The sequence below is a fragment of the Ursus arctos genome, unplaced genomic scaffold (genome assembly GCF_023065955.2).
Source record: "Ursus arctos isolate Adak ecotype North America unplaced genomic scaffold, UrsArc2.0 scaffold_21, whole genome shotgun sequence".
NCBI classification, from domain to species: Eukaryota; Metazoa; Chordata; class Mammalia; order Carnivora; family Ursidae; genus Ursus; species Ursus arctos.
Genome location: NW_026622886.1, coordinates 40312668 through 40384756, shown reverse-complemented (window position 1 = coordinate 40384756; position 72089 = coordinate 40312668). Strand labels below are relative to the sequence as shown.

The 72089-nt window shown below is 39.9% G+C and overlaps 1 protein-coding gene across 3 annotated transcripts; it reads right to left on the bottom strand.

Annotated features, from left to right (window-relative positions):
• Positions 1–16295: 16295 nt before the first annotated feature.
• MDM1 (Mdm1 nuclear protein) lies at positions 16296–47241 on the bottom strand. 3 transcript variants are annotated; one of them, XM_026500083.4, is made up of 15 exons: positions 47067–47241; positions 45961–46075; positions 42336–42709; positions 41121–41255; positions 36179–36343; positions 34528–34631; positions 34347–34446; positions 29443–29472; positions 28930–29105; positions 27554–27868; positions 26664–26776; positions 26465–26574; positions 20272–20524; positions 18405–18464; positions 16296–17131 (listed from the first exon to the last, which is right to left on the bottom strand). In XM_026500083.4, exons 1-15 carry the CDS (start codon positions 47082–47084, stop codon positions 17019–17021), a joined length of 2181 nt encoding a protein of 726 aa, XP_026355868.1. In that variant the 5' UTR covers positions 47085–47241; the 3' UTR covers positions 16296–17018. The 3 variants fall into 3 exon arrangements, with proteins under 3 accessions (XP_026355868.1, XP_026355869.1, XP_044240563.1); XM_026500084.3 differs by lacking the exon at positions 29443–29472; XM_044384628.3 differs by lacking the exons at positions 41121–41255; positions 42336–42709; positions 45961–46075; positions 47067–47241 and adding an exon at positions 40853–40906 and having other exon boundaries at positions 36179–36303.
• Positions 47242–72089: the final 24848 nt, after the last annotated feature.

Here is a 72089-nt window from a genome sequence, read left to right as displayed (position 1 = left end):
ATACAGCTGCATGGAAAAAAAAAAAAAAGTCATTTATACAGGTTTATTCACTGCATGTTCTTTGTAATTACAAGATTGCAAATATTTTAATATTCATTATGATTATCTTAATGTCCTAAATGCTCATTAACGGGGACTAATTAGATAAAGTAGAGCATAGCCACGCAATGGAATACTAAGCAAATGTAATGAGTAAAAAGTGAAACTTGCAGTGAGTAGTAAATAAGCCCTAGCGATCTAATGCACAGTATAGTGAATATTATATTTCACTGTATTATAATTACCAGCTTGCTAAGAGACTAGATCTTAACTATTTCAACCACTAAAAAGAAATGATTATGTGATAAGATAGAGATGTTAATTATTGCTATAATGGCAACCATATTACAATATGGAGATGTATCAAATCAACATATTGTACCTCTTAAATTTACACAATGTTATATGTCAAATATAGTTCAGTGAAAAATAAAAACACATGTACTAAAAAAAAAGAATAGAAAGCAGATCTTTTCCACATGTTAACATAGAAACATTACCAGGTGTAATATTGTGATATAATAAGATATATTTGGTCCCTCATCCCTGGCACAGATTTCATAACATCCTCGTGATTGATTTCCTGAGTGATAATGATGATAGGATCATCTTCTTTTATTTGGTTTTTGTCCCCGATTCCTGACACAAGAGCTTCTAAGTACCTTCGAATCTCCAGTGATGAGTGCCTTTTTGAATGCTAAGGAGTAGACTCTTGGTCGGTCCCCTGATAGCTTCAGGATGGGTGTGAGTTATACAAAAACCAGATAGCTTCAGGATGGGTGTGAGTTATACAAAAACCAGACCAAGGGAGGATTAGAGGATTAAAACTTTCAACCCCATCCCTCAGACCTTCAGGGAGGGGAGAGGGGCTAGAGATGTGAAAATCACCAATGGCCAAAGACTTAATCAATCATGCTTATGTCATAGAGCCTCCATAAAAACTCTAAATGAAGGGGTTTGGAGAACTTCCAGGTTGATGGATTTTCCGTGTGCTGGGAGGGTGACGTACCCCAGACTCCATGGGGACAGAAGCTTCTGTGCTCTGGACTCTTCCGGATTGTGCCCTGTGTGCCCTTTATTGGAATATTCATTTCTATTCTTTATAATAAACCATAGTAATAAGCAAAGAGTTTCCCTGGGTTCTGGGAACCATTCTAGCGAATTATGGAACCCAAGGAGGATGAAACAGCCACAAAAGTCCTCACGCAAAAGAGGGACTCGAGGCTATCTTGTGCAGGCAGGGAAGCTGAAGAAAGCAGGACTGTGTAGCCAAAGGATGCAGCTTGTAGATTCAGTCCAGCAGCTTACCGGTTACATTTTCTGAAAATCAATGTACCATGGTGCTAAAGACAGATCTCCAAAATCGGTTGGTTTGGATTGAGCCCCAAGTACACCATTTAGAAAGGGTGTGAACTCAGCCAAGTTACTTCATTCCCATAAACCTGTTTTCTCACCTACAAAATGCAGGTGATAAGGGGGAAGATTATCCACATATGGGCACGTAGCACAATGCCTGGCACATAGGAAGGGCTTCATAAATGGTAACCATTAATATTATTTGGCCTGTGTTAAAGGGGGCCTGTTATTCTGTATCTCATTAGGCAACATATCATGCAGAGTCATTGCAGTATTGAACACCAAATATTTTCACTACCTCTCTGTCGTTTAATTTTCATTTCTTTTTTTTTTAAAGATTTTATTTATTTATTTGACAGAGAGAGACACAGCCAGCGAGAGAGGGAACACAAGCAGGGGGAGTGGGAGAGAAAGAAGCAGGCTCATAGCGGAGGAGCCTGATGTGGGGCTCGATCCCAGGACTCTGGGATCACACCCTGAGCCTAAGGCAGACACTTAATGACTGAGCCACCCAGGCACCCCTATTTTTCATTTCAACTCATTTAAATTAAAGAGAATAAGGCCCTCATTTGTCCAGCTCCTACTGGAGCCCTGTGTGTAAAGGCATGAGTGTGAGTGTGGCAAGTCTTCCAAATAAACGCACTCTTTATGTTCCGGGTGTAGAGGGCTACCCCCTTACAGCAGGAAACAAGCCACTTCTAGCCAGTTAACCGCGTGGGGGAGAAAATCTCAACTCTGGTTGGGCATCTTTGATTGAAGTCAGCAATCCTTTAAAAGCAGTTAAATCATTTGGCTTCAGAAAACCTTTTCCATACAGGGTGCAAATAGCAGTTTGGCTTTTCCCCCCAGCTTTATGGAGATGTTATTGACATATAACATATGTAAGTTTAAGGTGTACAATGGGATGACTTGGTACATGTATATATTGTGAAATAGTCTGACAATAGTTTAGTCAACACTTCCATCCCTGTACATAATTACCATTTTTTTTTGGTAGTGATAACAGGGAAGATCTACTCTCTTAGCAACTTTCCAGTATATAATGCAGCATTGACAACTATAGTCACCACACTTTACGTTAAATTCCCAGAACTTATTCATCTTACAGCTGGAAGTTTGTACCTTTTGACTGACATCTCCCCACCCCCCCCCCCAGCCCCTGGCCACTGTTCTTCTTCCTATGAGTTTGGCCTTTTTAGATTCCATACAAAACTGAGATCATACAGTATTTGTCTTTCTCCATCTGACTTACTTCACTTAGCATAAAGCCCTCGCGGTCCATCCATGTCGTTGCCAATAACTGGATTTCATTGCTTTTATGGCTAAATAGTATTCCACTCTATACATATACTATATTCTCTTTATCCATTCATCTGTTGATGGACTCTCAGGTTGTTTCCATGTCTTGGTTTTTGTCAATAAAGCTGCAATACACATGGGGTAACAGAACCTCTTTGAGAGAGTATTTTCAGCCTGGACTATATGCCCAGAAGTGGGATAGCTGGGCTATATGTAATTCTATTTTAATGTTTTTGAGGAAACCCCTACTGCTTTTCATAGCGGTTGCACCAATTTACATTCCCAGAAATACATCCTCACCCACACATGTTATCTCTTATCTTTTAATAATAGCCATTCTGACAGATATGAGCAATTTCGCTTTAGCTGTTGTTTACCATTTGCATGGTAACAGAAGTATGCATGCCCTCCTAGGAGATTCAGTAATACTGTCCTTGGTGACTAAGACCTGAGCCACTACCCAGAGAAATCATTTCACTGCCACATCAGTGCAGAGGCATTTATCTGTTACCTTTTGAGATGTTGCAGCTCTGCGAGGCTGCTGCTTATCTGGGAATATCATTTAGGGGATGAGATTATTCATGCAGAGTGTTTAATACAATGCTTACAGCTGCCATATGCAACTTGATAAATCTTTCAAATGCAAGTAATAATAATTTTTATTCCACATCATTATTGTGGTACTGAATGAATTAATGTATACAAAACACTTAGACTAGAACAGGGGCATCGTAAGAGCTCAATGAGTTAGACACGGAAGACAACAAAGCCTCCTCCTATTACTTTGATTATTACCCAATCCTGCTTGGGGGAAGAAGAAAAGTTCATCAGGAATTAATGATTTAATTAATTTATATATTTTTTAAGATTTTATTTATTTATTTATTTATTTGTTTATTTATTTATTCATTTGAGAGAGAGAGTGCACACAAATGGGGTGGGGGGCAGAGGGAGAGGGCAAGAGAATCTCAAGCAGACTCCACACTGAGCATGAAGCATGACACGGGGCTCGATCTCACAACCCTAAGATGATGACCTGAGCTGACATCAAGAGCTGGATGCTTAATTGACTGAGCCACCCAAGTGCCCCATGGAATCAAAGATTTAATTTAATCAATAGTTTGAATCATGGGAATTGTTAATACTTGATGACTTGGGACCTGCAGACATGATAATTTCTTAGGGTTCAACCTAGTCATTTAATTAAAGTCTTTTTTAGTTTAAACCTTGCTGACTCAGAGAGGCAAGTGGCACTTTCCCCACTGCAACCCCAATCTCCCATGTGATGTTATGGATTGCACGTTGAAGGACAAGTTCCTGAGCCTGGGTGGGTCTCCCTTTAGGTCACCATTTTGGCATTTATGTGGCCCCCACTGGATGAACGGATGAACAGCGGTGCCTCAGCCTCGGGTTCCTCGGGACAACCAGCTGGGCTTTCTCACCATGGCTAAAATAGGACTATCTTAAATACCTAGTGTAATTATTTTTATCACGCTCTAATTAATTAGTAAAAAAGTAGTATGTAATGTAGAGTAAGATGTTAAGATATTTGTTTTAAATAAAAATAAATACATGGCTCCACTGTTAATACCTTTCTTAGACTAAAGTGGCTGTACTGCTATCTTTGCTTACTTTGAATAAGCCTTTTTTTTTCTTCTCTAAGGAAAACCTTTTAGTTTTTGATGGATATTTCAAAAGTCAAAAACGTTTTGTCTAGCTTCTCATGATTTAAAATTTTCTTTATTTGAGAGAGAGAGAGAGAATGAGAGAGAAAGCACAAGCAGGGAGAGGGAGAAGCAGGGAGCCCGATGAGGGGCTCAATCCCAGGACCCTGGGATCATGACCTGAGCCAAAGGCAGATGCTTAACTGAGCCACCCAGGCACACCAACTTCTCATGATTTTAGAGTCAGAATCTCCTGCAGTGCATTTAACCCTGCCATTTGACTATCAAATGTTCACTGATTTGTCACTGAGAGAAGGCTGTGGCTGCCCTGGTCCTTGCTTGACAGTAGTGGACAGGATTGTACATAGTTTGGGAGGTGGAAGATCTGTGTTTAGACTTCAACTTCTCTGAGCCTCAGTTGTCATACTGGCAGAATGGAGACAATACTCATAAGATGGTTTAGAAACATGAATTAAATAATGTAGCCAAAGGACTAGTCCCATAAAATGCATTGATCACTGTCATTTCCCTTCTAACAACAGCTAGAGCTCACTGAGCATTCCCTGTGTGCAGGGCACTAGGTAAGAATCCTGAGTGGACCCACTCATTTCATCCTTGTAGGAGGAAACGAACACAGGTTTAAAGAAATTCAGCAACTTGCCTAAGAGAGGACATCAACATGTCAAAGCAAAGATCTGAACCCAGAAAGTCTAAGTACACAGCTTATATGCTTAACCACTGCACCACGCAAAGAGATGTTTTTTTCTAAAACATATCACAAGTTGGTTAATACCATTTTGCTTTTACTTATCAAATGTTTACAACTTTTAGGGGCGCCTGGGTGGCTCAGTGAGTTAAGCGTCTGCCTTCAGCTCAGGATTGAGCCCCGCATCGGGCTCCCTGCTCAGCGGGTAGTCTGCTTCTCCTTCTCCCTTTGCCCCTCCCCCCCCCGCTCATGTTTTCTCTCTCGCTTTCTCTCTCTCAAATAAATAAATAAATCTAAAAAAAAATGTTTACAACTTTTATAATGAAAAAGCTTGAAGAAGTGGTTCTCAACTAGTTCATGCAGACATATCCCAGATGGTATTACAACTTTCTTAAGAGTTCGAGTGGTGAGTATACAGTTCAGGCTCCAAGATCAGATGTGCAAAAAACAGTTGAATTTACTTTTCTCCATAATGAGACTTAACTTTCTATCAAGTCCTGGTCAGGTGGGTGGTAGAATGGCATCCGGACAATTGCAATCAAGAATCCCTCTCGCTTCTTTATCATATCTGGGGGCATCTCCACATTCTTGTCCACCAATGGGGGCAGGAAGGAAAGTAGTTGTCTCCTGTCACCTGTCTACCTCTTTTTTTTTTTTGTAAGATTTTATTTATTTATTTGACAGAGACAGCCAGCGAGAGAGGGAACACAAGCAGGGGGAGTGGGAGAGGAAGAAGCAGGCTTCCAGCGGAGGAGCCTGATGTGGGGCTCGATCCCATAATGCCGGGATCAAGCCCTGAGCCGAAGGCAGACGCTTAACGACTGCGCTACCCAGGTGCCCCACCTGTCTACCTCTTATATGCTGAGATGTACATCTTCCTGCCTGATTATTGATCACCAAACCCACAGATACAGCTCCACTTCAATGACTTCTGAGCGCCTCTCAAAAGTACAGGACAGGAGTGCCAGGGTGGCTCAGTCAGTTAAGTGTCCAACTTTTGATTTCAGCTCAGATCACCATCTCAGGCTGTGAGATCAAGCCCCAAGTTGGGCTCCATGCTGGGTGTGGAGTCTGCTTAAGATTCTCTATCTTGGGGTGCTTGGGTGGCTCAGATGGTTGAACGTCTGATTTCGATTCAGGTCATGTTGTCAGAGTCCTAGGATCGAGCCCCACATCAGGCTTCCTGCTCAGCAGGGAGTCTGCTTCTTCCTCTCCCTCTGCCCCTCCCCTCCTTGCTCATACGTACTTACGCACGCTCTCTCTCTCTCCAAAACAAAACAAAACAAAACAAAACAAAACAAAACAAAACAAGGGTACAGGACAAATTTGTGTGCTCCTCCATGCCTATCTGAGGCCATAAAATTGTGCGATACTGTCTTACAAACTTTCTGCTAAGATAAGCCGCAGGCCACACAGCAAAAGTCACCTGTACCTTTTGCCAGATGTAGGTTAGATATGTGATGGCTTCCCAAGGGTTTGCCACCTCTCTAGACTTTACCCAGGAAGTGAGGCAGAGGTCACCTTTATCCTCAATAGTTCCCAAACCAGTGATGTGCTGGAAATGTCTACCAACCAGTTCTCCAAGGGGAAAAGTTACAGTTTGTCTCAGTTGCCGGTTTCTGTGGCGTCACGATTCTCACCATGGCCAGTGTCAAGCTCCCTGTGTGAGGACAGTGGAGGTAGAATTGGGAAGAGATGCCAGGACTGGCTCCCACAAGCAGGTGCAGCAGCCTCAGCACATCATGGCCTCCTCACCTGAGCCGAAATGGCTGCAATCCTCACTCATTCCATTGGCCCAGGGCTCCATCCCGGAGAGCCTCAGGGAAGGACCGCTCCTCCACAGCCCGCCAACATCGAGTCCGTCTCCTTCCCATTCCCAGCCCTCGTCTGGCTACTTTGGGTCTCCTAGAGGCTAGAAACAATGGCTCTGCCTGACTACACAGTCATCCAATTTTTGTCTTTCGGAAACAAAATCCTAAAGCTTGACTTTGTCTTTCACTATTCAGTGACAACCTTTTATAGGTAATAACAACTTGTGTTCTAGTCCCGAATTTGGAGAGAGAGACAGTTTAACAGAAAATGCCAGATTGGGGACTGGGGGTAAGAAGGGTCTATATTTACTGTATAGAAATCATAGCTCACTACATTATAAAGAATTCACTCCCTCTTGCCTCCCAAACCCCCACCAGTACTACCTGCCAAGGATGATTCTCTGGGTGACGAAGACGTGGCATGTGTTTCCGTGGTTGCCCAGGCTACAGGCTCAGGTGTGCGAGAAGCACAATTTCATTTATTTTCCTCTACAATGAAAATTAACATTTTTAGGATGACAATTTAGCCAATTTATTAAAATTTAAAATATATATACTCTGTAACCCAGCAATTTCCTATTTTTGATACATACCTATTATAGGCTGAATTGTGTCTGTCTCCTGCCCCCAAATTCGTATGTTGAAGTTTTAACCTCTCAGTACCTCAGAATGTGACTATTTTTGGTGATAGTGTCTTTAAAGAGGTAATTCAGGTAGGATGAGATCATCTGGGTGGGCCCTACCTCAATAGGACTGGTGTCCTTATAAGAAGAGATTAGGACACAGGGAAGATCACGTGAAGACACGGGGAGGAAAGTCGCCTACAGGCCAACGAGGGAGGCCTCGGAAGGAACCAGCTATGCCAATGGCTTAAACTCAGACTTCTAGCCTCCAGGTGCGTGAGGAAATAAATTTCTGTTCTTTAAGCCACCCAGTGTGTGGTGCTGTGTTACGGGGGCCCCAGCAAACTAACATAATACCCTAGAAACATACTTGCACGTTTTTACAAGGCAGGAATTTGAGGAGTAGTACTTAGAGTGAGAACTTGACTGCAAGGAATCAGAATGACAGAGGACGAGAGCGCAGCCAGCCAAGCCTTCCGCACACCTCTGCAGCTGTCCAGCCGCGGCACCTGCTCTCCTGAGCCTGAGGGCTTCCCTGTCGCTTCCATGACAAACCAGGGCCTCGATGCCCCTGACGGTGGCTCACTTCCCTCCGCATCCCAGCATCCTTCACACGGTGACTGATGGGAGCTCCCTCCCCCTCCGTGCTGAGCTACCAGCTCCCAGAGCGTCCCCAGCTGTGCTAAGCCAAGGTACTCGGCATGGTGGCTGGTTTAATAGTCCAGCCCCTTTACTGGATGCTTCTGTGATTAATCTCCAGAGTGGAGGCATCACAGTAGCTGCAGTTTTCAATATGAAAATCATCCTCTCTCGTTTCTCTTTTTTCTAACTTCTCTTTCCAGTCCTGTTCAGGTGGGTGGAGAGCTGGCGTGAGGTCCAGACAGAAAGTCACCAGGGCAGGGTGGCACACTTGTTAGAGGGTCCCCCGCCCAGCCCTCCGGCCGCTGCCCCAAGTTCTTGTGTCACTAGCTAACTACAGTTTCTTCAAATATGAAGTTAAAATTTTTATCCCTCCCAGTGTCACTCATCTCCTTTAAAATAGAGCAATTTTAGGCAATAAGATAGAAAATTACAACCATAGTTATAATTATTGAACTCGTAACCAGTACCACCATGAAGTTCCTCCCCGTGCACGAAATTATTTAATTTTCACAAGAACAATTTGAGACAACGTACTATTATCCCTACTAATATTACCCCTGTTTATGATCCGTATTTCGTATACTATCAACTAGAACTCAGAGAAATTAGGTAACTGACCCAGGATCACAGAACTAGCAAGAGGTAGAACCAAGATTCAAGCATTTTTGGTCAGATCCAAGAGTGAAAGAGTTCTGTTTAAAATGAACATTGATAGGTGTTTCTTTTTTCCAGCTTCTTTGTTATCTTTTTTTTTTTTTAAGATTCTATTTATTTGAGAGAGAAGAGAGAGAACACGAGCAGTGGGGAGAGGGCGAAGCAGGCTCCCTGCTGAGCAGGGGATCATGGGATCATGACCTGAGCCAAAGGCAGACGTTTAACCGACTGAGCCACCCAGGCGTCCCTAGCTTCTTTGTTGTCAAGATTGTTAAGAGAAATCTATTGCAGGAAGACTTGTGGAGATCGATTCATTCACCCAGTGCAAAAGATGTTAACATACTCTAACACATCGGACCATGTACCATTGCCATGTCTGGGTAGGAGATGCCTTGCAGAGGCCAAGGAAAAGATGCGTTCTCTAGAATCAATGCCTTGGACACATGGGAAATCAGAAGACAAAGATGGGTCAAATGTTCTTTAAAGCAGATTGGTTTGGCCGAGGGAAAACCATACAAGATTTGTTATTTTTATTTTACTCTTTGTGAACGAAAAGGAACAGCAGTAAATGACACACGGCAGTGTGTTGCTGTTATCATTAACACACACGCAAACGTACTCTTGCCCACACACAAACCACACGTACCATATTTTACTGTAACATAGATGGATTGGTTTGCTGTTAGCAACTAGGAAAAAGAGTTTAACAAAGGGAATCTGTCACAGGAAAAAGGAAGAATCACTGGCTGGCTATGCTGCCCTTACGAGAGAAGAAAGTGGAAGTTAGTTGTCCATAAATTTGAAAATTTGAAAATCCATAAAGCACGAGTGGACAATTATCTTTCTCCTTATATGGAATTAACAAAAACCCAAATAGCCAAATGTCTAGTAGATGATTTTGTAAATTGCAACTCTGGCATGTTTAAGTGGATTATTACCTTAAGAGACACTAAGATTAATGTGTGTGATTTGATGTGTGTAATTTTTGCATGCATTTGAATGAATGAATGAATGAATGAATGAACATATTCACTAAATTTGTAAAATAGGGAGGGTTATCAGATATTTTTCTAGAAGCTTCTCCAATCAAAAGTATTCAGCTTCTACATTTTTTTATTATGTTATCATTTAAGTAGTGAATAAAGAACTATACATGTTGAATATTAGTCTCTAGTAATTATTTTTGTATTTCTTCAAATTATAAAAACAAATCTGAATGAAATGTCTTTTCTTGGGGCACTTGGGTGGTTCAGTTGGTTAAGTGTCTGTATTCAACTCCAGTCACGATCCCAGGGTCCTGGGATCGAGCCCCGCATCGTGCTCCTTGCTTGGCGGGGAGCCTGCTTCTCCCTCTCCCTCTGCCTGTGCTCTCTCTCTGTCAGATAAATAAATAAAATCTTAATAAAAAGTCTTTTCTTGGTCCCCACATTTTGATTCTGAATGATGAAAGAAAGTGACAAGTTCTTAGATCATTAATCCGTGATGTTTTTAAAGACTTGGCAGCTACACTTCATGTAGTAATTAATTTAAATGATCAGGCTAGAGTGTTGGTAATGCCAGGTTATGCTAATTTGCAAAGCACTTTGAATATTGCTTTTTAATTTTTTATTTAAATTCAATTAGCCAAGGTATAGTACATTATTAGTTTTTGATATAATGTTTAATGATTCATGAGTTGAATATAACACCCAGTGCTCATCGTATCACGTGCCCTCTTTAATGCCCATCACCCAGTTACCCCCCCCCCCACCTCCCCTCCAGCAACCTTCAGTTTGTTTCCTGGAGTCAAGAGTCTCATATGGTTTGTCTCCCTCTCTGATTTCTTCCCATTCCGTTTTCCCTCCCTTCCCCTATTGTCCTCTGCACTATTCCTTATGTTCCACATATGAGTGAAACCGTATGATAATTGTGTTTCTCTGATTGACTTATTTCACTTAGCATAATACCCTCCAGTTCCATCCACATGGATGTAAATGGTGGGTATTCATCCTTTCTGATGGCTGAGGAATATTCCGTTGTATATATGAACCAAGCATCTTTTTTAGCTGTTTCATCTTCACAAAATTACAAGTCATACCTTATAATGTTATTGGTTCTTTATGGAACCAAAGAGTTAGTGTTGTCATACAGAATGATTTTCAATTTTCTTTGGTTTGTCCAAAACTTTAACTGTTTTGACCTGACTAATTTTTTAACAGGAACATCAAATGCTGAGGCACTCATTATGGGCAAGATCTTCCTGAGTGACATGCCCAAACTCTGACTGTAATTGAATTTATAAGTGTAAAGCTCCTACCTTTTCCCAGAATGTGTGGCATTTAGGTTAGTTTATATTTTCTTCCTGAATTACAAAACTTTGAGTTTTCTATCATCAGTCTTTAAATAAAAAATAACTTGTAGCAAACATAGGAAATCTTTGATATTGGTTGGGTATATTCATTCAGAGACCAACCTTGCGTATCTTTCCTTTCATCAGTAATTATGGCGGGTCCTTTACCTCCGCATTGCCTGACTCCTGATAACATCTCCAATTCATGGTTGCGCTGGTACGGTTTGCATCTCTCAGGTAATTGATTCCACCTTCTGGAGTTGCTGAGTCACAAGACTATAGTCAGTCTTTTTTGCTTTACCACATAACGGAAACAGACAAATCATTTCACCACCCCTGCCCCAAACTGCCTTTGTCTGTGTGAGCTGAATGTAGGTCATTACAGATAGGGCTTTGATGCCAGATGCCACAATCTTTTTTTAAGATTTTATTTATTCATTTGACGGTGGGGGGGGGGATGCGAGCACAAGCAGGGGGAGCAGCAGAGGGACAGGGAGACGCAGGCTTTCCGCTGAGCGGGAGCCTGATACGGGGCTTGATCCCAGAACCCTGAGATCACGGCTGAGCCACAGGCAGGCACTTAACCGACTGAGCTGCCCACAGGCCCCCAGATGCCACAATTTTAGGATACATTGCCTCCTGCTTTCTAGATTTAAACTATCCTCTCTAAAACATGCTCTCTACCCCCCCAACCCCATTATTTTAATGAAAGTTTGTCTTCCACACAATAGAACGTTTTGAGCATCTGAATAGGGGATATGAAACACCTTTAGAGACCTTAAGCCATGGAATCTTAAATCTTAACAGATGAAGAACACAGAATCAAAGAAATTTAACCAGCTTGCTCAAGGTAGAGTTGGAATTTGACTGTAGGTTACTATAACCCCAAAGCCAGTGCCTCCAAAACGACCTGAATATCAGAATCACTTGGAAGATTGTGCACACAGACTCCCGGCCCGTTTCTGGGTAGTCCCGTGGATGGGTCGTGGACAGTCTCCCTCTACTATCTATTATCTGCTATTTGTAGCTTTTTTTTTATTTTCTAGGTGGACTTCAGCCAAGAAAGGAAACTAAACCAAAGTATTTTTATTTTATTCAAGTATAATTAACATACAGTGTCATATTAGTTTCAGGTGTACAATACAATGATTTAACAATTCTATATGTTTCTCCGTGCTCATCCCGATAAGCGTGCTTAATTCCCTTTCTCTCTTTCACCGGACCCCCCGCCACCTCCCCTCAGGCAACCAGGGGTTTGTTCTCTGTATTCAAGAGTCTGGGGTTTTTTAGTTTATCTCTTTTTTTTTCTCTTTGTTCGTTTGTTTTGTTTCTTGAGTTCCACATATGGCTGAAATCATGTGCTATTTGTCTTTATAAACTAAGGAAGATGTGAATGGTTTTTAGCAGCTTCTCTTGGGCTGCCTCTTCTTCCTGAAGTGGACCGTTTTCTGTCAGGCAAATGATGTAAAAAGAAAATCGGGGGCACCTGGGTGGCACAGTCCTTAGGCGTCTGCCTTCGGCTCAGGGCGTGATCCCGGCGTTCTGGGATCGAGCCCCACATCAGGCTCCTCCGCTGGGAGCCTGCTTCTTCCTCTCCCACTCCCCCTGCTGTGTTCCCTCTCTCGCTGGCTGTCTATCTCTGTCAAATATATAAATTAAAAAAAAAAAATCTTAAAAAAAAAAAAGAAAATCGGAGACTGGTGTAGTGGTTACATTGCTGGGCTTGAAACCACCTCTGGTGGGTAAGTGGGGAGGAAGCCCTGATTTATAGCATTGGCTGATTTCTATGGTGTAAATTCTCCCACCATGGCCAATTTCAAACTACTACTGAAGATTTAACCACCTGCTCACAACATTTCTGAGTATTTAACAATTGGCCCAGAAGCCAGCTCCCACACACTAGTGGGTGTAGAATAATGGGGGAAAACTGAACAATTTCCCAACATTATCTAGATCGTCCATCATGTGATTCAAATTCGTTATAAACCCCCCAAACATCACTCTCTCCTTGGCCTCATGCTCTGACTTCCAAAGGCACCTCACTGCCACCAGTTCTCATCTCTCGCTCAATTTCCAAGGACGTGCTCTGCTATGGGTCTGGAGCATAACGAAGCCATGGATGGGACTAGCGGATGGAAGAGAAGTGAAGGCCATCTTTGGATGATGACTCTTTCCCTCTCACCTGCCATTGAGCAGGGGTAGTACTATGGGAGAGCTGCCCTCTGCTTGAGAGAGGCTGCTGTCCTTCGTGGGCCTCACAGGGCCGGGGAGGAATTGAAATATGAAATAGGGTTATAGGAAGCTTGGGTCTCAACCTGAGAGGAAGAAGAGTGGCTGACCCGTCATGCCTCTACTCACCCTACAAGAGAGACCCACACAGTCAGATCAGAGTGCAAGTTCGACATTAGCGGATACCCTCGGTTTGCTTTCAATCCTCGAGTTAAGCTAGAGGGGCAGGCTGTCTTCTCATGTGACCAGGCCTGGCGGAACACAACCCCAACGAGTCCAAAGACAGACACTGTTCCTTTGCCTGGAGCAGCCTTTGCACAGCTGACTCATCTTGGGAAAGTGAGTGATGATGGCAGTTTGACAAAAACTGGGCCCTGAGCACGCTAACATGACTAATATCATTTCACGTAAAAGTACCAAAAACATATTCCAAAACCAAATGTAAATGATTCTAGGATCAGTTTCCATTTTAGATTATTCGTTCCTTTGGTAAACTTCCAGAAGTCAGGATAACTATCTCTTGGATGTCAACAACTACGACAAAGGTAAATAATCCATCCTTGAGCATCCTGGGTAGCCAACCACACCCATGCTCTATGTAAGTGCAAACTTGTTCTGAATATTGACTCACTTTCATTCTGGTTGAATCCATTTGTACAGTAACTCAGCACCCATATACCCTTTACCCGACTAGAAAGGTAGACACTTCAAAAGTTAAAAAAGTAACTAATAAGTAAATCAACTAGAGAGAGAAGTGATCACAGTAGGACTCAAAATTTTAGCATAAGCTCTCTAGAATAGACAGCACAGGTAGATTTTGAGTAAGAAGGCCTAGATTTAATTCACCAGCTATGAGATCTTGGTCCGGTCATTTAATCTAACAGCATTTTCCCATCTGTGAAATGAAGATCTTTATACATAAATCTCATAGTAACATTTCCTACCATGTACTAAGCATATTTATCATGTTCTTTATCCTTAACTCTTAAAATCAGCATTTAAGAGTTCTTAATACGAGGTTCAAAATCCCAAGAGATCCAGAGGTGATACCAGAAAGCACACCCAAAGCCTACCATATATGCATATGTGTACATTTTTATCTGGGTTCTCAACCAGGACACATGAGAATCTCAGCATCTGGAGTGAAGATGGGTGAAAGAACAGAGGCATAGGTATGTGTATTTTGGAAAAACTTTCCATTGTGATTCTGTTTGCTCCCCAGTCTAGCTTGTGAGATACCAATTTTGACAAAAAGACCAAACCACCAGTTTAAAATATTGATTTGCATGTATACTCAAAGTAGAAATTACATTAAAGATGAATAAATATTGAATTACCTATTTTCCAGAGAAATGAAAGTGTATATCCACACAAAAACTGCAAATATTAATAGCAACTTTATTCATTGCAGTCCCACACTGCAAACAATCCAAAAGTCCACTGCTGGGTAAATGGACCAAAAGGGAACATAAACACCAGAACATAATAAAGAGGACTTCCAAAAACATGCTGAGTGAAAGCGATATAAAAGATGGTTCCATTTATATAAAATTGTTACAAACAATACTGACCGCAGATTAGCAATGGCTTTGGGATTAGGGGTGGAAGGAAGGATTGAACTGCAGAGGGAAATGAAATTTAGGATGATGGATCTGTAATAACAAATCTTGTAGGGCGGTTTCACAGATGTATATGTTCTTTCCAAACTCATTGAGCTGTAATTTTTTTTTATTGCAGTTTGTTGTACATGAAATTATGCTTTAACAAAATTGATTTAAAAATTAACAATGCCAGCGCCTAAACTCCAGCAAGTATCATGGCATATTTCTCGTGTAACTGAAACTATTTACCCACAAACTCAAATGCATGTCCTTTGAGCTGCTTTCAGTACAGAATACTGATCTCTCAACACTCTTCTCTCCCCAGGGCCACTGAGTAGTGCTTTTAAGAGGCTGTCAGCAGGATACTACAAAGCTAAATTGTCACCCAGAGACTGGGGATAACCTCAACCTCATAAGAACCATTCCCTAATCTACCGAACATCCAATAGAGCAAGTTCATGTGGTGTGACTTACTCCAACAGGTGCACCCATATTTTACAGTCTGTAGCTTAGGGTAACATAGACTGTTATACACAATTCCCTGCAAGCTAGCTATAATTCCTTTCTTTACTGTAGATCAGTGGTCATTGAAAACTCTATGGTAACCAATTAAACTAACCAGCTTTTGAGGAAGAAGATAATGATACCTCTAAGCTTCTAGGGACACAGTAAGCTCCAAATTTATCTTACAGATAATATGCCTCAGTACATGTGTATGAAAGCCAAATGATTTTGTGTTCTAAACAGCAATTATACACTAATTTCTAACTTTGATTCCCACCTTTAGTGCCTTAATAACTTTTATAAACAATTTTAATGCCAGTGAGATGTAAGCAAATATTTGTATGCCCAGTTATTTATAACCCCGTAATATAAGATCTTTAACAACCTTACTGTGAATCAATGATTTGCAAAAGCACTTTTAACCAAATTAAGCACTTTAAAACAGACTTTTCATTTGTTTTCTAACCAACAGGTATGACTATTTTGTGTATTTGTCTTCAGTGTATTCTTATAAACATCACGTTTATGAAATTCATATTTTCAGAAAATTCGATTTATGATTTGCAAGATGAAGTAAAGAGTAAGAAAACAGAATATGTCCTATGAGTAAAGAATAGTCAAAAATTATGTGTTAAATTTTTGAAAATAAATCTGCCTTGTAAATGCTGCATTTTCCCTATATTCATACAAAATTATTGTGGACTCCAGTTTTGTTGAATTTGGACAGCTGCAAAAGAAGTAGAACATTTAGTTAACCTGTTTCTAAAAGATAATTATTTATTCCATGTAGCAACTCTCTGGAGAAGCCAAAAACATGAAACACTTCAAACAAACAGAATTGAAATACTTGATCAATTTTTATTTCAAAATATCTACAAAGTTTTAACTCTCCATTATACAAATAATTTTTCAAAATTTAGACATTATTCAAATGTAAGCCAAAGTCCTTATACAAATAGAATACACACAAAGATCAAAAATACATATTCTCTCAGGAAACTTTGTTACATAAATAAGAAAAATATATACAGCTCATATTTTCAATTTAAAGTACAATTTTCTTAACACTGCAACCACGTATAGAAGGTACTAAAATAAAAAGAAATACTACAGCAAAAGTTACAGGAACAACAAATTCATCTTATGACATCTACAAATCATAAAGATAAACAACACCAATCTTCAAGGAATATATACTTCACGCTTGGATCTTAATTTTTACTTCACTTTGTTCCTTTTTTAGAATATTCTGTGGATAGGTAAAATTCACAATTCTACCAGCTATCCTTGATATAAAACTTACAACATGTGAAGAAATCTACATCTTTGTACTTTGGGATAGGTGTCAAAAGAATTCTTTAAGTTGAATTTTTATGAACCTGTGTTAAAATTTTCCAAGTAAACTGAATTGGCTATTGAAAAGTCAACCAATTCTTTTTAAGTAGGAAATGTTGGGGAAAAAAATCCAAGCACTTGAAAAGTCTCAACATAGTAAAGCAATAAAGAAAAATTATGCCAATTGTTCCTAGATTGTTAAGCAGCTCACTAGATACACATTTAATTATGTTTTGCCCCAGAAATTCTCCTTCCTTTTCTGAGCTCGTGCCAGAGTTTGAAAAGCCCGGAGACTAGAAGCTGCAGAGCGAGCAGAAATCTCAGATAATCTGTCCTCATCTGCAATGAAAAAATTATAATCAATGTAGAAAACATCTCTAATAAAAATACTGTTTTATAACATTAACAGAAAATTAAAAGCATCAAGCTTGGTAATGTCAATATTGACTGTCAGAAAAAAATTATTAAAATATAAGATATTAACATTTTCAGGATAGTTCACCATAATTTCCCAAGTTTACCATACTTAGAAATCAAACATTTTAATGCTAAATGAGCATTCTGTTTCCTGCCTGAAATCCCACAATGTCATTTTACCTAAACACATGGCCTGTGATTTCAGTATTACTTGGAAATAATTCATCATCATACTGTCTTGTCCTACTTTAAAAAGCACAGCTGTTCTAAAAAGCAAAAAGCTTTTGTGAGCATTTTTAAAACAAATGCTATACCTTAACATAGTGCTTACATCACATTTCCAGAATAATTTCACTTAATGTAGAAATAATGTTTGACTTCAACATGCTACCCTTCTTATTACAGAAATTCCTCATTCTCAGTAAGCAAATCTATTATAAGGTTGTTTGTAAACACTGTTCTTCCATTAAGAAGAAAACACAACTGGATTCAAAGTGTCCAGATGTTTGCATTTCAAAACATAATAACTTGATTTCTAGCTCAATGAATTCTGAAAGAAGTCCCAAGTTTGCTAAGAGGAGAGAAAATCTTCAATGTATATGAACTTATAATATATAAAGTATTAATTCAAATTTACTTTCAAATCCAAAATTTATAAATTCAGTAATTTCATACATTTTAGGATGAATTAAAATAATAATTTTGATTGTTCACATCAGGAATTCAAAATTCCTCCTGCCACTATTAGAAGCAAATGAATTTGTCAGAATGACTGCTACACAAGAAAAAAGTCCATTTTCCCTAATCATATTTTTTTTTTGAGAACTGAAAATTGGCAATATATAGACATTTGAAAAAAGTGATAGATATGCTAGACCAAACTCCTGAACCCCCAGCTAGCCAGGATGGAAAAACAGGAGTATTGACCTCAGGTGTGAGGCTAGGCATAATCTCTCTTATCATCTGTTTGCCCTAAAAAAAATTCTTCAAAATGTTAGGTCCCAGTTTACTCATTTGTAAATGGGGATAATTTTACCCCCCTCACAGGGTTTCACAGATCTAATGAAATAATATCTGTGGAAGTGCTTGGTAAACTATACAGTGCTAATCCAATGTTGAGATCATAATACTATTATGATCTACCATATAATAAAACCTCACACTTTGATCATTTGTTAATTCACTACTGAAATACCTTCATCATTAAAGACTTCATGCTGAGGCAACTGGAAATTGTTCATCTTTGCTTTTCCCACTGAAAAAAAAAAAGGCAGAAAAATTATCCTTCAAAGCCACCTAACAGTATATCTTATTTACAGGAGAATCTTAGTGAAAGTAGACTGTCAAAAATTTTATTATTTTATATTTTAATAGAAATTATTATTAACAGACCATTCGCTAACTTATAATGTGCTTAGCAAATATGTAAACAAACAATAGAAAATTTCTAGAATTCTTTACAGTGACAATATTGATCTATTTTAACTTTAAAGAAATGCAGTAGGCTTCTGTTTAAAGATGGTAGGTAGACTACATACACTTATAAGAATGACATAAGCCCATAGCACAGAGAAAATGAAACACAACAAAACAGCAACAAAATTTTGGAAAATGGAAAGCAAACAGAAAAGCAGTGAGTGTGTCCTTGTCATACCTGAGCTGAATCCTAAGCCAGCAGAGGAAGGAAACCAAGAAGCAGCTAATTTGTTCTCCTCTCCTGGCTCTGGTTTAGGAGTACTAAGTACCCTTGAAAGTTGGAGTGAAGGTAAGACTGAACCAGGAAACTGGTTTACAGAACAGGCTGCCAAATCCTTCTTTAAATTTGCAGTTGACTCACTGCCCTTCCTCCCAAAAAAGGCATGGAGGTTCCATCTCCAAAGATTTACCAGAGCGATTCTCATTGAAGGACACAGGTTCAACTGAGGGCAAGGGTACCATCGTCAAAACAGGGGAATTCTATATAACATTTATCTCTTCAAAGAGATAGAACATGACATCCATAAAATAAGGACAAGATGCTGTATCGGGGAGCATACAGGGTTAAAAAATTCTTAGAAATTAAAAATATAGCAAAAAAATGTTTTAAAACTCAGAAGAAGAGGTAAAAAATAAAAATGAGTAACCCTTTCAAATTAAAATAAAAAGACAGAGATGGAAAATAGGAAAGGTAAGATAAGAAAATAAGATCATGTCCAACATCAGAATAACAAGGCGTGCCAGGAGAGGAGGAAACAAAAAATGGAGGGGAAGGAATTACTGATTAAATAATTCGAGAAAGTGAGGAACCAAGTTCCCTGGCTGAAAAAGTCCACTGAGCACTAGCAAAACAGAGACCTGTGGTAAAAGCTCAGAGCACTGAGTATGAAGAGAAGGTCTCCAAAGATGCCAGGGGAAAAGAAGCCACACACAATGATAAAAAAATGAGAACACAAGACTTTTCAACAGTAAAAGTGGAAGCTAGAAAAGAGCACAGCAATGCCTAATAAAATGAAAGAAAAATAACTTATGGCCTTGAATTCGCTATCCAGGCAGCATTTAGCAATGTCTGAAGACATCTGTAGATGTCACACCTGGGAAAGGGGTGCTACTGGCATCCAGGGGGTTGCCTCTCTGTGTATAGGAAAGAACTTGAAAGAAGCCTCACACTTGGGGCGCCTGGGTGGCTCAGGTGGTGAAGCTGCTGCCTGTGGCTCAGGACATGATCTCGGGGTTCTGGAACTGAGCCCCACATTGGGCTCCCTGCTCAGTACAGAGTCTGCTTCTCTCCCTCCCTCTGCCCGGTCCCCATGGCTCTTACTCTCTCTCTCTCAAATAAATAAATAAAATCTTAAAAAAAAAAAAAAAAGAAAGGAAGCAACCTCACAATTATACAAAAGTGAACTGGGGTTATAGCACAGTTAAGTGTTCCAGAGAGGAGATGAGACTTTCCCCGTTTAAAGAAATCTGTTACCTTAACTAAAATACTACGTAACATAATTTATTAACATATAGTACTTACTTAAGCCTTTGTACCCATCATACTTTCATTTTAAAAGACAAAAAATTAAAACCAAAATAATTACCATTATGCTGAAATTCTGGATCTCTCAGAGAGCCCTGAATTCGACGAGAGGGATGCCAGTAGGAAGCAGCACAGGGCGGAGAAGGAGACTGCCCAGGTGTGTTTGTTGGATATTCTGGAATTTTTGAAACTGGAAGAGTTACCTCAGCAAATTTGGGGACATTGGTTTCAGAATCTTCCCTCAAAGGCAGGGGATCGATTGTTTTTATACCAGCAGCTGGAGAAGTCAGGAGGGATATAGCACGACTTTCTTTCTAAGTGACCCCAAAGGAAAAAAAAAAAAAAAAAAGTGTCTATATATATATAAAAAATCAAACCTTTAAACACACAAAAAATAAAACCATAAAAGCAGTAGGAGAAATTATGGGGAAAATCTATGTAAATTCTGTGTGGGGAAGATTTTATAAGCCTAACAACCAAAACTGGTAAACATATTTAGTTATATAAAAACATATAAACATTAAAACAATTTTAAATCACAAATTTGAGGAAAATATACAACATATATTGACAATGAACTATCATTGCTACATAAATATTTCTTTTAAAGTAGTAAAATATAAATTAAAAATGGAAAAATGATATATATAAGCGACTTATATAGACAAATTACAAACAGCAGAAACATCCTATCTCACTAGTAATCAAATAATTTCAAAATAAAAGCGCCAAGATACTGATTTTTCACTCAGCAAATTAAAAGATAAAAATTTTTTTGAAAGTCACACTATAATACCCAATGCTGACAAGGATATAAAAAAATTGGCACTCTCCTAGAGTGTTGTTGGGAGCACAATCTCTCTGGGGAGCTGGTAAAACAGCAAAGCCTTAAAATTTTGTGTTCTTTTATCACACAATAACACTTGCAGAGTATTTACACAAAAAGAGATAATATGAACAAAAAAGTAGTTAAAGGATGATTCCTTTACAGCATTTCTTCAAAACAAAAAAAGTAAGAAATAACAATAGGCATCTGGTTTTAAAAAACTGCTTTCAATAATAAACAGCTGGTATAACTACAGGTTGCCTATCATGTCACTATTAAGACTTAATTGTAAGTGATATTTAATGATATGTAAATATGTTCACAATTCATTGCCAAGTGAGAAAAAAATAGATTATGAAACCTTATCTAAAGCACAATAGACAAATACACTATATATCTAAAGAACTCAAGCATTCAATAATGGCTGCCCCTGAACAGTAGGGAGGACAGCATTTATTCTGTTTAGTTGGTCAGTATTTTCTATTTTCCACAGTGATAACGTATCACTATCCTAAAAGTCCTTGTATAATTTTACTTATTAGGAGAATTCAAACGAGTAAAATCAAACACAGTTCCAAACTTTCCTAATTATTCCTTGTAAATGTGGCCTTTACTCATTGACTTTGGGTTTATTGACACAATATTCAAAACAGTGCTTTCTGACCTTAGATATTGTTTTCTGCAATTAGAGAACCTACTGCTTTGAAGTGGAGAAGGCCTGAGGTCTTCTCTGACAAACATTTCTCTTTAAATCTTTAAAATCACAAATCTTTCTCTTGCTTCCCTTTTTATAATTATAATTAGCACTTAGGAAAACTGTTCGATTTTTTTTTTCTTTTTCTACATATATACACAGAATTTGAGATCCGTCATACTGGTTTCACTACTGCTAAAAAGGCCTGAATGAAACTCTAGAATATTTGTAACATATGGGCTTCCCAAGTTTAATTTAATGGCCTTGGTGATCTGTTTTTGAGCCTAAAGCCTTCTCATTGGCCTCACCCCATCCCCACCCCCCATACAGCCCATTCTCCACTGAATAGCCAGAGTGATTTCATTACGTAAATCAGATCATGTTTGCTGTGTAGCTTTAAACCCCCCAGGGCTTCCCAGTGCCTCAGAATGACATCCCCCCTCCTTACCCAAACCCCCCTCCAAAGCTCATTTCCTACCCTCTCCTCGCCCCAGTCACACTGGTCTTCTTACTCTTTAAAACTCTCACCGCTGCCCACTAGTACTTACTGCTCTCTGCTACTCTCTGCCTGGACACACCCCTCATGAGTCAGCTCTTAGCTAAAATGTCACCTCCTCAGAGGTGCCTGTCCTGATGGCCTAATGTAAAGTAACCTCACCCCCACCTCGGAGGGCCTTTGTGATTTTATTTGTGCTGAAATTATCTTTTTAAAAAATTATCTATTTCTCAAAATGAAAAGGTGAGCTCCATGATGGCAGGGATTCTGTCGTGATTACCAGTGAATCCCCAGATCCTAGAACGGTGCCTGACACATAGTAAGAGCACATTACATATCGAATTGAGTGAATGAAAGTGAAATTCCTGATGTCCCCCTCCAAAGGTGGTTTCTGTCCAGAGCTCTCTTACTCAGTACATGGCATCCCCATCAATCCTGTTGGGCAAGACAGAAACCTAAAAATCATTCATGGTCTCTCACTGCCCCCATGATGCAACCCAGCACCAAGCCTTGATTTTGTTCCCCTTACACAATTCTTCAGTTTCATCCACTTCAGTCCAGGCCCACCCTCCTTACAACACGTCCTACTTCGAATACCCCAATGACCTTCTAAGGGTAACCACAGTCTACTCTTGCTTTCCATGGCAACCAGAAAGGTCTTTAAAATATTTCAATGGCTTCCCATTGCTCTCAAGATAATGACAAAAATTTTCCATACTGCTATCTTTTCTAGACTCATCTTGACCTACTCCCTGCCACACACTATACTTGCCTTTGTTTTTTAGAACCCTATGGGGGCCCTTGGGTGGTATACAATTTGCTAAGCATTCGACTCCTGGTTCTGACTCAGGTCATAATCTCAGGGTCATGAGATCAAGCCCCACATCAGGCTCCTCCACTCGGTGTGGAGTCTGCTTAAGACTCTCTCTCTTCCTCTTCTCTGCCCCTCCCCACAGTTGCTTGCACACTGTCTCTCTCTGAAATAAATTAATTAAAAAAAAAAAGAACCCTATGTTCTTTCTCACCCCAGGATACTGACACATGCTATGCTTCTCTCCTCCACCCTTTTTATGCCGTCAACTCTTCCTCTTCCTCAATATCTCAACCCAATTAGTACTTCTTCTAAGAAGCATCCTTGACTTCCAAGAAGCTTCCAGACTTCCAATTTTGGACCACCACCTCCTACCTTTAAAACTAATCCCCATGGGTACCCCGATTTCAATAAGTCTGCCAAGACCTTCCACTGATCCTGTCACCTCTGCACTGTGCCTTACCTTCCCAAGTCCTATTTTTCTGCCCTAACTAACTCGACCTCCATGGCCAATCATCACAGTCAATTCCCGGCATATACCTTAACTCCCTGACCCCCTTTCTCATTTCCTCTTACTCCTTGACAAAACATGAACCCCAGTTAAATCCAACTCTCTACTTATCCTGCACCTCTGCAGCCAAACATGGCTGGAGAAAAACACACAACTCATCATGACTGGTCTTACCTCAAATTTGTGACCACCAGCCAAAAATGAGCCCTTTATGTCGCCCTGCATTATCTCACAGTTCCCTGGCCCACTCCCTCTCCCTCTTCCTCTCCCACTCTCTGAAAAGACCATTTCATGCCTCCTTTTCTTTACTCAAACCTCCAACCTTTTCTTCCCCAGTCTCATTCTCATCAAGGATCTTTCTTCATGTGCCACCAAGAAACAATCCAAAGAGATTTTCCCAAGGCTCCCCACCACATCTCCCTATTTAATCAGCAATGCTCACATATTCTGCCTCCTCTGTAACAAAGAAGGAACTGTCAGAGTGCCTAAAATCAACCCTTCCATTCGCTCTTCCCCCAGATCCTATGCAACATCTCGAGGGGTGTGCGGCACTCAGTGCACAGGTGCAAAGGGGCTGGCTGGGGCTGCATCAGCTCTTTCTCTCTTTAAAAGTGTTCTTGTTGGGGCGCCTGGGTGGCTCACTCAGTTAAGCGTTTGCCTTTGGCTGAGGTCATGATCTCAGGGTCCTGGGATCAAGCCCCGTGTTGGGCTCCCTGATCAGCGGGGAATCTGCTTCTCCCTCTCCCTCTGCCCCTCCCCCATGCTCACACTCTTTGTCACTCTCAAATAAATAAATAATCTTTAAAACAAACAAAGAAACTGTTCTTGTCAACATATAAATGTGCTGTTATTTCCTTCATCTTGACCTCACTCCCAACTACCACCTGTTACTCTGCTCCCCTTCATGGGAAAGATTTTTTTTTTTTTAAAGATTTTTTATTTATTTATTTGACAGAGATAGAGACAGCCAGAGAGAGAGGGAACACAAGCAGGGGGAGTGGGAGAAGAAGAAGCAGGCTCCTAGCGGAGGAGCCTGATGTGGGGCTCGATCCCAGAATGCCGGGATCACGCCCTGAGCTGAAGGCAGACGCTTAACCGCTGTGCCACCCAGGCACCCCCATGGGAAAGACTCTTAAAACAATTGTCTGTGATGACTGCCTCTGATTCCTCTCCTCTCATTTCTCTTGAACTCACTTGCATTTAGGCTTTGTCCCTCCCCACCACCAAAACTGCCCTTTGTCAAAGTCACCATCATCAGTTCTCATACCTTACTGATCCATCAGTAGCACTGACACTCCCTCCTTTCCTTAAAAAAGATTTTATTTATTTATTTGAGAGAGAGAGACAGAGATAGCGAGAGTGAGCATGAGCAGGGAGGAGAGGGAGAAGCAGGCTCCCCACGGAGCAGGAGCCCGACGTGGGGCTAGATCCCAGGACCCCGGGATCATGACGTGAGCCAAAGGCAGACGTCCAACCAACTGAGCCACCCAGGCACCCCTGACACTCCCTCCTCCTTGACACCTGCAAGATACTACGGTCTCCTATTTCCCACCACCTCTCTGGCTATTTCTCATCAGCCTCTTTGCTGGTTACACCTCAACTTCCCAGTATCAGAAAACTGGGGCTGACACCTATCTACACATACCCTTCTCTATCTGTACCCACTCTCCTGATGATCTTCCCCAGTCTCAAGACCTCACATACCTGTGTCACCTAGACAATAAACACTCAAATCTGTATCTACAGCCCAGCCTCTCCTCCCACACTCCAAACTCGGAAAGGCAACTGCCTGTTCGACATGTCTACTTGCACATCTGATAAGCTTCTCAAACGTAATATGTCCAAAATAGAACTCTTCGCTTTCCCTGACAAACCTTTTCCTGACACGGTCTTCCCCATCTCAGTTAAGTGGCAACTCCATCCTTACTGCACAGGCCAAAAATCTTGAGTTGTCCTTGATTCTTGTCTTTCTCCCATGCCATATCTTAGCCATCAGCAAATCTGGTCAGCTACACCTTCAATGCATATCCAGAATCGGACTTCATCGCACAACCTCCACTCCTACCAGTATGAACCAAACGACCATCACCTCTTGCCTGGATAGTGTAATTGACTCCTCCCTAGTTTCATGCCCCTGCTCTCACATCCCTGCTGTCTGTTCCCAATACAGCAGCCAGAATAACCATGGGAAAACCTAAGTCAATTTGTATCACTCCTCTGCCCCTCCAAAGGCTTCCCATTTCATTCAGAATAAAATTCAAAGTCTTTGCTATGACCTATAAGGCTCTATACAGTTTAGTTCCCCACTACGCTTCCAAACTCATTGCCCACACTCTCCCCCTCTTGCTCTCTGGCTGGTCCCCAAGGAATCGGGTACCTGATTACCTCAGGGACTTTGCACTTGCTGTTCTTTTTCCCCCGGAATGCCTTCCTACGTATGCATATGCATCAATCTCTCACCCACTTCAGATTCTGCTCAAATGCCACCCTCTCAGTGAGAACTTCCCTGGTTACTTCCTATTTACCTCCCCTGCTTTATATTTCTCCTTAGTCCTCATCACTGTCTAAAATACTGTGTATTGCACCTAGTTATCTGTTTATTGTCTCCCTTCTCTACTAGAATAGAAGTTCAATCGGGGCCAGAATTTTTGCCTGCTTCTTTCACTGTGCTCTCCCTGTCTCTCTCTCAAATAAATAAATAAAATCTTAAAAAAAAAAAAGTGTATCAGCAGAAATAGAATGTTACTGTCAAAAAAAACAATTCAATGCCTTGCCTTTACTGAAAGCAGGTTAATAGCATCATCTCCACACGACACACAGAACTTTCTAAAATCTGAACCTATTATTCATGTTACATGTGACTAAAATAATCACTTCCTAAAGAGATGTTTTTCCCCAAAAAATATAAATATTTACCTTCCTAAAATCATTCTTTGCAGTTTCTAAGCCATCCTGAGAAGACACTCTTTTCCTCTGCTCTGGGACTAGAAGCCTCACTTTAGATGGAGACACTAAAACAGCACCGCCTGGAAAAATGCAGAAGACAACAAGTCTCAAACTAAATTCTCATACAGAAAAAGCAGGTAAAATAAGAACCACAGCGTCTGCCCATTACCAACAGCTGGAGTGGTGAGATCGTGATGAGTCCTTTGGATTCCACCAAGTTCTCTCAGCTTTGGAGTAGGAAGCCGGCCTCCTTTTCCAGAAGATACGGATGAAGAATCCGACCTACAAGTCCAAACAATCTACTATGAAGCATTTCCTCCAGAAAATAGGATTAAAAATATTTTGTCATTACTGTGCAATAAGAAAATACACAGTTTATTAGATAAGGCCATTTTGTTTCTGAAAAAACAAATCCCCATGCAGTTAAGAGGTTAAGAGTGACTGAATATGGGAAAAGAGGGAAGATCACTGCAAGTCACCAACAATAGAGCAGAGAATTCTTCCATCAAATCAGGGCCTAAGTTTCCTATTAGGCACAAAACTCATGACAGAATGATAAGGGATTTGGATTAGGAACAAAAGGCATCATTATCAGTGGTAGAGAACCACTGCCCAAAGCAATTAAGATATAAACCAACAAGAATTAGCTATTTGCAGAAATCACTTATTTTAATATTACAATACATTATCCTTCTTTTTTGGTAAAACATTTGATATTAAAGAATATCAGCTATTTTCCTCAAATCACAAAGAAAGCCATTCTTCCAGACACATTTACAAATCTGGTAAATCATAATTAGCAGGACATACATGAAAATAACCCTAACGACTTCCTCCCCCCAGTGTTCAAGTGCTCAACTACCAATTATTGGTGACTCAAATACCTGAGTCAATCAAATTACAAATCATATAAAAATGCCTGCTTTGTGACATTAAAGGAACATCTGTTCTTTGTTAGTCATAAAACCAAGAGTGTAAGCCACTGTACTTAGAGACAAAACAAAAAATATTATCCGTGTGCATAATGCTTCCGTATACTGATCAATTTAAAACTCTTACCCTTCTTTTATCTTGTCTGCCTTAGATTTTTCATGTAATTCCAACTTCTCCAGCTCTCCCGTATGAACCTGCTTGTCCTTTTCTGCTTTCTCCTCCTCTTCCTCGCCCTCCTCCTCCTCTCTCGGCTGTTTCTGCAAGCCTTCATCCGGGTTCTCTGCGTCCCATGCCAGGCGCCTTCTAACAGGTGTGGTGGGAGCATCTGACACACCCAATTTCTCTGTGGTATTTTTCTGGGGCTGCTCTTCCAAGACAGGCCTTTTTTCTTCCAGTGTTGTAGGAGGACATTTCTGCAAAGTCTTATGGCTTGTAGGATCTCTGCATGACAGAAATAGTTTCAAACTTGAGTTTGAGGTTTCTAGTTTATACTCAATTTAATGAGTCTGTCATTCCCTTCCAGTGTTCACAACTGTTTCCCACAGATATTACTTTGCCCAGATACTGAAGAAAGAATTCTAATTAAGAGTTCATTTGACAGTATAATACACTAAAGTTACAATTAGGATTTTCTATTAAAATACTCTAAAATAAAATACATGTATCACCTCTTACTCCTACCTTCACACATGCATGCCTGTACCACTGTTGACAACACTCATGAATGTCTCCTAGACTGGCATTTACACACATAAATGAGGACTCCACAGGGTCTAAGTTGTTCACTTACTCAATTAGGGTTTATGCACAAACTCAAGTGTACTTGTGGATCAAGCAAACTGATTCAAATTGTACACTTTAGATAGATTAAACTTTTCCAGTTATTCCTAAAGAATGGATTTTGTGATGAATTTTCAAAATCAGATGTCATAATTAGAACTTAAAGTTCAATTTGGCTTATATGACTTTATTGACATATCACAACAATTAAAGACTATTTTATTTGCTACAAATCAATGTGCTGTTTCTCTTATAAAGCTATATAATGTTCAATTTAAAACCTAAAGAGCAGAGAACTGTCCCACAGAATCAGGACTTAAGTGTCATATTAACCACGGAAATCCATTAATGAGTGGTAACAGGATATACACTAGCTTATATTCTCTAAGTTGCCATGTTGTTGCTACCTTTTCTTCTTGTTACTTTTTAATGTTCTTTCCATCTATTGTATAATCATTCCTAGTTTACCCTTAAGAGATATCATAAAAATTACATATATATAGAATAAAGTCCAGTCTTCTAGATTTACACTACGTATTATTTACACACAGCCTTACTTTCACAGAGAATACACTAAAAATAATGAAATGTAATAAGTGGCTGGCATATCTCCATTTGATCGGAAGACAAATTTTGAGTGGTCATGTCAATTTCCTATATGATTCCATGATCTACCTAAGCTACAACATACATCCGTGCCATCCACAAAGAACATAGCTCACCCGGCAAGATCTAGAGCTCTGATGTTACTACTAATGGTTCCTTCTGAGCTCGTGGTGGAGGAGACATCCCAACAGCAGTTGTTGTCAGACAGAATCTGATTCAGATGGTCCCGAGAAAAATGTGTTCCTTGAACTCGTTTCCTATAAAACTCAGCCTTCTCTCGGAGTTCTTTAACCTACGCAGGAGAGTTGAGACATTGTGTGTTACTTTAAGTACTCCTTTGCAAATATCACCACGTAGCTTATCAAAGATGATACACAAATACAGCCAGAGAACAAGGAGAAAAGAAGGCAAAAAGAGCCACAGACACTCATCAGACTATGTGCATTTTTAAGCAGAAATTAAAACAATCAAGCTAAAGCACAATACAGTTATTTTATTTCAGGCCAGCAGGCAGGAAGGAGAATTTGCAGCAGCTAAGAAAAATATTGACACCTACTTCGTATTTCGACTGAAATTATACAGGTACTCTATGCATTATTACAGTTTTTAAAAACTCAAAAGCAACCAACCTCCGCATACCACATGGCATTTAGAGAAGCCTAGGAGAGGAATACAGAAACATGCTTAATGACAGGTTAATGCCATAGTTGAATATTAATGGGTATCAATGAAATACCTGATTATTCTTCCTTCTAAATATATAACAAAGTTGTCAATCAATATTTGTAAATTATTCTTAGTAATTTCATTCTCTGAGCAAGAGATCTTAATATTACCTTGAACACCAGCCACATTCTTGCATGGCTGGAGTGCTATCAACAACAGGTAACCTATTATTATTCCTACCTCCCCACCTCTGGAAGAGTAATGAGAGTAGGACATGCCAGAAACCCCTATCCTGGCTTTATTTCCTGGCTTCCAGAATCGCTGCTACTACCAGAGAAGCCCCCAGTGAGAGAATCATGAGGCTTCCTTCTCCAAATTCCTCAACGTTCCCTTGGCATCAGCAAAACCTCAACTTTTAAGAAATGTATTAAATAAAAGAATAGCCCACAAAATAATAATTGTAATATATTCAGCAAAGTGACAATACAAAAAAAAAAAAAAACGTTCTGATGAACTCTAAGGTAATTTGAATTCCCTAATATGCAAATAACATCTTTTCATATGGAGAGACGCCTTTTATACGCTTTGAAACCCTTTCATCTTATGCGTCATACTGCCACCTGCTGGCTTCCCTAAATTCAATTCCACCACGTAAAAAAATTAAGTTGTAGCTTAAAATTCTGTTTAAAATCATCTTTATTTATTCTTCAAAAGCTCAATTTTTCCTATCATATAGATGGAATAATAACATTAAAAGGATATGCTGATACTGTCTGCTAAGATTTTCTTTCACTTACAGGCAAAAAAGCAAATAATGAACTTGGCATTGCAAGCAACTAGAGAAACACATCCTCAGGTCCTTAAGGAGACACTCCTGAACGCAAAGGGATGAAAGTGTTACATCTGTAGGGAATTAGCCAAAGCAAAGGACAGCACCTGTGATGGTGGCATAAGAAACTATATAATCCCAGCAGGATCCTACTGTTCTAATGAACCAAACCTGAAACACTCCTGAAGGATAATTCAGGATATTTTCTTCACTGCCAAGAAAAATTGAGCCATGTTCATCTAACATTTCTGTTAATTTCTAAACCTTAATCCCTAAGAGTGGTTTTTGAATTTAACAGATGGAACTGAGACATACAATTTGAATCTACTGAACTACTAACCAGGGTGTTTTGCTGGTTTTGTTTTAAGTAGGCTCCACACACAATGTGGGGCTTGAACTCAGGTCTCCAAGATCAAGAGTCGCATGCTCTACCAGCAGAGCCAGCCAGGCGCCCCCTCACCAAGGTGTTGTGAATGCACAAAGGCCTTGTTATAAAGGGCCTTGATATAAACCAGATTTTATTTCTATTAAGTTCCCTCATGTTTCAAATGTTTCACAGCTGCTCCCTCACCTACACGGTAAAACCTTCAAGCTTTAGTACAGCTTCCTCCAGTTCTCAACGCCCTTCATGCATATCCCCATTAGTACTTATTTCATTCTACTGGAATTAATTGCTCTTGTTATTCTCTCCCATTAACCTATAAGCTCCACAATGTGAGGGAAAATACAGCACATCCTGAGTGTGCGGAGTGTGGACTAAGTGCTAGGCCTGAGCTGGATGGCTGAGAGCCAGAGATAAGCAAGAAGGTCCCCACAGCACTCAATGTGCTCACAGTCCGATAGAGGAGGCAGACCTCCTCCTCTATGATAAATTATCATCATAATACTGGATGGTCTATGCCGTAATAAACAAAGGAGATATAAATTGAAGGAGTGGTTCAAAGGGGGTCCATCAGCCCTGTACTGTATGTAAGGTGGGGGGTGGGAAGGAGCAGCAGAGAAGGCTGTATATTCCATCCAGGTGGGAGCACCTATTGTCTGATGAATGAGCGAATGGGTAAATATCCCCTCCATGTGCACAGTGATCTGGTTTTACTCGTCAACAATATTTTTTAAAAAGGAGATACTATGGAAATGCTGTAAAACTTTATTCAGTTCTATTTGTTATTTACCTTCAAAACTCAATGTTTGAAATTTAACAGCAATCTTTATTAATAATCTGAGTGCTAATGTTATAGTGGTTTACAAATACCTAATTTTAGATTTCTATGATCCTAAATTAGGATGAAAAAATAGAAAGTTGATATTTCCTAAAGCAAGTTTTTCTACTAAAAAAGAAAAAAACCTAATGGTATGAGCTCAATATCAAGAACAATCCCTACAGCCCACAAGCAGAGCCACTAAAAAGGGTAGGAACTCAATTAAACTCAATTAAAACAACACGCACATTCCTTTCCAAGTAACACCATCAGATTATAGGATATAAATGCTAAAAGTAGAATGTTTTCATTTCTAAATTTCTTTTCCCAAAATAAGAATTCAACTAAATTGTTTAAAATTTATATACAGAAAATTCAAATAAAAAAACTGAAAGATTAAAAAATAAAAATTTTTCCCCAAAGGTCATCCCCCTCAAAATGAATCATTTTACACCTAGCCATCCTTACAATGTCTGTCAAATTATAGCATGTCTCTCAAATGTGGAACTTTATCTTGAAATAAAGTCCTATTTGTGGAAGACACTTTAGGAAAAAGTATCTCAACTAATGTAGTTTGGTTGATTAGAAGATTACCTAATAAACAAGAAAAAAGAAATTTAACACAGGTTCAGTAGTTATTCTAAGGATGAGACTGAACAATTGCAACTGCTGGTTATTATTAAAAACCCTTTAAGTGAGCTTTTATAAAAAGCAATAGTGCCAGTGGTTCTATAATGGAGATAAGACATATGCAGCCACTGGACAAATAAAACAAACCACTCTAATGTTATATGAATAGGAGCTGGGTCTTAGATAAAATACCCAGGCACTAGACTATAAATAGATTCAAAAAGTGTAATATTTCAAACAACATAGGAGGAAATAAATATGACATATGGACCAGAAAACTATAACAGGACTAAAAAAGCTAATATTCTAATGATAAAGTCACTGATGTCCAAGTGCATTTGAAGAGTGTGAATAACATTCCTTCATGAAACGTTAGGAGAGGGAAAATGAGGGAGTACCTTATATTTAGATACCTCATAAGCAGCCAATAAGTAAATGTCTTCAAGTTAAAAATAAAACCTAAGATTTAACTAAAATATGGCCCATATTAAATATCTATGACCTGGTCAACTGAAACTGCTATCACCATCAGCGATAAAATTTAGCTAAAACTTCTTATTCTTTTCTAGTTCCAATTCACTTTTTGAATTATTTTGCCCACAGAGGTTAAGGCAAACAATAGCACTAATTTAAACATTAACAACCAGCATTAGCAATGAATTTTTTTTAAAGCCTAAAAAAGTCATGTTACCAAGATGTTATAATAGGAAAACTTGAAAAGACAGGTCTTAAATTAACATCAACAGAAATGTTTTCTTCCATCAGACCAGGATAAGGACCATCACCCTATCATGATTCCAGACAAAACAATCCTCTAGTCCACTAAATTTTTAGATCTGACGCCTAAATACCACCTCACCTTAATTTAAATAAGTCTCAGAGACTAAGAGATAATCTTTCCAAAACAAGGAGCCTCTCATGAGTCCAACCCAGTGACGCCCCTAAAAGTAACAGGCCAGTGGCTAACACCTATTAATTGGCCACACTAGCCCTCTCTGGCCACGCTCTGTACCCTGCCTCTGCCCCCAGCTTTTCCTCATTTCCCCTTGAGAATCCTCATAGCTCCTCACCAAGGTCTGGCATGGCCACAAACTGCTCAGGAGTTTCATGGACACAATTCCTTTGCTTCATCAGGCTTGCTCCCGATGCTCTTATTTTTTAACTTTACTTCACCAGGGTGAATATGTGAATTTCGCCTCCAACAATATTTGGGACAGCTTTAAGATTTGCCTTTTACTCGGCCTGAATTGTTGCTGAGCCATGCCCAAGTAGGGCAGTAGAGAGCACCAGGAGCAGCCACAGTGAAAGGAATCAAGGAGCCTCCTGAAACAACACGTGGAATACGGGACTCTCACCAGGACATTGGTCTGGGAGCTGCCAGTGCCAAGAGCCAGCTGCTCAAAGTGCCAATGCCTTCCTCCAGAGGCTCACGACACGTTACTGTTAGCCATGGCGTCAAGTACAGAGCTAAATAAAAGATTCATCCCCCATCCAAATGATCTCTCTCTTCGCAGTGATGGGAGAGGGGATATTTACTAAGTCTAAATTGTTTTGCTTTTGCTTATGCACACAGAAAAGGCAGGAAATCATCAAGATGTGGTTTAAAAGATGGTAATTGCACAACAACCAGAAACTCCACTGTTCTTGACCGTAAGAAGCTTCCCAATTCTAGGTTTACCCTTTCCTTCAAACTTTTCTTTAGGATCCTCAGAATTTCTCCCATATGTCAGGGTATCCCAACACTAGAGCTCAAACCTCGATCAGCACAGGCCACTCCTCCCCTATGCTTACAGACTGTCATGGTCCACATTGCCAGTGGATGCCTCTGTCAGACAAACTAATCTTGAAAACCGATCTTCAGTTCAGAGACTGGAGGTCTGGATATTATTAAGAAAACTACAATGCTATAATTCTATAAACTGAGTTGTATTAACACAATGAAATATTGGATTGTAAAAAGCCTTTTTAACTTAAAAGACTTTAATAACAATCTCTAGTTGAAAAAGGAGCTATTTGATATTTAAAAAAGTAAACACACTGATCAATTATATTCTAACATATAACTTTAAGTTCCTGATACTTTCAGTGCTACTATTGTATCACACACCTTTAAACCGTAGTCTCTATTACTAAATGAAACTCATTGTGAAATTGAACTGGGATACAGGCTCAGAGAAAATGTGGGCTTGCTGAGCTTATGTATACTCACCTGATCTGGTATGTTTTCCTTCACACGGGTCCAAGCCCCGGCTTTATATAAATACTGGGCTGGGCTCAGAAATTTTGCCCTATATTCAGAATTCACCTTCCTAACAGAAACGAAATGAGAGTAAATATTTCACCATGTTGATCATCTAAATACCATGATATTTTCCTTCTAAAATACATACCCAAGCCTTTGATGTCTCCAAGGAGTAAGCTTCTTTTTAGGCTGGTTTGACTCTTTTGATTCCATCTCTGCTTCTAATTTTAAAGGATCATCTGTTTTATTACACTAAAATGGAAATTATTTAAACATTTTATGTTTAAAATATGTTATAGGTGAATGTGAAAACATAAATGTTACAAAATATAATTGGATATCATATTACAATTCTGTTTGTGGAAGTAAGTTTTAACTACTAAAGATAACCGAGAAGTCACAAGCGATCAACAAGCAAGCTTTGAAACCTGTATACCTGGTTGATTTTTTGAAGTATAGCTCAGGATTTGGTTCACTTTATAACAAAGAAATTTTACATCCTTAGCTAGGAAAAAAAACCTTTTAATTAACAAATAAACATCTAAATAAATAAATTTGATGTTACTACCTATTGAACAGTGATTTTACATTTGCCTTTGATATTCTAAATTTATATTCAATTGTGTTACAGTAATTAAGTAGGTTCCATGCCCAGTGTGGAGCCCAATGCGGGCTTGAACTCATGACCCTGAGATCAAGACCTGAGCTGAGATCAAGAGTCAGATGCTTAACCGACTGAGCCAGCCAGGGGTCCCTGGTGTTACAATAATTACATATAAAGTCCCACTGAGTAAGTTACCAACCACATTGCTTTACTGAATAACAACCCTTTTTTCTGCCTAATATCAAGATCCAAAAATATGTATATATGTGTTTGTACAGAAATAAATATATAGATGCCAATTTACTTTTAGTCATATAATTTCTATTTTTAGAACCCATAAAGCATTAGTTATAACACTCCAGAAGATTTGAAAATAGGACTTTTACTCCATTTACCTAGAATTTACAATAATTTTAACCTGACACTAGAACTTAAATAAGCTGTAGTTTCAGAGGTAGGTATTTGTATGTGCTGTGGTATATCATATAACTTAGACTAGCTATAATTTGGCATGCTGAAGCTTTGGTTTAAAATGCATGTATATATACTTTAAATAAATAAATACATAACATAACACAAAAAAGGGGCACCAGGGTGGCTCAGTCAGTTAAGCATCAAACTCGATCTCGGCTCAGGTCTTGATCTCAGGGTCCTGAGTTCAGGCCCTGAGTTGGGCTCCACGTTGGGCATGGAGCCTACTTAAAAATAAATTAATAAATAAATTAATTAATTAATTTAATTAAAATTAAATTAAAATTAAAAAATACATGTATGTATGCATGTTTGTGTCTGATTTCCATTGTTTAATTTAAAGTATATATTTCTATCACTACTGTTACCTCTATAGCTCACATTACTGTAAGGCCAATCATTTGCTATTAGACATCACAGACTTACCTGCCGTATTGCCAAGCACTTGCCACAGTATTATATCTATTTGGTTACGTCTGTGTCTCCCTACTACTAGCTCAAGAGCTGTGTGGGGCATAGTGTGGCTATAATTGTATTCTCAGTACCTACCCAGTGCCTGGATCCCACTAGGTGCTTAATGAATATCTAGCAAATAATGAACAAACAAATGAATTAATAAACCAGCTAAAACCAAAAATCTCAGGTAGTGTTTGGTAAAAGAAAATGTGTAGAGTCTAAAATCATAAGTTTTTTATTTTGTTTAAAATTAGATGTTGATGAATACCTTTTCAGGAGATACTGCTTCAAAATTTCCATTCTCTTTCAAATCATTTCTTAATTTTGGTTCTTTCACTGGAGATAAACCCTTGAAATTTCTTCTGTATTCAGTTTCGTGGATGATTGAATTACCTTTGAATTGTGGAACAAATTTGCTTTTATTGTGGAAAACCTTAAAACAAAAATTACTTTAGTTTAGTTTCTCTGTTGGTTAAATACACAAAACTTAGTTTTTCGAATGCTTTAAGAATGTCACATATAAAGTTGAATTATAGGATACAAAAAAGTGAAATTATATGATTGTTTATAATTTCATTTCATATATCTAATTAACATCCAAAGGACGACAAAAGCAAAAATAGACAAAATGGACTGCATCAAACTAAAAGCTTCCATACAGCAAAGGGAACAATCAACCAAGAGGCAACCTACAGGATGGGAGAAAATATCTGCAAATACTAGATCTGATAGGTTAGTATTCAAAATATATAAGGAACTCAAGCAATTTGATAGCAAGAAAACCCTGATTTTTAAAATGGGCAAGGGACAGGCACCTGGGTGACTCTCGGTTAAGTGTCTGACTCTCGGTTTCAGCTCAGGTCATGATCTCAGGGTCCTGAAATTGAGCACATGGGGCTCCACACCCAAAGGGGAGTCTGCTCAAGGATTCTCTCTCTCCTTCTCCCTCTGTCCTTCCCCCCAGCTTGCTGTCTCTCTCTGAAATGAATAAAATCTTTTTTTTTTTAAAGATTTTATTTATTTATTTGACAGAGATAGAGACAGCCAGCGAGAGAGGGAACACAAGCAGGGGGAGTGGGAGAGGAAGAAGCAGGCTCATAGCGGAGGAGCCTGATGTGGGGCTCGATCCCATAACGCCGGGATCACGCCCTGAGCTGAAGGCAGACGCTTAACCGCTGTGCCACCCAGGCGCCCCTGAAATGAATAAAATCTTAAAAAAATAATTTAAAAAATAAATTTCAAAAATGGGCAAAGGGACATAAAAACAGACACCATGTATCAATGGAATAAAATGTAAAGCCCAAAAATAATGAATGTACAGTCAATTAATTTACAACAAAGGAGCCAAAAATATACAGTTGGGAAAGTATAATCACTTCAATAAATGGTGTTGGTAAAATTGGACACACACATGCAAAAGAATGAAACTGGACACTGTCAACCGAAAATGGATCAAAGACATGAACATAAGGACTGAAACTATAAAACCCCTAGAAGAAAACATAGGCAGTAAGCTCCCTGACATTGGGGTTGGCAATGACTTTTTGGATTTGACACCAAAAGCAGAGGCAGCAAAAGCAAAAATAAACAAATGGGACTACCTCAAACTAAAAAGCTTTTGTACAGCAAAAGAAAGCACCAGCAAAGTGAAAAGACAACCTATGGAATGGGAGAAAATATTTGCAAATCATATATCTGGTAAGGGATTAATATCCAAAATAATAAAGAATTCCTACAACTCAGTAGAAAAGCAAACAATCTGATTAAAAAATAGGCAGAGAAATTGAAAAGACATTTTTCCAAAGAAGACATCTAGATGGCCAACAGGTATATAAAAAGGTGCCCAACATCACTAATCATCAGGGAAATGTAAATTAAAACCACAATGAGATATCACCTCTTACCTGTTCGAATAGCTATTACCAAAAATACAAAAGATAACAAGTATTGGCAAGGATGTGGACAAAAGGGAATCCTTGTACACTGTTGGTAGGAATGTAAATTAGTATAGTCATTATGAAAAACAATACAGCAGTCCCTCAAAAAATTAAAAAGAGAACTACCATATAATCCAACAATTCCACTTCTGGGTACATTTCCGAAGGAAACAAAATCAGTATCTCAAAGAGATATCTACATTCCCACCTTCATTGCAGCATCATTCACAAGAGTCAAGATGTGGAATCAACCTAAGTGTCCACCAACAGATGAATGGACAAAGAAAATGATACACACACATAATCAGAGGAGCATCATTCAGCCTTAAGAAAGAAGGAAATCCTGTCATTTGCAACAAAATGGATGAAGCTGGACAACATACACTAAGCAAACTAAGCCAGGCACAGAAAGACAAATACAGCAGATCTCACTTATATGTGGAATCTAAATAAGCGGAACTCAGATGCAGAGAGTACAGTAGTGGTTACCAGGGACTAGGGGGTGGGATAAATGGGGAGATGCTGTCAAAGTGTACGAAGCTCCAGTTTGCAGAACAAGTAAGCTCTGGAGATCCAAGGTACAACACAGTGACTATAGTTAATACTATGTATTATATACTTGAAATCTGCTAAGAGAGTAGATCTTAAGACACATACACACCCCCAAAAAGGTAACTATGTGATAAATGTGTTAATTAGCTTGATTGTGGTATTTTACAATGTATATGCATATCAAAACATTACATGTATACTGTAAATATATCATTTTTATTTGTCAATTATACCTCAATAAAGCTGGGAAAAAATCCAAAGATCAACTTTCTACACTCATTACTATATTTTGAATAATAGTTACTATAATAATAAAAAAAAATGTTTAAGCCAAAAAAATAAATAAATAAACCATATCTTTTCTCCCCAAAGTTTCTCACCTTTCCCTCCCATCAGTATGGTAATGGGATAAGTAAAATAGGCATATTTTAATGATATGAACATAGACATTCACTTTATAAGGCAATTCTGTTGTCAGCTCTACAGATTTTTTTTTCCTTCCTTGAAATGAATTTTTTTTCTTCCTCCAAAAACAGAAGATTCTTAACATTCTGAATGTCTGATGTGTTCATTTGTTCTGTTTTTCTCCTTTGCTCGCTTATCTTTAGTTTAATGCAAGGGGAAAAAATCAGGTAATTAGGTTTTTATTTTTATTTATTTTTATTTTTTAAGATTTTATTTATTTACTTGTTAGAGAGAGAGCGTGAGCAAGCGAGCACAAGCAGGGAGAGCAGCAGGCAGAGGGAGAAACGGGCTCCCCACTGAGCAAAAAGCCCGATGCGGGACTCGAACCCAGGACTCTGGGATCACGACCTGAGCTGAAGGCAGATGCCCAACCAACTAAGCCACTCAGGCATCTCTGTGTTTTTATTTTTAAATGTTTCTTTTTATCTTTAATATTTTATAAGATGGCTTCTATATTATGGTATATTACCACTGACTACAATGAAAGCAAAAGGAAAAGATATGGAGCACAAATAACCTATATTACTGCTTTACAATGCTGAGTAGTGCATCTTCATACAGATCAAATCCAAACAGAGTATCTTTTTCCTGAGTATAACCTCAAGGACTTTTTCGCCAAAAATTGTTCAGACTCCTTTACATATTAATACAAGACATCTTTTCAGAAAACAGGTGCTTGGTAAAATAGAACTGAATAGCTTTAGAGGTTCCCTATCAAGAAGCATTGAAAGTTTCCGTCACATGGCTCTTCAATCCACAGACCCTGAAATTGATATGCTTTGAATTAACAAAGAGCATTTGCTTCCCCCCAAAATTATTTGAAACCTTCACTGATGACAGTAATAAAACTTCGAGTAAAGGTATCGCCAGCGATTTATTTTATACTATACTTTGCAGCCTATAAAAGGAGCATTTCTACACAATGTTTCCACTGAAATATGTAAAAGCTGTCAGTGGGGCTTTGATTTGAATCAGCTTTAGCTTAAAGATGAAATGCTCTACAAAAGTGAACAATTACAATTTTCAGATAGTAAGTAATTTTGTAGGTACACTTACTATTCAAGAATACTTGTAAGCCAGCAAAGGAAGTACTGTTCCTATTTACTAGATTCACAAAGAGTACAATCATCTTATGCTATTTTATATGTTCCTAAAATGTTATAAAAATTTCAGTTTTTTAACAACTAATGAATCATCGAGCCTTACATCGAAAACCGGGGATGTACTGTATGGTGACTAACATAATATAATAACAAATTATAAAAAAAAAAAAATTTCAGTTTTTTAGAAAACTGAATAATAAAAAAGCAAGCCCCAAACCCCCACAATTTATAGGATCACGGGTATTATTAGTGTAAGATGACTAATATTATTGTCTTGTTGAATCTACCCTCTCAGTCCTCAGGGGTACATAGTTTATAAGTGAATGTTGACATAGAAGAGAAAATGAATGTGAGGATATATGAAGGGGTATGTTTGTTTATTAAAAAAAAAAAGCCAAGATCTTGAGAAAGAAAAGTCTAAGCTATCATGGGCCTCTGCAGATATTCTAAATGAAGTATTTCCTTCCCTGGGCCTAGAAGTATGGTTAAGAACATTAATGAGAGTTAAGAGCCTAGGAACTGTTTAGATGATGATGGTAGTAAGACGACAGAGTATTTATTAGTCATGTTTGTCCAGTACCAAAAACTGTGTACGGGTACAATGAAATCTAGTATCACATTTAGTTATCATCGTAGCTTTTGAATTTTATAAATATAGTTAAACTGACAATTCCTATTACTGCTCATTTGATACAAAAACAAGATTATGTATCTTGTCTTACTGTTAATGTATTTTGTATTTATTAAAATATTCAAAGCAGTTATGCCTTTCTTGCAAGACAAAAAACATGCAACATATTAGTCAACGAGCACAATATTTTAGATTAAAAACAATTTAATAATTTTTTATTAAATAAAGAAATCTCACAGCATGCAGAAACTTACCAGGCATCAAGTTTCATTACCCTGTCTCATATTTAGTGTATGTGATGGATCTGGCAACAATGATCATCTGTAGCCTAGGACAGTATCATATTACTACTAAAAATCAGAAGTAACAGAATGATTTTAGCAAAAATCTCATTTTCACTTTTCTAGAACCTACCTCCAGGCCTACTTAAGTACCTAATTTCTTTAGCTCTTAGCTCTGCATCTTAAATCTGCATCACTAGGTCAGATGATACTTTAAAATGTATTATATCCATTAAACTACCTGATTGGCTGCAAAAACTGGAGCAGTTTCTTTAGGGGTCTTCCAAACAAACTGCCTTTGATATTCAGAATTCCTCAAGATATCACGTGAAGGAACAACAGTCAATCCTGCTTTCTTCCGAAGAACTCTATCCAACTGTTAGGGAAAGAAAAATCCCATCCAGTCATTAAAAGTTTCTATTCGAACTTTTTCTTGTACTATGGTAAAAAAAAATAACAAAAACAAACACATATAACATGAAATTCACCCTCTTAACAAAGTTTTAAGTACACAGTATTGTTAACTACATGCACACTGTTGTACAGCAAACTTTTTTTTTCAACTGATAAATAATCTCCCTTTTAAACTGTCAACCTATTTAAGATTCCTTTTTTAATACTGTCAAGGAATTTTATTTCTTAACTTCTGTGCATTCCAGAAAAAGACAGCATCTTTCAGTCCCTTCCTACCAATTATTCATAATTAGATCTATTACTAAGAAAGAGCAGAACCTCGCCTTATCCACACGTTGCTTCTGGAATGCCCTTCCCCTGCCCACCACTTACACATCACCTTCCCTGATTGCACTGTGCCCCTCGGCTGTCACAACAAGTCACGGATTCTTCACCAACACTGCTGAATGCCTCTCCATGGTTCCGGTGGATATGAAATGGGGAAAAAGCAGTGGACTGGAGAGAAACGTGGGAGGCAGTGAGGTGTCTGCACAGATCCCTGCAGCCTATGCTTATGTGCTTGCAGGGACCTTCCACAGGCCAGGTGTGATATAAGAGAGCAGAACTCCAAGATCTTTGAGATCCAGCCAGAACTGCCCTTCCTTTTGCATTTTGTCAATTGCGATTCTGTTTACACAGCAAGAAATTCAAAAGGGCCTGGGTAGAAGTCAACTCACCACCCCTGCCAGAGGTGATGGCCTACTACTCTCCTCCTTCTCTGTCTCAATTTGATCTCTCCCTTAGGACTGTGGTGCTGATATAGAATGAATAAAATCCAGAGGCAGGCCGTCCAACCAATGAAGAGATATCTTAGTATAACCAGTACAAAATGGCAACTCTTAAGAATAGAATTCCCAATAACTAAAGTCACCAGTCTCTTAACTATTCTATAAGACATTAGATAAGAAAACAACAATGGAAAATTTTTAAGCACAAAATGTAGTATTACTGAAATTACAAAGAATTCTATGCTTTCAAAAAGAAATACAGTGAAAATACCTACCCCGTTAGCTACATTTTCTGAATGCAGCTTGGTAGAATGCTCCAGGTCCTCATTTTCATTAACTGGTGGATGGTTTGCTGTTACATCCACATCATTTTCCACAATATCTGAAGCCCCTTCAGCTCTGGAGTCTGTAGAGTGAGATCTGGTTCTTTTGGGAACCCTGGAGGCTTCTAGTGCAAGAACTCTTTCTTGGTTAACATCTTCTTTTTGTTCTGCCTCTTGTGATTCTGCTATTTCTGGGGCTTCAGGTTTTGGAGATACAACCACATCGTTCTCTGAGATCGCTCCATTCCACTCAAGAGATTTTGAAATCTGTGCGTCATGATAAGGGACTCTTCTTTTTGAAATAAAACTTGGCTCTCTTGTGATTCCTACAAAATACAGTGTATAAAAATTGCAGCTACCGAAGCATAAAGTTACAAAGACAACTCTTCCTCACACTTAACGAAGAGAAGAAATGGAATTGAAAATTCAGTTGCGATACAATGTCCTTCAAGTTGCAGGATACAAAAAAAACAGGTATAGTTTGTCAACATAAAATCTTTAACTTTGCTTTTAAAAAAGTACTGAAAGTTTGACATGAAAAAAATTAAAAATTGGGGTCACAGTGTTCGAGTTATCCTAAGTCACTAGAATCGCAACGTGACAGGCCTGGCAAGCCAGGCGGACATGTTGCCTCCGTTTCTAATTACTTTCCTGTGCTACTTAACAGAACAATGGGCCCTGGTATTGTCAAAATTTGGGACTTTTCACAAAGCTTCTCTTATGCACAGTAGACCAAGAAGGGAAGGGATGAGATGTCACTATGCTGGATCTTGGTTCTACATTTGCCTTGATTTCCTGAGAATTAAAGAGAATGAACCCTTTTAACTGGAGCTAAGATACTAGTTCTCTATATTTGTCTGGCAAGCAAATGTCCAAAAAACTTAACCTTCTACCCAAGTAAGAGGAGCTCTGTGGAATGACAGCCACAGAGACACTGTCCTAGTTTGGGGCCATTCTTTAAATAGAAGGCTGTGCAGGGAAGGTGGACCGAAAATCTGGCATGATATAAAACCCACAGTTCTTTAGCCTCTGTGACAGATGTTTTAGCCATTAAACCCAGGGTCCCCACCTTTACAACACTTCCCTAGACAAGCGGACTTCAAACTGGGTGCGTACGTGTCTGGAGGCATATGGAGACATTCTGGGGGGTAAGCAGAAATGGGCCGCTTAAGGGAATCATTTTGCAGATCCCAACTCTATATGCCCTATTTCCCAACATTGGTCTGCCTGAGAGCTGGACCTGCTCTCTGCAGTCTTCATTCCCAACCCCCCTTTCCCACTTCGCAAAAGGAAGGCACACCTCTCAGCCAGCCACAAGGAACAAAAAATTCTCCTAGGTGTGGAGGATAAACAAAGGGACAATTCAAGAAAGTATAACTACTGAGTATCTGACAGCAAAGCAAAGAAGGCAGAGATTACAAATCACAAAGAAAACAGTGCCTTATTTCATCCAGGTCCACACCTTTCCCACCTATCTTAGAATTAAAATTCAGGAGTAAGAGGGCTGTCACATGAAACGAATAGATATTAACACATGTTAACACATTTACAGGAATTGAAAAAGAAAGACTTTTTTCTCAAAGAAAATAATTCTAATTTGCCTGATTACTTTGCCAATGAGGACTGACTTTACCAATTACATGATGAACATTTACCAAAATTGAATGAGCTACACTGGCAGCTCCATAGTTTTAACAAAATATATGTGAAACATATGCACAATATTCAATATGTCAGAAATCATATCCTTTGAAACTATTTGTTACACTTATGATTAAAAACATTAAATATCAAGTTAAAAACGTGAAAGGATACAAAGACTTTCTAAACTCTCTTAAGGGATATGAAAGCAAAAAAGACTACTGCCCTGGACTTCCCTCTGCTTTAACAGAGAGAGGCTTCTGGTAGATTAGCAAAATGAAAGGGGAAGACTCTCAAGTGGTCTGCCCTTCTCTCCCAGCCTCAGCAAAAATACACTAAGGGGAAAAAAATACACCACATTAACAGAATGTCCGGCCGATCCTAGGTAAAACTATTGTTATTCCTTGCTGGTGTCCCACCTCCCTTTCTGAACATCCTGGAGTTCTCACTCTGCCCTTCCCCTTTACTTAATATTCCCCATTAATATACCTCCCCTAGACCATTCCTGCCTTCGTAATGTACCATACTCCAAAGTGGCTTTGCTCCCAGTCTTGTTTCAACACACCCTCAAATGTAGCTCATCTAAGCTAAAATGTTATCAGGGCAACAATCTGGTTAACCAATTCCCCAGTGTCATAATAGGCCGTCAATGGGATAGCTACACTTTTAAGATTTACTTTGGATTAATCTAATGGAGCCTCAAATTTGGAGAATTTTGAGTCATTTGGAGGATTCTAAGCATCACCTTGCCCAAGAAGCAGGGATATCCAATGTCTGAAGTCAGGCTCTGGGCAAAGGATCTTGATGCGTAGACGAACCCAGAGCCACTCACTCTAGCCCACTCTTCCTTTTGTTCTCCAAACCTAATCCTGGAAACACTCTTCTCATTCTACTAATTTCCCAGGCTTGTGAAAATTATGCTTATTTCCCATATGCCTTTTTTTCTCCTGGTTTCAAATATCTAATATTTGGGGGACTTGAAGCACTCTCAGATATGGGGCCCCAAGCACTCACCTGTATATATGCACCTGGACCTTAATAGGCAATATCTCATTTAATCCCTCCCAGAAATCCTGTGCAATGGGTTTCCTAAACCCACTTGGTAAAACAGGCCGAATTTGCCCAAGATCACGCAGCTAATGTGCACTTGAAGTCACGTTCCTTCATTCATTCAAACACTAGTTTTAATAAGCACTAGAGCGTGTCAAGGCTGTGTGTCACCTACTAGGCAGAAAGACATACAGAGCCCTTGCTCTTAGATATCTTATATTCTAGTGAGGGAGAATGAAACAGGAAGGTAAAGTCAGTCTGTTTATTTTCCCCTTTACCATGCTCTGGGAAACCTTGGCCCAGGGCTCTGACTTCCCTAGGATACCAGGAGGAAAAACGTGTGATGACAAAAATATAGCCTCCGAACTCATGGGCTTTCCACAAAAAAAAAGGACTTGATTTCAAATCATGGTTTTGCCACTTACTATGAACTTTGGACAAGCTACTTAATTAAAGTCTCCCTTCCTTAAGACCTTGGGAGTACACCTCCCCAGGTTTGTCTGCTCTCAGGTTTCACGTATCAGCTCAAATATCACCTCCTCAGAAAGGCCTTTCTTGACTATCGAAGCTAAAGTGTATTCCCTCCAATTCAGCCCTCCCCCAAGTTATCTATATGCTAGCCTATAACAACCTGAAATCCCCTTGTTTGTTTATTGAGTTACTTGTTTCTGTTTTTCCCTACAGTTAGAGTCTTTGTCTGGTTCAAGGCTATCTTTCTAGAACTGGGAATAGTCGTGGCCTATAGGAAGCCCTCAATAAATATTTGTTAAACAAATGAGTAAGCCAACCAGGCCAACTGAATGATGCTTCAAAATTTTTAAGCATTTTGCAAATTTAACCCCAAGGTTTATTTAAGTTATAATGACTATTAGTTTGTTCAACTTACCTAACTGATCTGATCTAAGTCCAGCCCATGGGTACCTTCTCCCCACTGAGGGATTATAGGACTCTGACAAATAGGACTTTTTCCACAGAAAGTTTCTCTGGTATTCACTCAGCCCCTGTAATACAAAAGACAATTTGAATACGATGCAATTAATGGACTTTGTTTTAAAGAAGACATCAGTAAATATAATTTCTGAACTATTACAGAGAGTTGAAAGTCTTGAGATTGATAAACACAGAACTCCTTGATATCAGCTGTTTATCCAGCCCTGTGCTAAGCAGTTCACACGTATTCTATCCTTTAATCCTCACAACCACCTGAGGCAGATGCTAGCAGGAATCTAAGGCTCTGAGCAATCACCTTTTTGCTGGGTGTCTGATTCCAAAGCCTGGACTCTTGTCTGATAACAGGTGACAATCCAAATCCTCATCACTATAATTATCCTAAGTTCTCAGTAAGTACACAATATCATGTATGATGCCTTGTACCTTTCGAAATTTTGGAAAGCCAACTGAAGAGACAAATTCTCCTCCCATTCTGGATACAAGCCCTTAAAAGAACAAAACTGGGTTTGTGGAATGCTGTGGCCAACTGTTATGTTGATGGGTGCCTAACAGCTACCACCTACCTGGAACTTACACACAACTACGAACACTGTATTTCTTACAGCCTTATCTTTACATTGTCAAGGTCCCATTTCTCAATGCTTTAAAAGGCATAGGCACTTTAAAGTTTTAAAGGGTAGGTAGGGGGCGGGGGTTAAAGTATAAGCTGTGAGATGGGGCCACAGGTGTCCCAATCTGAAGCCACCTTAGATGTCATTACAAAGTGCCCTCCTTCCATCTCCACTCCCGTGTCCTCCAAAACCAGTCTTTCTCAACACCATCTAACGCTTCCACACTGCAACTTGGAAGTGTGTGTGAGCGGACAGGGAGCTAGGTGGAGGAGACAAGCATCCTCAGGATCTTGACTGGCAGGCTCGGGGGCTGACAGGCTCTGCGGGGCCCAGGAGCGCCGCGCAGAAAGCCAGCGAGGCCCCGGCGCCCCACACCCGCCCCACCACGACTCCCCCCAGCAGCCTTCAGATCCGGAGACCACGGCCTCACCTTGAACCGCACCGGCATGTCGCCTGGCGCTGGAGCCCCCGCCACTCCGACAGTTAACGGGACAAAAAGCCCCGAGGGGGCGGGGCGACAACAGTCTGTTCCCTAGCAAAATCCTCGGCCTGGCGTCCCCGACTACGCGCCGGCGCACTCCGCCCTTTCCTCCTTGAGCCCCGTCGCTCTGCCTTTCCCCGCCCATTCTGAGGCCTAAGAACCAATAGAGACTCGCAGAACGCCTTGCCGTCGTAAAGATTTGACCAATCAGTGCCGGAATGGGAGGCGCCCGCCTCCCGTGACAAATCCCGGGGACTAACAGAAATGGCGGGCGGAAGACTGGCCAATGAGGCTCCCGGAACCGGGGTGGGTGGGGCCCCGCGGGAGCTTCGTCCTGGGGAGAGCTTGGCGGCTCCTGGTATTGCGGGTCCTGTGTGACAATGGGTCTACCGGCCGGTGGGATTCGTGTGTCGCTGGCCTCGCTGGGCCGGGTTCGTGACGTCATAAAACATGAAGGTGTGTTCTTAATTCCAAATCTGTGACGAAACCGAAATGTTTCTTTTATGATGTGAAAATGTTCAGATCTTTTCTCCTGAATACCCGTTCCTCCAACTGACAGCCATGTTACACTACTTATTGTCACATGAAAAGGGGTCGGCAAAAAATCAATATTGCTTAGGCAGGCCAAAAATTTTGATAGTGACTCTTGAAAGAGAAACTGCTTACTTCCAGTGATGTTCTTGCCTCCCACTACCCCGCCCCCCCCAAAAAAACATGTACATTGAGCTCTTATGTTAGAAAACATAAATGATGCTTGTGAGTCTCAACTTCCAAAGCTTCAGCGTTGTCTCTCTTCTCACTCATTTTAAAAAATAAAATTCCATCTGCTTTTAATAGACTGCTGCCATCATCATCAATAAATATTTTTCCAGGTTCTACCGTTGACAGAACACTGTGCTGACTCTGAGAATGGGAAAGAAATAAATTGTCCAGACAGTTGTCTAATATACTTGCAGAGAATGAACATCTATTTATTCAATAATAGTATAATGTATCATGTACTAAATTTTCAAATGAAAGGTATAATAATAAGGGCTATAGGAGTTGGAGGAGGGAGTTGTCCTTAAGGGCAGATATGATTGGAAGAAGCCTCAGGAAGAAATATTCAGACTCAGCCTTGAAGATTAGAAGGACTGAAATAAGTAAAGAGGAAAAGGGGACGATCAAAGGGCAGATGACTGAATGGAATGCTGCCAGGCTTCTTCCAGGAACAATGAAAACAATGCCTTTACTTTTGTCATTTGTTGACTGAAGAAAAGTATGCCCTCTTTTAAACTTTCAAATATTAATAGCAATCCTTGATGCTCTAAGCATTTTCTGCAAAGACTTGTCTTCCTGAATCCTAATTGATGTCTCTGTTCTTCTTCATCATCACGGAGATACTTAAAAATTCACTTGAAGGAGGCACCTGATATCTGAAACAAAGAGAATATTAAATTAGCCCCTATGTGGCCATGCATCCAGGGGGCCCTTGATAAATGTTAATTGGTGATGACAGCGTCTCTGTCGTGTAAATTAAGAATGGCACAAACAAGACACAGTGGAACATAAAACGAAGGTCCTCTGCAGGAAAACAGCCCAGATCTTACAGAGTAGGAAAAACACAGCTCTGATTGTATACAGTTTTGTTACCACATAATGCTGAGGTGAAATCAGTAAAAGCAAGCATGTAGAATGTAGCCTGTCTGCTAAACAAGGACCATGAGAAGTGCAGTAGAGTTCTGCTGAGCAGGGAATAAATGACAAGAACAGCAGATGGTAAAAATAACTGAGTCTCAACCTGGGTTTGTTGAGATGGGTTATAAGGATTTGAGGAAGAAGAGTACTTTACTTTGTTATTTTTATGTGAGAGCCCACTCAAGTTAATGAGGCCAAGACGTGGAAATGAAAAAAAGGGACACCCTTAGTAAATGAGAGTTTGTAGCCTGTGTTTTACCAGCTTTTACACTCTCCACTATCGCAGGAAACAGACCCAGTACCTACAGTGTGCCACCCAACTGTTTTGGGGAGTCCCTAGGAGGTGTCTCACACGTGCTTACAGCTAGCACATATGGTATGCTGGGCAACTCTGCCTCGAATTCCAATAGCCACACATCTGTATGTGTCACTCTTGCTGCAGGCCACCACAGCCACATTTGCTAAGTACTGAGTCTCCATGGGGCACAGCATGAAGCCTCCTCCTTGGACTGCCCAACCCTGCTGGTGATCTGTGACAAGGCACCTCTCTCCCGTTTTTGTGTTACTCTCTATTAAGTGAGTATCAAAGTGTCTTAGAGGGCTTTTCCATTTGTGTTTTAGCCTTCCTTCTCTCCAAAGGGAATTCCATGGAGTCTGGGCCAGAAAGTAATCCTCAAGTGATAGGTTTCATTCTGTGTCAATCTATGACATTCTATTCTAGATATGCTTCTCTCTTCCACCGGCCAAGGTCCTCTTACTAAGACAAAGGTATCATACCTGACTCCCTCTTGCCTTTGTTGAGTTCTCTATTTCTCATGCAAATATATTTCTCTTTATTACCTGTGAGAGATTAAATTGGTACCACCTCTATGAAGGACAATTTGGCAATTCTTTCGAGCCACTTTTATAACTACTTTTATAACTTTATCTTACAAATGTACTTGCCCATATGTGAAAAATATTTATTTAAGGTTGTTTACTGCATTGTTTAGAGTAACAAAAATAGGAAACAATTTAAATATCCATCCTAGTTAAATATATTAAGGTTCCTCCAGGACCCAGAGCAAGAACAGGCTATGCAGGAGGTCCAGGTGACAGTGCAGGCTGCTCTGCTCCTTGGGACTTCCAACCCAACAGATCCAGCTGGGTCAGACCCACTTCAGGTGTCAAATATTATATCCATCAGGGTCTGGCTGGGAAAACAGAAACTACTGGAGGCATTTCAAGAAAGAAAGCTTAATTTAAACTGTTGGTTAATGAGTTATTGGAGAACTTAGAAAAGCTAAAAGGAGAAACAGAAGATAGTAATTCCAGAAAGCAGCTCATATCCCTGAGGTTAGAAGAGCAGAGGAAAATGTTGATGTTACTGGAACACAGAGGTTTGCCTTAGAAGCCTCAGGGAGTTGCCAGACCTCTGAGAAGGGTCACTGCCCAGACGGTACTGGTGCCTCTTAGGGAACAAAGTGAGGCTGCCTCTGGGAATGACAGAAAAAGAGAAAGGGAAGGAGGGAGGGAAATAGAGAAAGAGAGAGAGAGAGAAAGAGAGGAAGAAAAAGCAAAGAAGACAAAGAAAGAAAAGGAAAAGTTGGAGATTGCAACCAGCTGCTACCATGGAGCAAAAGGTCATCATTAAGGTGCTGCTGAGAGCAAACGGTGAGCAAAAGTGAGCCTTCTGGTCTCTAGTGTCCTCTCTTAGCAGACCTAACAGGGAGTTACTTAGCAGGGTCCAAAGGGTCTGCAGAGCCCAAAAGGTAAGATCAGAAGTGAGAGACTATAACTTGTTAACTTCTACCCATCCAACCCTTAAAAAGAAAGAAGCATTTTTTTTAATGAGCTAACATGGAAGTAGTTAAAAAAAAAAAAAAGCAAGTTGTAGACGTGTGTATATAGTATACCATAAGTTGGGATAAAGAAAGACGAAGGAAAGAAAGAAAAAATGATGTATATAATAGCATCATTCACGGGCACTTGTTTCCTCATTCAGGAGTCCAACTCTATTAGCAGCAGCTATGAAGATAACATTTCATTCAACTTACCTATGAATACATGGAAACTTTGAGGCATATAGTTACTATGACTATTCTGTTCACATAAAATAACTGCATTGACCCTTTCTAGATTCTCTTTGATTTGCATATATTTCAATAAGCCTGTTGCTTTACAAAAATATATCAAAATCCTTTAAAAACAACTTTTATCTGCACTTAAAATATAAATATACTACTCATTCTATTAAAAACAGGAAGTCAGTCACTTCACAAATCTAACAATCTCCCATCATTTTCTTGGCAGCAATTGAAACATTGGAGAATTTGTACTTGTATTCAAATGTGTGTTTGTGTTGAATCTGTATGTGCCTCTAACCATATTCTTATTTTACAAACAAAAATGTATTACATATAAGCAGAACACAGTCAAACAAAAGGGTTGAGGAAAGAAAATACAAATATGAGTAAGACACAGCCCCTGCCTTCAAATCTGATTACAATCGAACGAGGGAACAGACTCATACACAAAGAGCTCAGGAAACGATGGAAACAAGGATTCAAGAAGGGGCTTAAAGTGAAGACTCAGGTATTCTGAAGATGCTTTTAAATCCAGTGCCAGAAAGTTTGATCCAAGACTGGGGACTAAAGAGCAGACAGGATAAGAGAGCTACTTTTAAGTTCCATCCTGGGAAACACCTGATCTGGAGGACCTTTCACTTTCCCTTTTGTTCTACACTAGGTAGCTGAATGCAGACCAGAACTAACATTTGCTCAAGATTGGGTCCCAAAAAGGTAAGTTACTTGCTCTCTGTTGTCTTTTTTTCTCTTGTTGCTTCAGAAATCAGAGTAAAGCTGTTTTAGTAACCGCCATTCCATCAGCGCAGTGATCTGCCTTGTGTTTGCATATACGTAATTTTTTTCTCAAATACCTTGCAAGGTAACTGAAATTCCAGTTTCCACGCTTCGTGATGCTCTTAAGCTCTGTCACTTCCTCTTGGGTCATATTTACGTGGGCTTTCCTTGGTAAATCTTGATCTCAGTCTCTGCCAAAAAGCAATCAGTCTGACAGTCACTTTCTTTGGCGTTTTTCCATCGGTTTTAACTGCTTTTTCCTCACATGAATGAATTTCTGATTGCACAACTGAAAAGAAAAATGACAAAATTAAATCAATGGATTCTGTCTCAGAAGCAAAATTGCTGATACTTCACATTAGTGTCAGTAAGAATCAAATAAACAGGGTATGTGATTAAGACTTACCAATGAGCCAAGGGCAATTTATCTTCCAGACTTTTCGCCATGGGATGCCTTTGTTGACAAAGAAGTGTCTGGCTTTTGAATCAATGGGGCACCTTTTGGAGGGACTCCAGGTTCTCTTGACAACATGTACTTTTTTTTTTTTTTTAGTGAGCTCGAGGGACTCCTAGCCATACAAGGCCATGACTGAATAAATAAAGTAATTCTTAGTAAGACATAAGCCGCTGCAAGCCTCACATACCATAATAACATGTTGTGCCTCTGCTGAACAAGACACAGGGAACAAAATATGAAGGCACAAAATTCTTTTCATTTTAATGCCTTCACTGTTGATGATTCTGTTATCTAAAAACTGCCTTCCCTTTTCTTCAGTGATTATTGTCTTGAATCACCATCCATATGAAAGTATCCACAGGGACACAGGTTTTTCTAGAATTGCTAACTCTGTAGATTTGGGAGCATTAATTCTCTGACCACTTAAAACCAGACGCCATGTCTTAAAGTCAGATCAGAGGACACTGTCTTCCTAAGAGCCTTCTAAATCTCTACCCCACACCAAAATAAATTTTCAAATATTCATTTATCACACAGTGTATAGGCACCTTAAGAACTTCAGGTCAAGACCGAATGCCTATTATTATTCCTTCTCATACCACTGTTGTATTAGTAATGCTATATCAAATATCAATACAGGACTAAGAATTTTTCAAAACATAAATCCATTTTCCTCTCCTTAGTGACTTGTAATTGTTGGTTCCCTTTAAAACTTATTTGTTTGGGTTTTGCTGGAACAATGAGTTCATAAAATCTTAATACTGTTTTGTTCATCCTTCAGTCTCTCAACTTCCAGTAATTGAATTAATAATGTTCGGCCCTATAGAGAGTGATATACCCAATTGTAAAATACTGCACACATGAGTTTAAAGAAACTGTTTCAATATCACTGAGCACAACTTACAGAATAAGGCTTAGGAATTATGCTCATTTAAGTTCATCATAGCTGTGGCAGACACTGCAAATCCACTCCGACCTCCTTTTCATGTACTACAGAAATTAGAAAGCTGAGAGTCGCTTTGACACTAGGCCGCTTTGCAGCTGAAGGTGAGGTATAACTTACACTTTGCCGATGAGCAGCCCTTGCGTAAACTGAATTAGATGGGAGAAGGGCAAAGCACGGTACCTGTGGTGATGGTATAATCATGGCAGGAGCAGCAGGAGCGTGCTTCTGAGAGGCCAGTTTTAGCAGCAGCTCCCTCATCACCGCAGCAATGACAGAGTTCCGGAGCCAGGGTTTACAGCAGTGGTTTATTAACTTAGCCAGGAATTTCCTGGTTCAACAACTCCTGGCATTAGTGAATCTGTTCTGTGGTGTGGCTCCACTTCTTCTGCCTTCCCAAGGATTCTGTAAGCCACGTTGTGTCAGTCATCTATTACCACAATAATGCTGTATAATAAACATCCCCCAAATGCAGTGGCTTAAAACAATAACCATTTATATCGCTCATGAATCTGTGGGTCAGCTGGCCAGTGCTAGTAGTCTAAGTTGAGCTTGTCTGACCTCGCTGAGCTTGCTCAAGCATTTGTGGTCAACTGATGGGGACTTTAGAAGCTGGCTGGTCTCAGATGACCTCAGCTAGGACGACTCTCACTGCTGCCTCACCTTCCAACAGGCCAGCCTGGATTATTCTCATGCAAGAGGAAGGTACCAGAGGGAGAGCAAAGTGTGCAAGGCTTTTGAGGATTAGGTTTAGAAATAGCACACCATCACTTCTGCCACATTTCATTGGCCAGAGCAAGCCAAAAGGCCAGCCCAGATTCAGGAGGTAGGGAAACAGACTCAATCCCTTGATGGGAGGAGTTACAAAGACAAATTGTAAAGGAGGAAAGAAAATGTGGGGCCATTATTACAATAAGTCTGCCTCAACACTGAATACCCTGAAAACACCCTCTCTGCTTTAAATGGCTGAATAAATTGTGTTCTCTGCAGATAACTCTGACCAATACAATGGTGGATTATACATATGCATGTATGTCTATTACCTCTAAAAATGCTAAAAAATGACAGTAAATGAATAAAACTGGTACAAATTGGTGAGGTCGGAGAGAATGGCAGAGGAGACAACTACAAAATAGAGATGTTGACAAATATTGGTGGTATGGAGAACAGAGTCGGTTGCAGGCTGGGCTCTGCAGGAAACAGGCCCTGAGCTGAAGCTGAATGTGCTGAATGTTTATTAGTGAGGCCGCTTAAGATCAACACCTGTGGAAGGGAGGGCTAGGGAGCAGCACAGGATAGACATCAGGCTTCCAGGCAGGCCTGACAACAACTTCAGCTAACCCCATGCGGAGTCCAGAACTGAAAGGGCCTGTCAGCCTTATCCTGTGCTGGGCCTGGGGAAGGGCACAGCCTTGGGGAAGGTGGTTCCCTGCGCAGCACAGGGCACAGACAGCACCAGCAGCAACTATCTTTCCCTGAAGTGGGACACGGACAAGTGCATCACTATAAGCATGTTCCTACTAAGTAAACAAAAAAACCAAAAATCATGCATTTGAAGCCACAGGCAAAAATATCTCTGTTCCCATGGGGAGCCAGTCTCAATGTAGCTATTAGAGTGTGAGTCCCTAAACCTTCAAGAGTGAAGGAGGGTACCTGTCAGCCCTGGTACCCTTAGTTCCAGTTCAGAACTCCCAGAGACAAAACACCGGACCTGAATCTCACGGTGCCCTTTCCCTTCCCTAGGCTGTCTCCTCTACCTTCCCATGTCACGGGTCGCTCTGCTCCAGCATCAGGCCACCCCCAGCCTTGTGCTTCTGGAGATGCTGGTGGCGTCAGTGCCATGCAGACAGGAAAGCCAGGGGCAGGGGCCAGCAGCACATATGCTTATGCATTTCACAGGCAAAGGGTGGGAACTGGAGCTGGCAAGGAGCACAGGAACCCCTATCTTAGAGAGCGGCAAAAGAAAAAGAAACTGGACCTAAGGAACGGGCCTAGGACTTGCCTTCTTACCTATAGGTAAATAAAACTCACATTGAAAAAAAATGGTCGATACTAGTGAACCAAGAGGAGAAAAAAATATTGACTCCCTAAAATTAATTCCAATTACAGTCATTTATAGCCTGGCTGCTACCATTTATACCCAATTACCATAGAGCACAATAACAAGCGTTCATGTTATAAAGTGTATGTTTAGTAAATTGATTGGAAAGCTAAACTTTCCACTATATGGAGAGCCATTAGGGTTTGCTACTTCTTCCTTGTGATCCACGGCTCACCCCGTAACACTGCGGGGGGCACACGAGTCAGAGGGCAGCTCCATTCTCTTCTGATGAAAGAACACTCTGGAACAAATCATGTTTCACATAAGTGTTTTCTTTACAATACAAACCACTTTCTTCTTTGAATTGTGATGGCCTCTTGATCATGGGCTTTTATTGTTAAGAAAGCAAGGGTCCGTTTCCAATACATGCTTCGTTCTCAGCCAAATGGAGTGAAATGTGTGTAAACACTTTGTGAATTGGAAAACATTATAGAAATGTGAGCAGTTCCTGGTATGAGGTGTTAAGAATGGTCTCGTTTTGTACCATTTTGTACCGCTCATCTTTGGTCTTCCCAAACAGTGGAACTCATGCAGTTTAACGTTACTAGTTTCCAATTTATTGTGAACAGTACATTTCTGATTATTATTACTATTCTTGTTATTGTCTAATATTTATTGAGTGCTCATTACATGCCTTAGGACTGTATATGCTGTATCAGAATGGTTTCATCAGGGAAACAGGGCCACTGTAAATGGTATAGGAATAAAGGGCTTCATATAGAAATGATGGCTTACATAGATAGGAGAGCATCTGGAGGAGTAATGGTCTAGAAGGTGGCAGCCAGACAAGTGGAGAGTCACTGATGTGTTCAGTCTGAAGTCCTAGATTCTGGATGGAGAAACTCAGCTCATGGGGCATGTCCTAGAATCCTGCAGTGGCTACAGAGTGAGAGTTTATGGAAAGGGATGTGAGCCTCTGTGTCTAGTGAAGCCCTGATGAGCCTGAACAAGTATTAGCCCAGAAACAATGGTCGCCCTTCACTTTTGCTTTCCAAGTCTTGCGCAAGTCACAAACTCAAAGTCTCACTCATAAACTCCAATCCGGAACCACGTAGGAAAGGAGATTCTGGGAAATTCCAGATATTCTAGTAGTTTCCAGTCTTAGATAGGAGTAATATTGGTGGTGCCGAGTTACCATCAGGCAATGCAGCACACAGACAACTCTAATATCTAGGAAACAAGTGTCACTGTTAACATTTTTTGGCAGTTAAAATGCTGAGATGTTTAACGACTTGCCTGAGGTCACATGCTAATAGGTGGCAAAACTAAAATTCAAACCCAGGTCTGTCTGAGACCCCCGATCATAGTTTTAACAACTCTTGTTTAATGGCCCTTCAAAATCTATAAATACTGATTATCTGTCATAATATTTAATATTATTTCCTGTCTCTGTGAGGGCCAGAGGTATATGTTTTGACAATTCTAGAACACTGTAGTTAAGAGATACAGATCTTAGGACTAAAGTGATGTGTCAGGGATGCAAGTCTTCTTTGGGGCCGAGCTGAGACATTTCTGCTGCCCAAGGTATCAGGGGTTCGGTAGCTTACAGAGCTACATTATCAGGAAGTCTCATTTCGTCCTCTGGCTGGAGAAAAATTAATGCCTACACCCCTTAATTCTCCCATCCTTTCTAGATGCTGTGACCTACACAACGATACCTTGAACCTGCCTTTTGGGAGAAAGGAAAGAATATACTTTCCATTACCCCAAGCCAAGTGAAAAGAGTTTCCAGGGAACATTTGGAGAGCTTGACAAATGTTCCTTGGACTTTGTGAAACAGAAAGGCTATTATCTGATTCCTGCCTGGGGACACACAATGGTGAAAGATTATAGCTAGAATTGCTGGTTTAATGGCAGAATGACAAGAGGTGGGTGCATTAGGAGCAAACTACACTTCTGCCCACAGTAGGGCAAAAACATCTGAGTTTCCTTGTGGGTCAACTTAGACAGATGGGAGGGAGCCAACCTGGGGTCATGTTCGCTCCTACCTCAGAGTATTGCCTGGAGAGGAAATGTGACCTGCAGGTGGATTGTCAGAACTCCAGGTGCTGAGGCTGCGATCATGGTGGCTATTGATGTACAGCCCCACCCACACCAGGGGAGCTGCAGTCAGAGGTCCTCAGTGGGCACACCTCCAAAATACCCCTCAAGGGGAAAAGCCAGCAATTGTGCACCTGCCACCTCAGAGGAAATCATCAGATTACAGGCTACACAAGCCACAAAAAGTCTTTTTCATTAATCCCCTCTCCTTCTGAGCCTTGAAAGCTCAGAAGCAGCACCTACAAAACAAGGAAAAGTAAATGGACAAAGTAAAACAAGCAAGTAGGGAAGTCAAGTATGTGTCCCTCTCCAACTGGGCACAGTTGGGAGTTGGGGGTGGCAGAAGGAAAGGAAAAAGGAACTGGATCTGAGTTTTATACTATATAAGAACTTTAAAAACTACCAAGTGGTAATGACTAAAAGTAACCAAGGGATTTTTTTTCCCCTATCTATGAGTAACTGAAAAAGTTTGGGTACCAAGATTGTATCCAGAAATGGGACTAGATGGGAAAGAATGAAATTGATTTCTGCATGACCCTATTCAGTCCAGCTTATAAGTAAGATGATCATACCAATATAATAGTAATAATGGGACAACATGAAAGAACTCTTAGCAACTACAAACATTATAGCAGCATCTTAAAATGCCATGTAGGAGTTAGAAAATAAAGTTGAAGCCACCTCCTGGAAGTAAGATCAAAAAGAAAAAAAAATCCATAAAAAGAAAAAAAATACAATAAAAACAGTCATTGAGGAGTTCTAAGATCTGACATTATAATAGGAGTTTGTAAAAGGGAAAACAGGAAAAAAAAATGTAGAGAAAGAAATTTTTAAAATTTTTTTCAAGAAACCTTCCCAGAATTGAAAAGATGAGTTTCTAAAGTAAAGTTCTCACCAATCATATGCATTAATTATTAAGCATATATCTGAAAACACCATTTTTGTGCTAGGCCCTATTCTATAACTACAGCAAAGACTAAAGCCAAGGATGTAAGTCCCTGCCAAGGAGCTTGCATCCTACTAGGAGAGACAGGTAATAGACAAAGAAATAATGTCATATGTCAGATGGTGATAGGTGTCATTAAGGAAAATAAACTAGGATAAAGGAATATGGAATAATGAGATGGTGGGAAGGGATTGCTATTTTAGGCCAGTTGGTCAGGGGAGGCCTCTCTGGTCATGTGACAGTTGAGCAGAGGGAGCGAGAGATGCAGACATGCTGGAAATAGAAGCACAGCAAAAGCAAGGTTCTTTGTCCGCTGTGTTTACTAATGTATCCCAACTGCCTAGACTAGTGCTTGGCTCATAGTAGGCCCTCCAGAAACACTTGTTGAATGAATGAATCAAAGCATAGGGAAAAGCATATGCAAAGGCCGTGATACAAAAACATCCTTGGCTTGTTCAAGAATGCCAGCGTAGCTGGAGCAATGGAAGCTTGAGGGTAAATAGTAAGTGATGACCTTGTAGGCCACGGCAAGGACTTTGGATTTTACTCTAAGACAGATGAAAATACATTGCAGGGTTCTGGACATCAGAGTGTCACGATACAATTGCTATTGTTAAAGAACTACCCTGGCTTCTACGAGAAGGCAGACTGTGAGGAGGTGAAGCTGGGAGCAGGGGCACTGCACTACTCCAGGCAAACATTATGAGTGGCTTAGAGTAGGGTAGTGTGAGTGGAGATAGTGAGAAATTATCAGATGATTGATAAATCTCAAAGACAGATTACACAAGACCTGCTGATGAATTAACTAGATGTCATATGTGAAACAGAGAAGTTAAGGATGAAGCCAAGGTTTTTAGCCACAACAATTAGAAGGATGGAAGGGGAAAATCTTAGATGCAAGGTGTGATGTAAGGACCAAATGCAAGGGTGAGAAATGAGGGGTTATTTTCGACTTAATAATTTTGAGATGCCTACAAGACATACAAGTAGAGATGTCACATGTCATCTCTTTGCTAAACAAGTAACTTTAGGGGGAAAATGCATATTCAAGTTTGTCCTCCTCAACACAATTCATCTATCTCAAGGGCCAGACAAGTGGCTAGATTTTAAAGCACATTTCCAACCCTGAGACCTTACAATCCAATAGTCCTCTCCTACAGCTGATGTAAAAACCATTGATTCTCCCCTTTTATGACACCTACAGGATCTTTCCTTCCCCGCAGTTTTCCTTGCATTTTCCACATCACATTCTCCCTCTTTCCCCTAGCTTCTTGAGGAATAGGTCTCTTTTATTTTGGAAAAAGAAGCAAAGAAATGCAAACCCTTCATTTGACCATCCTGTTCTTTCTTCCTCATTTCCCTGACAAAACTTGGTCGCTTCCCCCTCAGGTCTCTGGTGAAGCTTTCTTTTCTTAACCTTGATTTCCCTCTCCAGTCCTATTCCTAACCCAGTTCTCTCAAGGCCAAGCCTACAGCCTGTTCTCTGATCTGTGCATCCTCGCTGGGGCTCTGCACCATTCCCTGTGGTTGACTTCTCATGGGGGCCTCCCCCAGGATTCATTTTTGGCCATCTGCTCTCCCATCTGCATGTTTTCTCCCTCAGAAAGCTCATCATTCCTATAACTGCAATGAGTACCCCTGTGCGGATGACTCCCACCTATTCATTTCAGTCTTCACTTCTTATCAGAGTTTGACTTCCTAAGAGAATCTAAGCAAAGTGGTGATCTGGCATAGGTGCTGGAATCAGATGGCTCAGGTTTAACTATATAAACTTGGGTCATATTTAGCCTCTCATCCTTGATCAAATGGGAATAATAATAGTACCTAACTCAGTTTCCATGAGGATTACATGAGTTTTATGTGTAAAACTCATAGTCCCTAGCACATAGTAAATAATAAATGTTAGTTATCATTATTGGAGATCATACTATCACTGCAAACTCAATGTATACAACCCCAAATTCTTCCTTTGCCTCTTAAATCAGTTCTCAAGTTTTTCTGTGCTATTTCTAGTTCTCAAACCCACAGATTTAACATTTGTAATAATCTTTGATTTACCCATTGCTTCAATTTTTTAAATCCAATCAGTTGACAAATAGGTTTTGCTAACTTTCTTAGTAATTTTTTTTGAAATGTGACTTCAGTCTTTTTCTTTCTTCTTCATCCCCCTGCTATGCCCAGCTTAGTCCCCATCTCCTCACACTAACACAACCAGAGCAGCAACCTTCTCGTTAGTCTCTGTGGACTCAGCCTTGAACCCCAAACCATGGAAGTATTATCTAAGTACCCATCTAGTCTCTCCTTTGCTCAGAAACTTTGAGTTCTGCTGTTTCCATTCCTATCAGGTGAAGAATCCTCTAAGTAGATAAAACTTTCTAAAACTTCCATAATACAGCTCCATTCTATGCAATCTTATTTCCTTCTACTCACCTGCCTTGCCAGTTCTGTCTCACCACTGCCCCAAGACCATCTCACGCTCTTTCTGGCCTCTCTACTTACGTGCACATTGTTTTCATCTGGAATGCCCTCCTCACTTTTCTCCAGCAATCTCAGTCCTACCTGTTCTTCAGCCCAGCTTCATTTCAGCCTTCTCCCTGAGGTGCATGAAATGAAATTTCATTCATTCGATTACTCCAGCACCTGAAATCAGCATTTGATCCCATTTACATATTGTAGCATATTGTTCTATGAAGTGCCAAATATGTCATTTTTGTATGTATTAGATTATAAGATTCTAAAAGGTTATAATGTGTCCTAAACTTCAGTGTTCCTTCTTCACCACTTCTCTACCCCATGCCTAGGAAAGCTGTAAGTGGTAAAGACCCAGGTAGCCTTGATGATAATATAAAAATAAAAATAATATACACTGTACTATATACCAAGTACTCATCTCAGGAGCTTTTTACATATATTAATTCATTTAATCTTCACAATAATTCTATAAAGTAGAAATATTATCTCTATTTTACAGCTGAGGAAACTGAAGCACAGAGAGGTTAAGTAAGCTGACCATGATTGATTACTGACCCAGAGTAATCTTCACATATGCAGATATGTGAAAGAATGCAAAATATAATCTAGGAAGACTATATTGTAAAAACTCCATTGAAGACCCAAAGAAAAGAAATCCTAAGACTCACCCTCACTTGAGTGATACAAAGTGACTACTTCTGGGTGGTAAGGGGAGAGGTTAAATAGGGATCACATTTTTTTTTTAAGATACAATTTGATTCTAAATGAACCAGAGAAGAGACTGGAAAAAAACATCCAGTCACGTCCCCATTCCCCATTCCCAAATAAGGCCACCCAACTACAACCATCAGTCCCTCATGAAATAAGCATCCATGTACATTGGCTACTGCTCTGCCCTAGGAGGAGACACATATGACATGGTATGCTCTGAAAGTCACGTGCTTCTCTTCCTGTCACAAGGAACACTTTTGGATATGCACAAATAAGGAAGTGCTGTATGAACTAACTTGTGACTGTTTGAAAATCAGTCAAGTATTCTCCACAAATAGGAGCTCGTCGGCACCTACCTGAATTCTAGGTGTTCACTCTTTAGAAGAGAGCATGAGGAGGCTGGAGCCATCCCTCCATGGCTGGCCCAGCAGGCCGCACTCTAACATGGAAAGCAAATCCTCAAAAGTTGGGCTGTCCCACCAACACTCAGCACCTCCCGTGGGTGAAGGAAAGACTGTAGCTTGACTGCAGCACAAGACTAATGTGGTGAGGTGAAGAGTTGAACAAATCAGTCATTTTCCTGTTGCATAAGTAGGAATTTGTACCTCTTGGCTTTTTGTTAGAGAAGGAGGGAGAAGGGCGGCTTCTTACCTCAGAAAACTCTACCCAATAAGAGGCTGGCCCTTCAGAGGATCCGCCCTGGTTGCCACACAGAGTTTTGCAAACCTGGCTCAAAAGTTCTTGAAACAGTTATCTTTGCTTACAGTAGTGGTTAGAAAAATGAAATGGGAATTGAGAAACCTTGTAATATAATACTCTGTACCACCTCATTGGTATTCAAATATGTTTTTCTAAGCTCAGATGATTTCCATATGGGTGGAAGACTTCAGATTTAATTTTATTAAAGATAATGAACATCCCTCTGAAACAGTTTTCTTCTACCTTCAGCAAAATATTTATGTGTAAGGATGTTTCTTTCACCTGCCACACATATTCTTGACTGGCATTCAAGTGGATTATTAGCTGTCTTGCCCCTAGCATCTATTCTGTCTTAATGACTTCTGTCCTCCAACACTGCTGAAAGTGACTTGAGGCAGTACAGATTCCAAAGGCAGCCTGCCAGATGAAGCAGAGAAGCTGCAGGAAGCATACATTGAAAGAAAAGTGAATGCAGTTCCCCTGAGATAGGTGTACGTTAATGTAACCATGGTTTTTAATCTCCTTATATATTCTTTGTAACTATACATGTCTTAAATAGTATGTTCAAAAGAAACATGATAATAGCTAACAGCTGGACTCTTTCTAGCACTTTCTTATCAAGTACCTTCTAGTTTGCAGCCTCCCAGAACAAAGAGTGTCTCTGTTGCTTAAGCCCAGAAGCTTGATTTATAAACTTAGTGTAATGAACCCTGTCAAAATTTTATTACCAATTGGTTTGTACCATAATATATGTGTGGAACGGCTATTGTATAAGGATGACTTATTTTAATGCACTAGATTCCCTTTGTTAACTTTCTCTTAGCCCTGGGAATTGTAATGTCTCCTTTGTTGGTATTTAGATAGCTGCCATTTAGCCTGCTGCCATAAGATAGCCATCTCCATCTGATTTCTTTGGAGCTACAATTCACATATTAAAGTGGAATCCATATCTTTTATCCCCCTTGGGTAATGAACAGAAAAGATCCTGTCCACAACTGATCTAACACCTGTGTGTTCTCTCTCACGAGAGCCAGTACCCAAGTCAAATCTCGAACTACAAGTACTTATTACAGTCTTTCTGGAACCCACGAATGCCAAGGCACTTGCTCCACAAGACAGCTTGGAACCAAGGTGTAATCAAGCCTTTCACTGGTCCCACTGGACTGGGCTATGAATCATCTCCTTTTCTTACCCAACTGGCACAGATAAATAGCAACTGAACAGCATTTTGTCTCCTGAAGAGTATAATTTCCTTAAATTAACATAAGGTACTAGCTGTTCTATTCACTTGCAGCTTTTATAAGGCCAGACGTATCTCAGGAAGGCCTCACTAATCTCAGGAAGCAACCCACACATGGAAAAAGCCTATTACAGAGGTGAAATCCTCTTAAGGAGATGGAGTAGGCAGAATCGTCCTCATGATCACCTGTCTGGGAAATTTGAGCTGATGGGACCTGAACAGCACTGCAGCTCCAAGCAATAACACCACCTTTTGTGCTCAGGTTCATTTTATTGCTGAAATCATTCTGTCACCTGCCTCTTCCCTGGGGGCTGAGCTAATAAGAGATTGTTGGATCTATCAGCAAGTCCATCTGGTCCACTGAAATTTATCTCACAAATAGTAGCTGGTCAAAAGATGAGGAAGTGGCACAAAGTGGTCTAATTTTTGTAAGTCCCCTCCCCCCTACACACACACACACACACACACACACACACACACACACACACACACCTTTGTGGAAAAAACACCAGCTTTTCTTTCAGTGAAGCAGCAACCTGTAAAGTAATGGGTCCTTTCAGAGCATTCAGATATGGCCTACATTGGGGCTGATATTTATTCCACTGGTTTCTGGCATTATATTCAGGTTAAACTTGCAGTGTTTCAGTCTTCAGCTGAAAGTGACTTTTTTCCCTAATCTTCATAACCTGGAGGGAGTACAAATCATTTAGGTATATACAAATGTAGTAATGCATTCAAAGTATAAACAAAAAGTAGGAAAAAATTTTTTCCCTGTGGATTCCTGCTAAATATTTTAAGAATCAGTGAGGATTATGATATTCACTCATTTTTTTAACCATGGGTCGGATTTGCAGCACCCCGTCCACCCCCTAGTCTGTAGGTAGAATGGAGTTTCCCAGTCTTGGTGCCCTAGTGGTCAAGAACACATGCTCTGCAGCCCCCCAGGTTTGAATCCTCACTCTACTATAGAGCTAATAGTGGCCTGGACATAATAATAGTACCTCCATCATGAGATGGTGGTGAGAAGTCATTTGGTTAATATAGGTGAAATATTTAATAGTGACTAGCTAATCATAAGTGCTACATATTATCTTGATTATATTCCACAGAACACTAGTTCCAAGAGATGTTCCTGGGGAAACAAGAGTCTGTGGTCAAATAAGATTGGAAATACTTCACACTAACATATTTCATGAAATCTATAAAGCTAAGAGTTAGGTACCACTAAGAAAGAAAAAGGACACAAGGCTCTCCTGGGGATTTGGCAGTTCTGATTTCAGTTTTATTGCTTTCTTGGCACATGCTAGGTAATCCTTTTGCACCTATCTCAGTAACAAAATACACCCTCAACTATGGATATCTTCCTTTCTCAAGTTCTATCAAGCACTTGGTTATTGCTTTGCAAGAAAATATGGAATTGTTAAGCCTGCAGTACTGAAGTTTTGCCACTCTAACATCATACATACACCCCACTGTTCTGGTTCCATACCTTTTGGCATATACAGTAACATTTCATTTCAGTGCCAGATCATGGTGTGACCTTTTGAAGACGTTCTAAAGAGCAATTAAACATCACATATATCCTAAGAAGATACCTAACTCAATTAATGTGATGACAGCAAGAACGGCTGTGACCAAGTTCACACGAGCCCAGCAGTGACCTCAGTTGAGCAGGTCTCAACGGCTGCCTGCCAACAGCCACTGCAAGACGCCGCTGTCCAAGAAGTATCCTAACTTCGGAGATGACAAAATGTGGGAGGAAAGGACTGCTTAGAATTGATGAAATATTTATGTACTCCTTTAGGACATCCCCAATGCATATTAGCATATAAAAGGTGGAAGGAAACCCTGCAGTAAAGAAACCATCTTCCCTGATTTAAGCCAACATATTGGACCACACAGCCTTCTTTACAAGTTCACACCTATCAGCATGTTGGGGTGTGCTGAGATAGAACCTTACAAATCTGAGCATTACCGAGTAATTGTAGCTCCTTTATAATCAAGCAGGAACAAAGAGAAGGAAGATTGACCCTATGGGGTTCAGAACATGCTATCCCAATATGGAACCTTGGCATATTGAATATTTTAACCTGGAAGAGTTTAAGGGCAGCAGCAGAAAAGTCAGTCACTCTTTTCCCCTGAAACAGGTCATAAAATCCTTCTGCAAGAGTGCCTTCCCTCTACCCAGTGGAAAGGAGCATCCTTATCTCCAAAGACAAAGGGATGCCCAGAAGAATCCTAACGAGCAGGTCTTGCTAGTTTCCCCTGGTTTAGTGTATTTACCTCGGACTCTTCAACCTATCACGTTTCTCCACAACTGCCCACTCTTCATCATACCCAGTAGAAAGATACATAGATCTGTTTCTTCAGGCCTTCCTTTCCTTATGAAGGCTTCCATATCACATAAAACTTCTATTCAATACATGTGTGGGCTTCTTTCCTGTTAATCTTTGTCAGTTTAATTCTCAGACTCAGCCAGGGATTCTGAGAGAGTTGAGGAAAACTTTTTCCTCCCCTACAACCCTGTTTGGGATCAAACACAGAAAAGTAGCCCCCAAAGAACTCCTGGAGACTAGGTAATGACCCAGTCTCTCCATACTTTTAAGGAAAATACTTGCCTTGGTCTTAGTCCAGGGTTCTTATCATGAGGAGACTAACTCCTTAGAGCAGGTCAAATCCTAGTTTAAAAACAAATGTTATTGAGGTCTCAATATGTGACAAGCCCTGAGCTCAGCAGCAGAGCTATGAAATGATTATGAAAGTTCTCTTTCATCATCTGTAAAAAGGTAATAGTAACAACACAGTAATAGTGTTATTGTCCATAGGCAGTAAGGAATGGATGGAAATTAAGAAACCTTGTAATATCACACTGTATACCACCTTAATTACAGTGCCCACCACAGACTGTTGCAGGGTTCATTCCAATGAGGAAGATGGAAAGGAGATGTAAGAAACGCTGGAGGAGGGAGGGCCACTGTCCCTCCCCTGTCCCTTGCTCTAAAAGGGCAGATTCCTATAGAGGCCACCAAGCAAATGGCTTACTGTGCTCTGGCTTAGTTTAACTTTAAATTCAATCCATTCTAGTTCCTTTGTGCCTGCAAAAGGACAAGAACTAGATGAGGCTTCAGCCTACTTGGCATCTGGTCATCTGCCCCTTGCAAACGCTGGGGTGTGGCCAAGCAAAGCAACAACTTGTTCTGCCTTCAGCTTGGAATTTGGGGTGAGAACCAGCAGTGAGAAGATCTGTTAGCAGGGCAAAAGAGGAGGTGCATAGGAGCACAGGGAGGTAGGCTTGAGACAAAAGTCAACTCAGGGCTCTCTCACTTCCAGCCCCAGAATGGCAAGCCAAGTGAAGGGTGGTGCCTCAGATACTGCTTGACAGCCCCCCCCCACTGACCCTCCTCACTGGGGACCACTGAGAACTCTGTGAGATAGCCAGGCCCACTTTCACTGGAGTTAGAACCAGACTCAGTACAGAGATTTTAAAGACAGGGATACATGCGCTCAAGGGCAGCCACTTCACAGCCAGGCTTCCAGTCCTCCCTCCCTGTCAAAAGAGGCACAGCGAGCTGTTCCTACACTTTTGTAGAGCTTCTACTACTCACAGCTACTCTGAGCAAGATGTCAGAGCTTAGAAGCTTAGCCTCCTGCTGGGAAAGAGAAACTAAAGTGAAAAAGAATGGTGCAAAGGGGATTATTTGGAGGATGGGAAAACTATTAAATCAGCTTACTTTCTTTTCCTGTTTTTCATCTTAAGTGACTCAAAAGGAGGGGAGGATAAAAGGGGGACACTTCATCACTGAAAAAATGACTGCTGGCAGAAAGTTGCAAGAGCATCGGTTCTGAATGTTCTCTACAAAGTGAGATACTGTTTTCTGCTACTGTAGGGTCAGGTCTCATCCTATTAGTCTGATAACTAAAAGCTACTTGGTAACATGGAAAAACTTATTTAAAATACTCACTAGGGAATGCATATGCTTCATTGCTCCAGATTAAGTGTTGTAATAAGGATAGCTTGTCTTCATGTGCCAAATTTCACTCAAAAGAATGAAGAATATCAGATTTTTAAAAATCTAACTGAACTCATTTATGAAATGTTAACTAATAGAGACAACCTGGTATAATATCCATCTGATACCCCATGGATGGGTAACTGGTGTTACTTGATTTCACTCTTCTTTAAGAATTACAGTTAGAGCTATTTATGGTGAATTCTTAAGTGTTGAAGCAAAACACAAGAGACATTGAGACTTCAGCAATTGGCAGCAGTAACAAACCTGGTAACTTTAAGTTAGATTTGGCTTCTCTTTTCCATGCAGATATTAATAGCGATAAGGAAAAACTTGTTGAATCAACAAAGATTGTCCCCACCTACAAGGAGGAAAGGAAGAGCAAGGTAGAAGAGAACAAAGCAATAGACAATTATGCTGCCTGGAATCACACCCATGAGAATGAGTGGGGGTAATACAAGAGAAGAAAGGTGGAGGTAGGGATATAGGGATGCATTCAAGGGAAAGTTTAGTAGAGAAGACATTTGCAAACTAGTGAAGGAATTTTATTTTTGTGGCAGCCTCTAAAACTGCCTGGAGGATGGGGAGAGGCCACAGAGAAAAAGATGGCATATGTCAGTGGTTTCCATGGTGATGACTAACAGTGTCACGATCAGAGTATTATGACTTCAGAATAAGAATGAGGATATAATAACTAATAATAGCATATAGTAACATTTTCCTTTTAAATCACTCCCCAAGCTCTTAGTATTTATTCACTAATTTTTACTACACCTGTGACATAGTATTATCCATTTTATTTCAGACATTCAGAAACCAAAACAGGAGCAGTTCAAATAGACACAGTCCATTTATAAATGTAGTATTGCTGCTAATCTTTCACCACACAGTATAAACTTGAGAAACATTCTATGTGAAGGACTGTTTCATTGGTTTCATGATAAGTAATGTATTTTGAGCTAATTATTTTTGGAAAATGTACTAGCATTGTGTGGAAGAAAAACCATTTCTAACAACTATTCATACGTTTCTTCTTTGCTTACAAAACAAGAAAAAGCAGAAATTTCAACCATTTCAACGGCTCAGCATTGCTTTCCAAACTTTTTGCATCAAAGATTGCTAGTCAATCTTCCCCTTATTGCAATTAGCACTCTTGCAGCCTTTTAATAATTTTTTTCAAGGCTTTGTTTCACTTTAGTCTTCTGTTTCCCTCTCTCTCCCTCTTCATTTATCTGAACCATAACTCCTTTCAACACACTTTTAAAACCAGGGGTGAGACCCGTGACCATATCACTCTAAAGTTCTTAGTAGAACTAATTAACATAGAGAGGAAGTTTGTATAGCAGTGAAGAAGGCTTTGGAGTTGGACAGACTGGGTTCTAACTGTGCCTCTGGCACCTACCAGCAGGGTGACCTTGGACCAACCACTTCCCTAACCTTCAAATAAGATAATAGTATGTACTTAACAGAGTTGTGAGAATGAAATTGAATAATGTATATAGAACACTTAACAGTTATTATTCCTGGGGCTTTGAACACCCAGGGGTCTCCTTAGGTGGCTCTCCTTACACTTTCTCATATCCTATTTCACATTTCCTACCTTGGCTATATAGTCTTTTGACACTTACCTCCTTTTAAGTAGTTCTCTCTATAAATATCATGAGGACAAAGAGAAGAATGCTCAGAAAAACTACGTCCACACTCAGTACCCATTAGGACCTCAGGAAGTAGCTGAGGAGCTGTAGCTCCAAGACCGAAGTTTTCTTCCTGTGTTCCCTCTTACAAATTGTGTGACCTTGGGCAAGCTACTTAACTTCTCAGGCCTTCATTTTCCTCTTCTGCAAAATGTCATCAATACTTCATAGGGGGTCATAGAGATCTTGTGAAGGTTAAATGTGATTATGAATATGAAAATCGCCTTGTGCAGGAGCATAGCACACAACAGATGCTGAATAAAGTACGAACTGAATGTGACTATGAATTTAAAATATTCCCTACCTTCTCACTTTCTTTAAATTTAACAATTCTGGTATATCCTGTAATACAGTTGCTAAAATCATGTAGTGAAAGAACATTTATTGACATGAGACAATGCTTATGATATATTACTACGTGAAAAGAAGTAATTATATCATTTTTGAGTTTGTTTTTAAAAAGCCACACACACACACACACACACACACACACACACACACACACAAAGGGGCTGTAAGGATTTTTACCAAAATATTGACAATGATTATCTCTAAAATGGTATGCATGTGGTTTCCCTGTTTTCCAAGTGTCCCGAATTAAGCATAAGCCCTTTTCCTTTTAGGAAGAAAAAGTAAAACTAAAATTTAAAAAGGAAACTATGGCAACTTTTAAAAAGTATTATATTCTTAGGTACATAAAGCATGACCATGGAAGAAAAGCAGTAAAAGCAGCAGGGAACATGGAGAGAGGAAGAAGCAGCCAAGAGCTAGGGGGAAGGGTGAGGGAGGAAAAGAGGTCAGAGAGAGGACATGGGTCAAGTCAGGGCTAAGATGCAGAAACAGCCTTGTCTTCTTCCAAGCATTTGTTTCTGGGACCACCAAAAAGCCTGTGGGGATACAGGGCTGTGTCCCAGCCAGGCAAGCCACCACATGCCAGTTCCACCAGAGAACAGGAGTCAATGGGCTTCCGAGCCCTGGTGGTTTTGAACTATCTTTTCTCTCTTGGTTCCATAGAAAGGGTGGTATCCTTGCCTGCTTACAGAAAACCTAAAGGATGACCCAGATGGCCTCTAATGTGGCTCTCAAGCCTAGGAGACTTTGATTTACTAGGGTAAATGAGCAATAAACCAAAAGCTATTGCCACTAGGTGGCATGCCCCAAATACTATTTCACTTTGAAACTGGCAGAAAAGTTGAACCAGACACCCTCTAAGTCCAAAGCATTGTTAAAGGCAACAAGGTGAAGACAATTTAAGGTTTTCGGTTTCTCCCTGGTAAAAACAAATAAGAACAATCACCACCTCCGCAACACTGCTCTGCAGGATAATAAATTCAATGTATTTCTCATGGACACCTCTGAAAGTCTCCTTGGAAGATTCTCCTTCCCCCTCCTTCTCCCACTCCCCCCCGACCAATCCCCATCAAGGTCTGTAACCAACAACCCCATCCTTGGCTAACCAAAATAAATAGGTGCCCCACAATACTCCAAAAGTAAAAATAGGTCTCTGGAATCATCATGAATAATGTCCAACCATAGATGTCAGATTAGCATTAGATGAAGGAGGACAAAGTCCTAATGTGGGATCTGTTATTGTTGAGGAAAGACGAGAATGGTATTCATCCCAAAATGAATATACTCCCTTTAGCCTAATAAGCTTCTCTTACTAAATAGCGGTGCTACTGCCAGGACCTCTATATTTAGCTAGAGCTATCAGTCATTTACACCTTGCTGTCTTTTCTCCTAAAAGTTACATGCTATTGGATATCCTGTAAGAAGAGGCTTTTGTTCAGATGGCTTAAGAGAGGGGCCATTTTGGAGCATATGAAAAGAGCACCCAGAGAGGAGGAGACAGGGTGGGACCTTGAACTTGAGGACGCTACATATGGCTACTGAGGCTCACTGAGCTCTTGGCATTTTTGAGTGAGGAGAGGGGAGTGGAGAAATAATTGAAGGGAAGTGCTGAAAGAAAGGGATGTGGCAAGACACACTTTGCATAATTTGCAGATTTGCCTAGGACTATCTGGATCATAAAGCCCTAGTGATGAAATGTGAAGAAATATAGGCAGTTTGGTATTTTCTGATTATACAACTCTAACAGGAAACTGCCCCAATTCCCTGTTATTTAAATAAATTAACTATATGAGGTATGACAATAAATATAAGGGCAGATTTTTTGAAGCAAGCTCCCATGTATATTCACACAAATGGGTACTACCCCTTTCAAAGTGGGAACCTTAGGAAGCTGATCACTCATTTTAATGATACAAACCATTTGGGGAGTTCCTCTTTTTGAATTGGTTTTAGCAACTGATACATATCTTTTGAAAAGCCACAGTACTAACAAAACATCATTCTTTCTGAAGATGGATTTCACTTGTTGATAGAACCAAAAGTCATTTGGAGCTAAATCTGGAAAAAAAAAGGAAGGATGATCAATAAGAATGTTCTGTTTTGGTCAAAAATGAGATGACTTTGAAGTATTGATTGGAAGTGTGTTTTCTGGTTTCAAGCTGGACCCCAATATCCATTCCAGTATTTCATTAGCTTTGTGAATATAAGCAAGTTATGAAACCATTCTGTGCCTCAGTTTCCTCATCTGTAAAATGCAGATGATAATATTACCTACCTGACAATGTTAATATGTGATTAAATGAGATAATGCATGTAAAATATTTCCATGATACTGGTACATACTGTTTACTCAATAAATAGTCATACTGGCAGGAGTGGTAATAGCCATAATAGAAGTGGTGGCAACCACAGTGAAATGTGGCTTATGAACTCAAAGAGGCAATTTAAAAAGTATACAGCCTCCCAATGTAGCAGCTTTTAATACGCAACCACACTGATTTGCATATGTGTCCTGAAATATTTTTTAAATCTTCTTTTTTGCTCATTAGCCAATCCTTATTTAAACTCAGGTGGTACATTATTTCCAAAGAGCTCCTCCAGTCAGTGGAGAATATTTAAACAGCAGTTTCTGCATCAGTGGTTTTAAATTATTATACCAATACATTTGAATTAATTAAGATCCCATATTTTCTAGACATGTCAAATTGTATGTCTTTTGTTAATTCACAAGAAAGATGTACAAGGCTAATGCAGATCATTTTAAAAACTACTAACATAGATCTAATCAATC

Excerpts from the sequence above, each read along its gene's own strand:
- MDM1 (XM_026500083.4), bottom strand. Across the intron at positions 34,447-34,527 it reads TGGAGACATCAAAGGCTTGG|GAAGGTGAATTCTGAATATA; the intron begins GTATGTATTTTA and ends CGTTTCTGTTAG. Across the intron at positions 17,132-18,404 it reads TGAAGTCTTTAATGATGAAG|ATGAGGACAGATTATCTGAG; the intron begins GTATTTCAGTAG and ends TTTTCATTGCAG.